This window comes from Macaca nemestrina, chromosome 1 (genome assembly GCF_043159975.1).
Source record: "Macaca nemestrina isolate mMacNem1 chromosome 1, mMacNem.hap1, whole genome shotgun sequence".
Lineage (NCBI taxonomy): Eukaryota > Metazoa > Chordata > Mammalia > Primates > Cercopithecidae > Macaca > Macaca nemestrina.
In genome coordinates this window covers 27,542,362-27,614,450 of record NC_092125.1, presented here as the reverse complement: position 1 = coordinate 27,614,450, position 72,089 = coordinate 27,542,362, and the positions used below count along the sequence as shown (strand labels likewise).

Here is a 72,089-nt window from a genome sequence, read left to right as displayed (position 1 = left end):
TGGCAGTTTCTCCCATTTGGAATCGGTGTATTTAACCAATACCTGTATGCCCATGGTATCTAGGAAGTAACTAACTTGCTTTTGATTTTACAGGCTCATAGGTGGAAGGGACTTGCCTTGTCTCAGGTGAGACTTTGAACTTGGATTTTTAACTTAATGCTGGAATGAGTTAAGACCTTGGAGGACAGTTGGAAGGACGTGATTGTGTTTTGAAATGTGAGGACATGAGATTTGAGAGGGGCCAGGGGTGGAATTATATGGTTTGGCTGTGTCTCCATCCAAATCTCATCTTGAATTATAGTTTTCATAATCCCCATGTGTCATGTGGGGGATGTGGTAGAAGGTAATTTAAACATGAGGGCAGTTACCCTCATGCTGTTCTCGTGATAGTGAGTGAGTTCTCATAAGAACAGATGGTTTTATAAGGGGCTTTTCCCTCTTTGCTTGGAACTTCACCTTGCTGCCACCATGACTGTAAGTTTCCTAAGGCCTTCCCAGCCATGCTGAACTGTGAGTCAATTAAACCTCTTTTCTTTGTAAGTTATCCAGTCTCCCAGCCTTGGGTATGTCTTTATTAGCAGCATGAGAAAGGACTAATATACCAGCTAGTAATTTAGAATCTGGGATTCTAATCTTGATTATCTGGCTCCAAAGCCCAGCAGTATTTTACTATTCTACAATATTGTTTACTAATAAACAATACATTTTCTTTTTATAAATGCAGTTGGGGATATTGTATTTAATAATATGGGGACATTTTATAACAGTCATTGAATCTTCAAGTAGGAAAATTGTCTGACTTAGGAAATATGAAAATAAAAAGATTATGGATGAGAAAAACAGGAAATAAAGAAATACATAGGGAGCAGTTAAAACCCCTTTCCAAAGAAGAATACTACTCAAAGTCTATTTATAATTACAGGCTTCCAGCTTCCAGTTTTGGGGGAGTAGTCTTTATCAGACCAACTCTTCCACAGAAACCAATGATAATCTTTAGACTCTGGAGAGCAATAAAAAGCAAGTGGAAATTAGAGAGGTGTCTACACGTGGAAGAAAGGAGTAGCGTTAAGATGAAAGAACTATTTTTTATTTTGTCTGAGAGGCAGGTAAAACTTCAAAGTTCCCAGATCTTACTGCCCTAAAGGAACAGAAGACCGAGTTTGGGCAACCATAGTTGCTGGAAAATAAAAAAAGAAATCCAGAAAAGGAGAAATCCAGAGAAAGGGACACCCAGATTCTGTGTATAATGTGCCCAAATCTGTTCATAGCCGATGCCAAGCAGTGCCAATAAATCTTTTTTTTTTTTTTTTTTTTTGAGAGGGAGTCTCAGTCTTGTCACCCAGGCTGGAGTACAGTGGCACAATCTCAGCTCACTGCAACCTCTGCCTCCCAGGTTCAAGTGATTCTCCTACCTCAGCCTTCTGAGTAGCTGGGACTACAGGTGCCCACCACCACACCCAGCTAACTTTTGTATTTTTAGTAGAGATGGGGTTATACAATGTTGGCCAGGCTGGTCTCGAACTCCTGACCTCAGGTGATCCGCCCACCTTGGCCTCCCACAGTGCTGGGATTGCAGGCATGAGCCCCTGTGGCTGGCCAGTAAGTCTTAAAGAACTAAACAAAGATTACTACAGCGTCCCATTACAGAGGACCTAGAATTTGGAGTTTGAGTCCAGTCAAGTTACCTGCCTGATGGAAAAAAAAAGTCAATACTCTCTCGAGAATCCAGAATCTCTATAATGTTTAATTCAAAATGTCTAGTATGCAATCAAAAATCATTTTGCATATTAAGAAACAAGGCAATGTGACTCATACTGTTTTTGCAATAAGGCAATGTAACAGAGACTGACCCCAGAATAATTCAGGTGTTAGAATGTGCAGACAAGAATTTTAGAAGAGCTGTTATAATTATGCTCAGTAATGTAGAGAAAAATATGGTCATAATGAATGAACCAATAGGAGATCTCAGCAGAGAAATGGAAACTATTAAAAAATTCATGTGGAAATTCCAGAACTAAAAGAGATAGTATATAAAGTTAAAAATTCACTGGATGCACTTAACAGCAGTTTGGACAAAAATGAAAGGTCAGTTAACTTGATGTCAGCTTAACAGCAATGATCCAATCCAAAGAACAGAAAGGTTGGATAAAACAGAAAAGAAAGTAAAGACAAAGAGCCTCAGAAACATGTGGAACTGAGAAGTGAGTAGGTAAGATAAGACAAATACGATTCTTTTCTTTCCCATAATCCACATTTTCTATATTCCAAAAGCACACTTCTTGCCTATACTAAATCTTCTGCCTTTCAGGATAATGTCAATATCTGGCTCACAGTTTTCTTTCCATGAGGTCTGCAGTTCCTATCCTCAGTAGCTTTATTAGGTTTTTCACCCAGCTTTTAATGATCATTTTCCTTGTGCTAGGCACTGTGCTAATTGCTGTATAAAATAAAAAGATGAAATGTGTATTCTTCTTGAAAGAACATGAAATGAGTGCTGCACTAGAGATGTAAACAACAGGCCGTTGTGTTATTATGATGGTGGGTCCAGGGGAGCAACCTTTGTGGACACTATCCACCTCCTTACATTGCAGAGTTCAGAAGAAATTGACCATGCAGTGTCTCAGCCCTCTCCTCCCTTCTCTTTGGGACTTGACTGCCTGCAGAGAACCTATGTCCTACTCTGCTCTATGATATGTGGTATTAGGAGTCTGATCCTGCATGATAAGTAGACTGAGTGGGTAAGTCTAACTCTGGAGTGCAATGTTAAGCCAATTTTGCTGAAGACCTAAGCCAAGTTAATAAAAAAAAATGCTTATACCAACATTTTTAGTCTTTTGATTCTATAACCTAGATACACCATAGTTTAGATAGTTCCTGATTTTTAAAATTTTTTGTTATGGAAAATGATACTGTAATGAATAATTTTTTATATGTATACCTATGTGGGTATTTCTGAAGAAAGAAATGGAACTGCTGGGTCAATGGTAAAATTCTCATAGCTATTGACAAAATTTCTTTCATTGTAAATAATTTTTACTTGTACTAACATTTCACAACTTTTCTCTTCATTTGGACCATTCACCCATTCTCACAAAACTTGCAAGATCTCCATTTTGATTTCCTCATTTATCCATATCTTGGTACTGTTAGTAGCCAATAAACTCCTGGAGACTGTTGGTTGCCTGGGGAAATTCTGTAAAACGTGCAGTATTTGCTGAAAAATGTGTAGTCTTCTATTCCTCAATAAGTCTCTTCAATTTAGATATAGACAACACAAATATAAGCAGTTTGCAAATATATGATTTAAACTTGTGAATTGCAAAGACTAAACAAAACTGATGTTTAACTATGTAAAATTTGTCATTTCCTGAGGATTTGTTTGTGGAGGAAAGTGATGAGAAAAATAGGATTTAAGTCATATTTGAGGACAAAGCCTTTTAATTCCACACTCTCTAAACCTGAACCATGCCAGTGGTGTTAGACAAAACAGTTCTGTTGTCATATCTCAGAATAACTTTACCAACATTATGATACTAGCAACTCACACATGTTTAGGTTATAAAGTTTATAAAAGACTTGCCACCCAAGTGGAATATAGATTAATCTTCCAATTCTACAAATGAAGAATGTCATCTGAGGTTCAGAGAATATAACTGTTTTGTCTAGGGTCACATCATACCTGACAGAAGGGGGACTTAAATTCAGGTCTACATTCTAATTTGAACTGATAAGAAAGACAGAGGGCAGATTAAACAGCATAGTGAATGACTATGGTTCTCTATTCTCTGCCTCCATCCATGTAAGGGTAAGCAGAGTACAACAGAACAGGGAAACGTGAGTGGAAAGGTGTTAGCAAGAAGTTGTTTCTTACTTTTCTGCTCTTGAACTCTCAGTTAACTGTCTGCTCAGAAATTATCATCCCCAAGATCTTCTCTCCTAGGGATTGGTGCTGCAACCTCTACACTGGACCTCTAGGGGAGCACTGATTCCTCCCTACTCGAGTGTGAGAAAAAAGTCCATAATGATTTATTAATTACGTTCCATGTGCCAGTTACTGGGCTAGATTCTTTAATTTTATATTGTCTCATTGATACTGAAATTATTAATAGTATTCCCTTTTTACACATGAGAAAATTGCCAAAACTATACTAAGAACAGAATAATCGAACACATTTCTTTTTTCCTTGAAGTGGCAAAGATGAGTGGCAAATTCTTTTGTATTTTAAAATTAAAATAATGTATCAAAATGTAAAAGGAAAAATTAAAACAGCAAAAGGAGCCATGATTCTACCAATCTAATGCAACTATTTTTTGTGTTCCATTTTATCCTTATATGCATGGATTTTTTTATAAGTTGCAATTAGAGTATATGTAAGTTTTGTGTTCAGATTTTCAAATTTAATCTCATAACTGTCTTCTATGTTCTCATAATCTTCACAATAAATATTTTAGTGTTTGCTTCATAAATGATTCCTGTAATGGACATTTAGGTTATTTCCAGTGTTTGATTGCCCAAATCAAATTGCTATGCTTTGTGTTAATAGTGTTTTGTTACTATTAAATTATTTCCTTAGAATAAACTCTCAAGAGTAATATTATTAAATAAAAGATTATAAACATTTTTATAGCCTTGCCACATGATACCACGTTACCAGGCAAAAAAGCTATGTGAATCTGAGTGACAAACACAAGTAAATTTAGAGTTAGACATTTTCAAAAGAAATCATGCTGTTTTCTATTTCTGGCAATATAATCAGTTAGAAACTCTGAATGGTTCTCCAAGCTAAAATATTGAATAAAATATAAAAATCATCTTAAATAAATTTCTGAGCTGACAAGAAAGTAACAAATCTTAAAATCCAAAATGAATTAAAACCAACAATTCTGATTAGTAGGTGAGAAATCTGCCTTTACCCTGGGTGGCCTGTTGAATACAAAAGAATACAACATTCATGATGTTACATCCTTCCTGGTGCATCATATTCGGAGACACGTGACTCAGTATGATTCATTATTGGTGATACTAAGTTTGATCACTAGATTAAGATGGTTTCTGCTAGATTTCTTCATTGTAAAGGCACCAAAGATAACTTGTAATAAGTTATCTTTAGGGTGACACCTTCAGACCGTATGACTATCATGTTCCCCAACTGGTTTTACGCAATAGTAATACATCCATTAATAATACTTGCCTGAATTGATTATTACAGTGATGTTTTGCAAAATGATGTTTCTCTAATTCTGTCATTTCTTCTGTATTTGCTATTTTATATTCTTTATATTCTATAAAGAATTTTATAATATTCTTTATATTGTATAAAGAATTTTATAATATTCTTTATATTATATTCTTTATATTCTTCTGTAAATAAGAACTTCCCCTCTCTTCCCCTTCTGTGGGCTATGGATTATTTTTTGTTTTAAGTGTTAGAATCCATATTCTCAACATTTTTTTTTGATGCTTGATTGTCCTAAATGTGGCCAGTGAGGATTCAAGTTGCCTTGCGTGTGTTTGTGACATGTTCCCATGTTTTTGAGCACTTTCTTACTTCTGATTCAGCAAGAAATTCCAGGCTAACATTGTACTTTACCTAATCCAGACCTAGAATCAGTCTTCTGCAAGAAGACCTTGTTCCTTTTAATGGAGAATGGCATTTGGAAAACATGTTCTGAGAAAGGGGTGCCCTCCTGTCTATTAAGATAAGATTGAAACTAGGCCTTTTCAGTAACAGAGCTAGGACATTTATGATTTTTAAAATAATGAGTTTAAATGGTTATGTCTCTGCAGGTCTTTGTTTCATTTGCCAAGTCCATATTTATATTTCTCTACTCCCAGAATGATAATTTTAGTTCCCAATAACATCAACATATTTATTCATTTACTCAATTCTATAATACATGAAAATTAATTTCAGATTTAGTACATTAATATTGCTACCAATAAAAATCCTACAAGCTAAAGTTCAAGATATTTTGCAATTTTTCTTGTCCTTAGAATATAACCACTGAGTGTATACAGCTAGAATACTGTGTTCCACTGGTATGTTGGATTATATTTTTTCTTCTGAGTTTATGTTATCACTTTGATATACTGTTAGATTCAATTATTTCTGTTTGTATTAAATTTTATTTTATTCATTTCTTTTTTTTTTTCTTTTTTTTTTTGAGACGGAGTCTGTCTCTTGTTGCCCAGGTTGGAGTGCAGTGGTGCGATCTTGGCTCACTGCAACCTCTGCCTCTGAGATTCAAGCAATTCTCTTGCCTCAGCCTCCCTAGTAGCTGGGATTACAGGCATGCACCACCACGCCCGGCTAATTTTTTGTATTTTTAGTAGAGATGGGGCTTCTCCATGTTGGTCAGGCTGGTCTTGAACTCCCAACCTCAGGTGATCCACCCGCCTCAGCTTCCCAAAGTGCTGAGATTACAGGTGTGAGCCACTGCGCCCGGCCTGTATTAAATTTTAAAGCTTGTGATTTCTTCTTTTTTTGTTATTTCTGTTGGTTTATTTGTATTTTTGACTATGTAAACATAAACATAATTCAAAAGTCAAAACTATATATAAATATATACTCAAGGAAGCCTCATTCACTTTCACTATATTTCTACTAAGTTATCAAGAGATAACTAGTTTTACTGGTTTCTCACTTATCCTTTCTGTACTTATTTTCTTTTTTTTTTTTTTTTTTTTTTTTTTTTTTTTTTGAGACAGAGTCTCGCTTAGTCGCCCAGGCTGGAGTGCAGTGGCGCGATCTCGGCTCACTGCAAGCTCCGCCTCCCGGGTTCACGCCATTCTCCTGTCTCAGCCTCCCGAGTAGCTGGGACTACAGGCGCCGGCCGCCTCGCCCGGCTAATTTTTTGCATTTTTAGTAGAGACGGGGTTTCACAGTGTTAGCCAGGATGGTCTCGATCTCCTGACCTTCTGATCCGCCCGCCACGGCCTCCCAAAGTGCTGGGATTACAGGCGTGAGCCACCGCGCCCGGCCTTCTGTACTTATTTTCACAAAAATAAATAGACGCACACATATCTTATTTCCCCTTTCTTATACTAAAGAGAGCATAACAAATACTCTTTTGCTCTGGAGTTTTGGAAAAAATTAACAACATAAGTGAATTGCACTTTATTGTATAGATATACCATAGTTTATTCAGTAAGTCTCCTATTTGTTCATATAGGTTGTTTTAAATATTTTGCTATTAAAAATTGTACCATAACTAATAACCTATTGTACATATATTTTTATCGTTGAGGGGTATCTTCACCACTAATCCTAGAAGCGGGATTACTAGGTCAAAGAATAAATGCGTATGCACTTTTGCTAGATATTGCCAAATTCCTCCCTATAGGGATGTCAGTATTTTACATCTGTACCAGCAATCTATGAAACTGAGTGTTTTCCCTCAGCCTCATCAAAAGAGTCAAGTGTCAAGCTTTCAAGGACACCCTGCCTTTTAAACAGTTTGTCCTTACATGGTCTTTATTCTTCTTTCAACCCACTGCTTCCATAATTTGCATAGTTTTTTTTTTTTTTTTTTTTTGCCTTGTCAGGACTTTCTCTGGGCCTGTTAAGTTTTTAGACACAGCACAGACAAGGAGTTTATTATATTTGCCTTGCAATTTTTGTAATTACATTTTGAGAGAAGCTGCTTATTTGTAAATCTGTGTGTTCTAAGACAAGAAGGCTTTCCTTCATATTCTTTCATTTTATAACAACCAACTTAAACCGTGAACGCTTCATATTCTTAAAACACCTAAACACATAACAACTGTTCTAAAAATGATTAGCCATGAAAAATTCACACAATATCATGCTGAACTTTGCAAAAGCAAAGCCAGATTTCTTTAGGGACCCATCACTCAGCAAAACAAATGTCAAAACAAGTTTTTCTTACCTTGAACTTTCACATGGCCATGTACAAAAAGGAAAATGAGTTTCTAAGCCAGCACCAAAGATTATAAGACAGATGGAAAAATGATAAGAAAACATGTCATATTTTTGCCTATGTAGGTAAGAGACTGAATCTTCTTCTTGTAAAAAAATGTGTTGTTTTTTTTTTCTGTATTTCTACCAACAGGACTATTTTCTTTGGAGGAGAACTAATGCTTATAGCAACACTTGTATATACAGCGGCCTCTGGGCTTACAAGACTTAACATTTGCAGTTTTGAGTATTAGATGGATATGACAGTTGATACTTTGCAATTTTGCTGAGACAGGGATTTGAATTCTGTACACAGCACAAAGAAAGGTAAGTGTATGTTGGTTGGAATGTCTCTGAGCTAGGGAGTGAGCTATTTTCTCTAGGGTTCTGTTGGTCTTGATTATATGAACAGGTATACCTTGTTTTATTGTACGATGTAGATAATTGAATGTTTTACAAATTGAAGGTTTGTGGCAACCCTGCATGAAGTGTCTATTAGCACCATTTTTCCAATGACATGTGCTCACTTTGTGTCTCTGTGTCACATTTTGGTAATTCTCACAATACTCCAAATTTTTCATTATCATGATATCTGTTATGGTGATCTGTGATCAATGATTTTTTTATTTTATTATTGTAATTGTTTTGGAGCATCATGACCTGTGCCCATGCAAGGTGATAAAGTTAATCAATAAATATTGTGTGTGCTCCGCTGACTGACTGTTTCCCCATCTCCCTCCCTCTACTCAGACCTCCTTATTCCCTGAGACACCATAATATTAAAATTAGGACAATTAATAACCCTACAATGGCCTCTAATGGCAAATTGAGCATTGGCTTCAACTTAAAGTTGCCAGCTGTGTTAGCCCCTAATAAGAGAGTTGCAAGCTTAGTGAAAAAGCCATGGTGTAAACTGAGATAGGCTAAAATCTAGGCCTCTTGTATCAAGCAGTCAAATTGTGAATAGAAAGGAAAACTTCTTGAAGGAAAGGAAAAGTGCTATCACAAAAATAGTAAGAAAGTGAAACAGCCTTATCACTGATATGAAGAAAGTTTTAGTGGTCTGGATAGAAAATCAAACCAGCCACAGCATTCTCTTAAACCAAAGTGTAATCCAAGGCCCAACACTCTTCAATTCTGTGAGGTCTGAGAGAGGCGAGGAAGCTGTAAAAGAAGAATGTGGGGCTAGCAGAGGTTGGTTCATGAGGTTAGAGGAAAGGAGCCATCCCCATAACATAAAAGTGCAAGGTAAAGCAGAAGTACTGATGTAGACGCTGTGGTAAGTTATCCAGCGGACCTAGGTAAGATCACTGATGAAGGTGGCTACACTAAATGACAGATTTTTAGCGTATAAAAAAACGGCTTTCTATTGGGAGAAGATGCTATCTAAGATTTTCATAGCTAGAGAAGAGAATGATGCCTGGCTTCAAAGCTTGAAAGGAGAGGCAGATTCTCTTATTAGAGGCTAACACAGCTGGTGACTAAGTTGAAGGCAGGCCGGACGCGGTGGCTCACACCTGTAATCCCAGCACTTTGGGAGGCTGAGGCGGGCGGATCACGAAGTCAGAAGATCGAGACCATCCTGGCTAACACGGTGAAACCCGATCTTTACTAAAATACAAAAAATTAGTCGGGCATGGTGGCGGGCGCCTGTAGTCCCAGCTACTTGGGAACCTGAGGCAGGAGAATGGCGTGAACCCGGGAGGTGGAGCTTGTAGTGAGCCGAGATTGTGCCACTGTGCTCCAGCCTGGGTGACAGAGTGAGATTCCGTTTCAAAAAAAAAAAAAAAAAAAAAGTTGAAGCCAATGCTCAATTTGCCATTCCAAAAATTCTAAGGCCCTTGAGAATTATGCTAAATCTGCTTTGCCTGTGCCCTATCAGTGGAAAAACAGAGCTTGGATGACAGCACATCTGTTTACAGCATAGTTTACTGACTATTTTAAGTCCACTGTGGAGATCTACTGCTCAGAAAAAAAAAATTTCTTTCAAGATACTACTGCTCATTTACCAACGCGCCTGCTTACCCAGGAGCTCTGAAGGAGATGTATGAGGACATGAGCATTGTTTTCATGTCTGGTAACACAGCGTTCATTCTGCAGCCCATGAATCAAGGAGTCACTTTGACTTTCAAGTCTCATTATGATATACATTTTGGGCTAGACACAGTGGCTTAAGCTTGTAATCCAGTGTTTTGGGAGGTCAAGGTGGGAGAATTACTTGAGCTCAGGAGTTTGGGTCTTCAGTGAGTTATGATTGCACCACTGCATTCCAGGTTGGGTGACAGGGTGAGACCCTATGCCCCCACAAAAAAGAAATACATTTTATAAATCTATAGTTTCCATAGATAGCGATTCATCTGATGGATTCGGGCAAAGCCAATTGAAAACCTTCTGGAAAACATTCACCATTCTAGATGCCATTAAGAATATCCATGAATCATGGGAGCAGGGCAAAATATCAACATTAACAAGAGTTTGTAAGAAGTTGATTCCAACCCTCACGAGTGACTTTAAGGGGTTCAAGACTTCAGTGGAGAAAGTAAGTACAAATGAGATAGAAATAGCACGAGAACTAGAATTAGAAGTAGAGCCTGAAGATGTAACTGAATTGTTGCAACCTCAGGATAAAACTTTAGTAGATGAGGACCTGCTTCTTATAGATGAGCAAAGAAAGTGATTTCTCGAGATAGAATATACTCCTGGGGAAGATGGTGTGAACATTGTTGAAATGACAAGGGATTTCTAATATTCCATAAACCTAGTTGATAAAACAGCACCAGAATTTGAAAGGATTGACTCCAATTTTGAAAATTCTACTGTGGGTAAAATGCTATCAAACAGCATTGTAGGCTACAGAGAAAAAAATCTTTCATGACAGGAAGGGTCAATTGATATGTCAAACTTGATTGTTGTCTTACTTTAAGAAATTGCCAAAGCCACCCAGTCAGCAGACATCAACATTGAGGCAAGACCTTCTACCAGCAAAAGATTATGACTTGCTGAAGTCTCAGATGATCATTAGCATTTTTAGCTAACAGTGTAAACACCTTAAATTGAGATAGGCTAAAATTTAGGCCTCTTGTATCAAACAGTCAAATAGTGAATAGAAAGGAAAAATTCTTGAAGGAAAGGAAAAGTGCTATCACAAAAATAGTAAGAAAGTGAAACAGCCTTATTGCTGATATGAAGAAAGTTTTAGTGGTCTGGACAGAAAATCAAACCAGCCACAGCCTTAAATTAAGGTGTTTACATTGTTTTTTAGATATAATGCTATTGCATATTTAATAGACTACGGTATAGTTAAAATGTAACTTTGATATACACTGGGAAACCAAAAAATTCATGTGGCTGGTTTTATGGCAGTGGTCATAAAACCAAATGTGGTTTTGGAGATATTGTGGGAACCAAACCCACAATATTTTCTATTAAAAATTCTCAATATTTTCTATTAGAAATTATTCCCAATATTTTCTATTAAAAATTATTCTCAATATTTTCTATTAAAAATTATTCCCTAATGAAGAACCTCATGCATATATGTTTATTTCATGTCATTGGAAGCATATCAGAGAATGGTGTTGTAGGGAAAAAAGTATCCAAAATCAAGTATATTGGGAAACTGCTGGCTTAGCAGATGTGAAGCACATTTCTGCTCCGCAGGACTTCTCAGAGTGTTTAACATGCTTATGTGCATTAGAGTCTTCAAGGAGGTGGCCACATTATGGAGTGTTTCCAAACTTATTTGACCATGGTATTCTTTTTTCACTGAGCGTCTCTGGGAAGTAGTGTTCCGTGGAACATACAGCTATGGTGCCATTTATACAGTTGGAGATTCCTGAAGGTCTTTGAATTCATTTCACAAGAAGGTAAAGTGTCTTCCCTACTTCATCTTCTAGAATTCAATTCATCCTCTCCAGAGCGTCTAGAGAGCCTTGTTGCTTTACCATGGGTTTTACTGTTTCTTTTCCTTCACTCAGTCCAGGACCTATTTCTCAAGAAATTGGCTTCTCAATACTAGCCTAGAAATTTCCCACCCATCCAGGTTGATAGGTTTTTCTAGGCTTGAGACATCATTGACAGTTATTGATTCATATTCTAAAGGACAGGTAAATTCTCAGTTGCCTCTACATAAGCAGCTTTGGTGGATCATCTCCAAATGGCTAACTGTAAAATTAGCATTTCTAACAGGATCTTTACATGCTGCTATATATTGAGTGACTATATATCCCAGGCTCTTTATTCTGATTATCTCATCCATTTTAATTTTTTTAAAAGCTACAGCATTATGATATGAAAAGAATTCCCATTTTACAGATATACTATTTTACAGATGAAAAATCTGAAGTTCAGAGAGAGTTAATACCTTGCTTAAGGTCACACAGCTAGATAGCAGCAATACCCATTTGCATGACTACAGTGACCAGTTTTGTTCTCCCATTCTATGCTGTTTCCCAGAAATTTAACAAAGTGGAGACCCTTAGTCTGTTAGACTAAGAAAACCCAGAAGAATGTACTTTTGATTCAGTTTTCTGAATATTCCAGGGAGGCAAGTGACTCATTCCCGACTGCTCCAACCGCCTTGTTTCTTCTGAGTATTTAGTAGCAGGGGTTAGAGCCCACTCATATCGGAGAAAGTGTTTCATTTCCCCAAGCCAGACAAGGCTCTCTAAATGAAGGGAAACATTCCACTTGTTAGAATCACAGATAAAGACTTTCCCATGCCAATTACCTTTAGCCAGACAGACTGGAGGCATCTTTCTATGAGATTAAGCGATAAAGCTGAGCTTCTTAAAAAAGTATTGTTCCTCTCTTCCTTTCTTCCTATCTACTAGAAGCAGAGATGAGGCCTTGCTGGCTTGCTGAAATTATCCTCTGTATTCCGGTAATACTCTCCAGGGAATGACCTGTGGGTTTTTTTTAACTCTGTTTTCTCTCCAAAATCAACATTGTTCAACAACCGAAAGGCACCACCTCTGAACATCAAAGGCCAAGTAAGCCAACATCTAGAGAGTGAGGAAATTCTGTTTTGAAATTCAGCCCAAAATCTTCCACAGTTCCCTTTCTGGACAATGCAAGCATGGTACTCATTGTCAGGTTGATCATTTCATCATCTTTGATGCTTTGCTTCACATACACATTAGCTTTTCAACCTGTGTAACATTGGCAAACAGGTGAAAGAGATGCAGCTGACCACCTTGACTCCTTTATCACAGTTAGATGGCTATTGTCTGTGGACAAAACTCTCATCCACTCATACAGGCTGTGCCAGGGTGGCTGGCACAGATGAGGTTTCCAAGACTCAGTGGGCCCAATGCCCAGTCTTCCTTCTTTTGTGCAAGCATTGCCTCGTTTTGATATGAAGGTTATAACCTCCTAGAATTAGTTGGGAAGGCTCAATTTACTCTTCTCTTAGAATTTTAAAATATTCTAAGAAGGGTTTGTAAATGCTATAAGTAGAAGTGCTTGGCAAGCGCAGTGGCTCATTCCTGTAATCCCAGCACATTGGGAGGCCGAGGCGGGCAGAACACCTGAGGTCAGAAGTTCAAGACCAGCCTGGCCAACATGGTGAAACCGCATCTCTGCTAAAAGTACAAAAATTAGCCAGGTGTAATGGCATACACCTGTTATCCCAGCTACTCAGGAGGCTGAGGCAGGAGAATCACTTGAATTCAGGAGGTGGAGGTTGCAGTGAGCCGAGATAGCACCATTGTACTCCAGGCTGGGAGACAGAGTGAGACTCTGTCACAAAAAAAAAAAAAGAAAAGAAAAGAAAAAAGAAGTGCTTCCTTATTGGGAAAACCCACTACCTTTACACATAAAAACAGTTGAACTGTGTATGTAATATTTAAGTAATGTGTCCCTCAAAAGATGCTTCCTGCTCTCCTCAGGTCTGATCCCCCCGCCCCCCAGGACTCTTGCCATGGTGAGGATAGAGGCATGGCCCATCATCCCTCTCCTTTAGCTCCTCCATATCTGTGCTCAGTTTGGTATTAGGAGATATAGGGGTTGGCAGCTTTTTTCAGATGCTTTTCTTTTTTTATATTGTGAGAAATTAATGTAGCAAGAACAGTGTGCATGCTTTCCTTTCAGAATGCTTACTATCCTGAAATCCACGATTAGGACACATGGACAAATGTTTAACATGTTTCAGGTGACTACATTTATTCATTCAACAGATATTTTTGATAATTTACTAAAAGCCAGGTTGTGTTGGGGCCTGGAGACACAACAAATAAAATACCCTATGAGAAGAAGGCATCATTATGACTTCCAAAATTATCCCCATTTCTCAGTAAAGATTTGGGCACCAGCAACTAATTAATAGTAAAACTGGATTAGAACAAACATCAGGTATCAGAATGGTTATGTGTAGTAAGTAAGCCCTTCCTTATTTTGCACTCATGTGTTTTCTGTGCTGTGTGTGCCCTCCTCTAGACAGACTCATGGGAGATGGTAAAGTTAGTAGAGTGTGAATATAGCAATAAAACCACAGGTCACTTATAGGAGAGGCAGTGTGGTAGCCAAGAACATAGACTTCGGAGTTAGATGGACCTAGGTTTGAGTCCTAGTTTTGTCACTTACAGGCTATGACATCTTAAGCAAGTTATTTAAACTCTAACCCTCAGTGCCTTCTTTGTAAAATTGGGATAAAAATACGTAATTCCTGACCATGTTATGATGATCAAATGACATGGTATTCTTAAGTCCTAAGTGCTGTGTCTAATGTGACATAAGTGGTCAATTAATGATAGCTGCTAGATTAATAATCATAATTATTGTTCAAGAAGACTGGCAAAATGAAATGTCTATTTATGGGACATCAGTTCACAGAGTATAGGAACAAATGAGATATAAAAGCTAATAGAGTTGGGTTATCCAAGAAAGATAAATGTCAAGGGGACATGGATGAGGCGCCCATAATATCTCCAGTGCTTTGTATATTTAACTCCCACTTAAAAGTCTAGACAAACCCTTACATTCATGGATTAGTTCCACATCTAAGCAGAGGAGTTATAAGGACCAAGTCAGAAAACACATCACAGTGCTAATTTAGGTTAGCCATTCACCTAATACCTGGGTTATGTCTCTGTAGGACAGCCTACCATGGTGGGCAGAATTCTCTCTTTTTTTTTTTTTTTTTTTTTTTTGAGAGAGTCTCACTTTGTCTCCCAGGCTGGAGTGCAGTGGCACGATCTTGGCTGACTGCAACCTCTACCTCCCGGGTTCAAGTGATTCTCCTGCCTCAGCCTCCTAAGTAGCTGCGACTACAGGCGCCCACCACCATGTCTGGCTAATTTTTGTATTTTTAATAGAAATGGGATTTCACCATGTTGGTCAGGATGGTCTCGATCTCTTGACCTCGTGATCCACCTGCCTCGGCCTCCCAAAGTGCTGCGATTACAGGCATGAGCCACGGCACCCAGCCTTGGTGGGCAGAATTCTAAAGATGCTTCCACTCCTGAAGATTTCTGGTCCCTGGTTATTTAATCAAACATGAATCTAGGTACTTGATATGGTTTTGCTGTGTCCCCACACAAATCTCATCTTGAATTCCTGCATGTTGTGGGAGGGACCTAGTGGGAAGTAATTGAATCATGGGGGCAGGACTTTCCCATGCTGTTCTTGTGATAGTGAATAAGTATTATGAGGTCTGATGGCTTTAAAAAGAGGAGTTCCCCTGCACAAGCTCTCTCTCTTTGCCTGCTGCCATCCATGTAAGACATGACTTGCTCCTCCTTGCCTTCTGCCATGATTGTGAGGCTTCCCCAGCCATGTGGAACTGTAAATCTAATTAAACCTCTTTCTTTTGTGAATTGCCAAGTCTTCGGTATGTTTTTATCAGTAGCATGAAAATGGACTAATATAGTTCTATTAGAAGGGGCTTTGTAGATGGAATTAAGATCACTAGTCAGCTAGCCTTAAAATATGGAGATATCCTGGATTGAGTAAACCCAATGTAATCCCATGAGCTCTTACAAGCAGTAGAGGCAGACGCGGTACACAGAGGATAAATGAGGTGAAGGCACAGTTGGAGACATTTGAAGAGAGGGACTTGACTAGCACTGCGTTTGAAAGGTGAAGTGGAGACACGAATCAGAGAGTACAGGTAGTCTGTAGAAGCTAAGAATGACTCCTGGCCAACAGCCAGCAAAGGAACAGGGACTTTGGTCTTGCAATCACAAGGAACTGGATTTTGCCAACAATCTGAATGAGCTTGGAAGTGGATTCATCCCCAAGCCTCCCAAAAAGAGCCCAACTGGATGACACCTTGATATTGGCAATGTGAAACCTAGAGCAGAGAAACTAGTTGAGCTAACCTGTACTTCTGACCCACAGAAACTATGACATAACAAATATGTGTTGTTCACAGCCATCAAGTTTGTAGTAATCTGTTATGGTAGTGACAGAAAACTAATAACGCCCACCCTGTCCCAACGCAGCATTCCAATCATGTCAGATTTAAATACAAGCATCTGGAATTCATTGTAGAGGACTTTTTCTGACCACAGGAATCCACTTGAAAGTGCAGAGGAATTAACCATGCCCTCCCAGGATCAGCCCTCAGCCAGTGATTGAATTGGTGGATACATACCCTAGGCAGGCTTCTTGCCTCTCCTTAGGGAGACTCTGAGGTTTTCTGTAAGAGAGAGAGTTCCTTAGTGCAACTGAGTTCCATGGTTGCCTACAGCAGTAACCTGCTTATTAACAATTTTGTTGAATTTCTTCCTTTCCCCATCTCACTTCCTCACTTCCCTACTAGGCTTTCTTGGGATCACCTTCTCAGTAAATGACTGGCACCCATATCCTTATTTCAGATTCTGCTTCTAAAGGAACCCGATCTAAGACACTAAGCTCACAAAACTGGGGTGAGGGTAAAGGAAGCCAAGAAGGTTGCTATAACATTTTCTCATGTAAAAACTAAGGTTTACTTCCCTGCTGAGATTTAAATCTGAGTAGGCATGGAGTCAATAAAAAGGACATGGATTTTAGACGAACAGAGATTGAATCTCCACTCTACCATTTATTAGCGGAAAAAACACTAGCAAAGTATGTAACCTCTCCAGGTCTCTGTTTTGTCCTCCATAAAATGAGACTAATATCTACCTTTACTTTGTAAAGTTTGTAAGAGGCAATGTATGTGAAGTGCTAGGCCCATAGTAAACACTCTAAATACGGTATATTCTTATGAATTATTAGCTAAAAACTTCACAGCAAGGAAAAATAAAGAATGCTTTGATATAAATTAGTGCCTTTTCCCATATTTATACCTTTTGTCATATCATGTCACAGCTAGCAGAGATGGTAGTCAAGCACTCTTGGTATAAATAAATAAGTTCTCAGGAAATCTGAGACTTAATGAGGCAAAGAAGCTTGCCCCAGTCACAGACCTCATTAGTGTGAAATAGAAATCTCTTGTGTTAAATCACTGTATTTATTTATTTGTTTATTTATTAAGACAGAATTTCGCTTTTGTTGCCCAGGCTAGAGTGCAATGGCGTGATCTTGGCTCACTGCAACCTCTGCCTCCCAGGTTCAAGCGATTCTCCTGCCTCAGCCTCCCAAGTTGCTGGGATTATAGGCATACGCCACCATGTGTGGCTAATTTTGTACTTTTAGTAGAGATGGGGGTTTCACCATGTTGGCAAGGCTGGTCTCGAACTCCTGGCCTCAGGTGATCCACCCGCCTCAGCCTCCCCAAGTGCTAGGATTACAGGCATGAGCCACTGCTCCTGGCCAAATCACTGTGTTTAAATATTCATTGTTATCAGGTTAATCCAATCATTTCCAAATATCAAAGACCTACAAAATTAACGTATCAGTTGTTGAGGTCCAAAGAGATCTAGAAAATTCAGGTTTTTCTCCTACTTCTCCAAAATCACCCAATTTAGGTTTGGTTAAAAAGGTTACCCATTTTCTTTGCCCTTTGGTGTCCTTTTAGAGCTGTCTGTAATTGTTACATTTTCTAATACAGTAAAATACAAATTATATGTTTAAAAGTGGCCAGAGCAGAATTTTTCTGACGTGAAGCACTGAGAACAAAGCTAATAATAGTCCTTCAGGAAATTTCTGACTTACAAAACAAGCAGCACAAATGGCCAAGGAAAACAAATAAGGGGGTCCTCTAAAATCCAGGGGTATTTCTTCCCTCGTGTTAACAGTCGGCAAACAGTCTGGCTACATTCAGGAAAAGTTCTCTTAATTAACCAGCCCATCCTCACTTGTTTCTTCCTCTTTGGGAATTCACCAGAGTTGGCTCATTTTGAAAAAATTCCCATTAGTTAGTTTTTAGGTCCCCAAGCAGAAGGCGGAAACTTCAAGATAAGGTGTTGCCAAATAGGAAGCAAAAAGCACATGAAAAATTTAAGTCTCAGATCATCCTGGAAGCTCAAGGAGAATTAGTGGAATTAAAACATCCTCTGGAATCAGAGGAGAAAAGATAATAAATTAATATATATGTATTTGTGTTAATTCTTTAGCAGCTATTCTCTCTCCCTCTTTTTTTTTGTTGTTGTTGGTAAGAATTCTTACACATTCACTTTCCATGTGTAAGAATTCAAAACACTACTCACCCTAAATTTTCCATGTATTTCCCCAGCACTTTACAAGTGGGGTTCTAGCCTTCCAGTTCCAAAGAGAGGTGTCATAATGACAGTAAATTTTGATAAAAATTCTGGTACCTATAGCTGAGCACCAACCATGGGATCTTACTAACATTTTCTCCAAGTTAGATGGCCCTAGGCCAATATATCTAAGTGTGATAGGATCTGGTCATCTTACACATTCTGTATTAGAATCACCTGAGATACTCATTTAAAGCCCAAATTCCTGGACTCTACCCGGACCTGTTGAGTCAGAGCCTCTGAGTATGGGACCTGAAGATGTGCATTTTAGGTGAGTTGTCCAGGTGATTCTTCTTTATTCTAAAGTCTGAGAACCATACACTTCCCCCTGGGTGTGGGAGAGAAGAGTGAGATAGAGCCCGGAGCTCCTACTCGACTCATATATTATAAGATGTCTATAAATTCCAAGTGAGTAAACATGGCTTTCTGGGAAATAAACTTAGAACCAGACACATTTTCATCAAATATTTTTAGGTTTTGATCAAACAAAAAATGCCATTCTCTACTGTGGTGATACACGAACATTTTCTTTTACAATTTTGGGAATGCAAGAAATATGTTTGTATTTTGCAAATAGGGTGGAATGTTTATTGCGATTTCCTCCGTCTACCTAAGACTGCAAGGTAACTTAGATGTTAGCAGAGTAGAGATTTTTTATGGAAGAGAGGGAACTAAGGCTTTGAAAACTAAGCACTCAGGGATAAAATAAACCTTCCCAGAAGGGATCAGACAGCCTCAGGAAGGCAGGAGGATACCACCGCCCCTGCTTCCCGGTCACATTCAGCCCTGAGGACCCAAACATAACTTCACTTCTCGATAGATACTTTTGCCACGTGTGGTTGTGGCCAGTGCTGCCTTCCACTAAACCCAATAATCTCCTGTCCACAGGGTGGTTAAAATTCTAATATTTTAGAATTTGTGGTCCCCAATCTCTTCTTTCTGGCTGTCTCTCTGTCTCTCACTCCCTTTGCCATAAAAGTGAGAATGATTGGGCCTGGGCACACAGCAAAAGTGGTTAAAGTCTTTGATGCTTGATTAAAGGATGTGGAGGAGAGGACAAGAGACTTCCAGGAAAAGAGACAATAAAGCCAGGAAGGGTGACACCTCAGAGATGAAATAGCCCTGGTGGCAGACACTGGGGTGTGCCTGTGTTTGCACCGTCTTCTTTCCTCTTTTCATTCTCATCCATGTAGCGGATGCTTCCCCCATGTAGGAAATTGCCAAGAGGGTCCCTGTGAGGCCAGGCTTGAAAACCGGCCGTCCGGTAACAGCCAGCTACATCTTCAGAGTTTGGGAGATTCAGTGGAGCCTCGAAGCACCTCTAATCAGCCTGTTTCTTGGGGGTATATTTTGGATTATTTGAAGAGGGAGATAATATTCATAATATTCAACATGCCCAACTATTCAAATCTCACCCAATTTCCTCTTCAATTCCCCCGATTTGCCCCCACCCTCAAAAAACAAGCAATTGCCTCTTATGAGATCCTGATATGAAAAAGCAGGTGAAGAAGCTATAGTCTGCTGTAATCCCACTCCCACCCTGTGCTGGCCCAGAGCCTCTCCATGAGAGGAAAGCCGGGTCTGTCTATGGCCTCTTCAGCAGCCCAGGCAGCCAGAAGGGAGCCCATCAGCTCCCAGTACCCGTGTACCTGATTTGCAGTCCCAACCTCAGGGGCAGGGACATAGAAAATATTGTGGGAGAATGCAGGTAATTGTAAGGATAAGTGGATTTTGAATAACATACCTCTGGTTAAAACAAGTATATATATATTGTATACATATAAATTATATACACGATATATGAAAATATGTACATATTGTAAACCTAAAAGTAACTGAAGCATATCTCAATAGATCGGGGATTTATTTTGTCCCAGGTAAAAGAAACACAAATCACTGTAGGATCTGTGACCTGTGCTCTTTCCAAAGAGGGTTTTGGGAACGTCCATCCTTAGAGGGGAAAGAGCAAGCAGGAGGGGAAGAAAAAAAACGAAAGATGGGTTGGCAATGAGGCAAGTGTTCATATTGTTACAAGGCTCTGATTAACACTCAGTAAGTCTACACTTTAAATGTAAAAAGAAGGGAGTAGAGGGAAATTATGCATTGATCTCATGCTCAGTACATCTACATTTTATATACGATAAAGTAAGCATGTGAAATTACAAGTATTTGGGAACAAAAGGAAGGCAGTTTTTGCATGACTCATTTCCCAAGCTTAACTTTCCCTTTGGCATAGTGAATTTGAGGTCTCGAGATTCTATCGTTTCACAGTATTTTATATATTTATATACTTTTTACATATATATTATATATATTACATCTATTCCACATATAAGTTACTGTTACTCACCTATCTCTTCCACTCCTTATTTCTCTTATCCTTCCAATATTGGGTTCTCTCCCTGAAGCTTTCTCAATGTAAATTTAGAATAATCATTTTGCCCTTTTACCTGAGAGAAAATTTGCTTTTGAATCAGAAACTTTTGGAAAGTGTGGCTTAGGGATCAACTTTACCTAGGCATGGCTCCGCTTGCCTTGCTTGTTTTTTCCTTTGTCCACTTTCTACCTACGCACTGGGGATCCAGGATCTGTTCTCACTGCATCCTCTCCCTACTGCTCGCTGCGCCTGGGGTCCCTTCCAGCCCCCATGTCTCAGAACCCAGGACACAGCCCTCTCAGTGGAGAGTTGTGATGGTCAAGGAGGTCTCAGGAAGAAGAAGGCAAGAAGAGTACAGGAAACTTGGGTAGAACAAGGAATCTGGGAGCATAGCAACAAAAGAAATCATGGTTTGGAGTAGCAAGTAAGGGAGTGGGCTCTGGATATCAACTACCTGGTTTCAACCCTTGGCTCTGTGCTTTTGAATGAGATAAAATCCCCAGATTCTCAATTTTCTCATCTGTAAAATGGGGATGATAAGAGTATCTATTTCACAGGCTGTTGTAAGGATTAAATAATCAATAGGTGAACATACAAAATGCTCCGAACATTGCCTGGCACATAGTAAGCACTCAATAAATGTTACAGATTACAATCGGGGGTCCAGGACATATATATGTAAGTAAAATAGAAACTGCATCACCATTGGGGCTATTTTTAGATATCTTTGAACTAATTTTAAACAGGGGAAGAGATAAACTGTAAACTTAGTTATGAAAAATTCACAATAATAAAGGTAGTTATCTAGGGATGTTTACGACTAATTTCTATTTGCAAAATATTAGGTACTTTTTTGATATCGAAGATAAAGTGTTTTTTAAGATTTGCCTACACTATACATTTGACCATGCTTTTTAAAAATAGCAGATTATGTATTCATACTTTATTAAAAATAAAATACATACAGATAATGTATTAACCCAGCTTGACATTCTGCCCTAAAATCTAAATAAACATGTGTGAGTGATCACTCTTCTGAATTTATTGAAGCAACAACCACATTGAGCTAAGTAAAGTGGGATAAAGAATTGGAATAATGTCACTATCTGGATCCTGTAAGAGAGTGGGAAGGTGGAGGGAATAAATTCTATGCTTTTTAATAGGAGTTGAATTAAATTCATTAATTAAGTTATTTTTTCTAATCAGTTGTATTTTTTGGCATTTTTCTTCTCTTTTCTTGTTTGTCTTGGGTCTTGACATCTTTGTGAACACAGAAAGACCAGTGCTAACAAGTAAAGAGAAAAACGAGGCTTTTACCACTACTCGTTCAGGTCTGCTGATGGTACACTTTTAGATAGACCTCCTATTTTAAAAAGCAGTAGATATAGAATATTAGCTTGACTTGAGCTCTGAAAACCTACCGAATATGGAAATTAAAATGATCCCCATTTACTGTTACCATCATTGAGATTGGATAAGATGCAGAGATGGGGAATGTATATACAATCATCCAGAAGAAATGTCAAAATGCAGAGCAGGAATATAGGATACCACATACATCTCCTTCTGTTGCATTTGGAAACAAGTTTCTTTTCTTCTCCTTTTTTTTTTTTTTTTTTGAGATGGAGTCTTGCTCTGTCACCCAGGCTGGAGTGCAATGGTGCGATTCAGCTCACTGCAACCTCCGCCTCCTGGGTTCAAGCGATTCTCTTGCTTTAGGCTCCCCAGTAGCTGGGATTGCAGGCATGCGCCACTACAACCCAGCTAATTTTTGTATTTTTAGTAGACACAGCATTTCACCATATTGGTCAGGCTAGTCTGGAACTCCTGACCTCAGGTGATCCACCCACCTCAGCCTCCCAAAGTGCTGAGATTACAGGCATGAGACACCATACCTGGCCTAGAGACAAGTTTCTTTAAACTGTATTCTTGTTACGATAAAGGTGGAAAAAAAGGGAAATTGAAAAAATCAGAAGATTCTGAAAATAATAATGAAGGATATAAAAATTATCCCAAATCCTGCCATCCAGAGATAGTCACTGTTAACATTGTGGAAGAGTTTTTATTCTTTGCACATTAACATTTCAAAAAATTTAAACAAAATTTGGAGCAATTAAATATGGATATATAGTTTTCCTTTTTATTTTTATTTTATTTATTATTATTTTTTAAGACAGAGTTTCACTCTTGTTTCCCAGGCTGGAGTGCAATGGCGTGATCTTGGCTCACTGCAACCTCTGCCTCCCAGGTTCAAGCAATTCTCCTGCCTCAGCCTTCTGAGTAGCTGGGATTACAGGCATGCACCACCATGCCCAGCTAATTTTGTATTTTTAGTAGAGACAGTGTTTCTCCATGTTGGTCAGTCTGGTCTTGAGCTCCTGGCCTCAGGTGATCTGCCCACCTCGGCCTCCCAAAGTGCTGGGATAAAAGGCATGAGCCACCACGCCAGCCTCCTTTTTATTTTTTTACACTGAACAAACCATGAAACTTTCCCATATGTAAATATCTATTTCCCATTTTTCTTATTTTTAAAAAATAAGACATCATTTTAATCATTTGAGTGGTAGATATTATTTTTAGATAATATTTTAATTTAGGCATAACTGCTATGCAAAATCTGAAGATTAATATCTACCTCGTGAGTCATTCCTCTGTGAGACAGTGCATATTAAATATGTTGAATTGGCAGGTGAAAAAGGAAGAAAAAATGAGTAGTGATTGGTTATCAACAGCCATGAATGAGAAATTGAAGGTAGTAGACTACGGATGACAAACCTATTCTTGGTTTCCTTATGTTTCTGAAATTCTACCACAACTACATGAGAGATACTACTAACACGCAAAGTTTTACAACTTTTTAAAGACATAGACTTTACGTTATCAGAATTAAAAATCATGCATTTGTGTCATACTAATAAAATTGCATATATAATATAAAGGCATGGACAAAGATGAAGTAGCTTCAAGAGACAGAGTTTCTGACATCATTGTAATTTTAAGCATCGTGGATATTCCCGGGAAACTTTTTGGATGCCATTGGGGATTTCCTCTTTACTGGATGTGGACAATATCCTCCTATTATTCACAGGAAGCAATCCCTCCTATAAAAGGGCCTCAGCCGCAGTAGTGTTCAGCTGTTCTTGGCTGACTTCAAATCAAAACTACTATACTGACCTGAGACAGAGGCAGCAGTGATACCCATCTGAGAGATCCTGAGTTTGAACAACTGCTTCCCAAAAGAGTAAGTGCAGAACGCTTTATAAGGGCAGCCTTGGGCCATGAAACACAGATATGCAAAAAGCCTTCTAGTAAAAACCACATCTGTACAAGCTCTTATTGAATTGTAGCTAAAACCTGTCTTTTCTCTTTGACCTAAATGATGAAAATCTTAAAATTTGTTTATTTATTTGATTAAACTCTGAAATAAAGATTATGGCACTAGAATCCTTTACCCAAAATCTTAGGATGCTGCCTTAAACATCATGGTAGAATAATGTAACTGGCTACTCAGGATTTCCTTCTCTAATTCATTTTGTGTTTTATCTCCCCAGTAAAGTATTTCAAGCCTAAACCTTTGGGTGAAAAGAACTCTTGAAGTCATGATTGCTTCACAGTTTCTCTCGGCTCTCACTTTGGGTAAGTCAGTGTCATTAGACCAGGATTTCTCATTCTCGCACTATAGATGTTTCAGACTGAAATATCCTTGCTTGTCTGGGGCCGTCCTGTGCAGGGTATCTGGCAGCATCCTTGACCTCTACCTGCAATGTGTTCTTCCCCAGGTTTTGGGCCATTTACTTTACCTCTTAGTGTCTCCCTTTCCTTAAGTGTAAAGTGTGGATCATAAATGACCTATTTCCCAGATGCGTTGTGAGGATTCAATAGCATGGTTCATGGAAAGTACCTCATACAGTGCTACTTGGTGCCTACTAAGTGCTCAATAAAGCTTAGTTATTCTGATTATTATTCTACTACAAAATGGGTTTACTATAATGTTGTGAGTGAGTGCGGGTAAAGCACCTCGTGGGTGGCCAGTCACAAAAGAGATAAACGATAAGTCACTGTTTCTTCATACATACCTTTTACTTTTGAAAAGATGAGAAAAGTCTGGGCCATGTCACAAACATTGCCAAAAATAAGACAATAAAAAGCACAGTTATCAGAGTTAAACCACAACAGCACCAAACTCTACCATGTCTTTTCTTTTTCTCCCACTAGTGCTTCTCATTAAAGAGAGTGGAGCCTGGTCTTACAACACCTCCACAGAAGCTATGACTTATGATGAGGCCAGTGCTTATTGCCAGCAAAGGTACACGCATCTGGTTGCAATTCAAAACAAAGAAGAGATTGAGTACCTAAACTCCATATTGAGCTATTCACCAAGTTATTACTGGATTGGAATCAGAAAAGTCAACAATGTGTGGGTCTGGGTAGGAACCCAGAAACCTCTGACGGAAGAAGCCAAGAACTGGGCTCCAGGTGAACCCAACAATAGGCAAAAAGATGAGGACTGCGTGGAGATCTACATCAAGAGAGACAAAGATGTGGGCATGTGGAATGACGAGCGGTGCAGCAAGAAGAAGCTTGCCCTGTGCTACACAGGTAGGGAGTTAGCGGCTGCAGTGGGCGGTAGTTTCAGTGTGTGGGCATCCTGGCAAATTTACGGCATGCAAAAATTGCTCTCTATTGTGGTCATTTTATGTTCTAAAAGATTCTGTTTAACTGCTAAAGTTTCTCTCTTTTGCTGTTTTGTGTGAATGTGGGCAAGAAAATGTGGGTATGTGTATATATGTATGTATGTATGTATATACACACACATATATATACACATACACATATGTGTGTGTGTATATATAAAATGTATCTAAATACTGTAGGCAAATATGTAGTTCTTTACATTGCACACACACAATACATATTTTAATTGCTTGTTTATTGTGGTAGGGGAACTGTCTCCAGAGTTTGTGAAGAAGTAACTTTTCTATGGTAGGTGCCAGCCACAGCTATACATTAGCATCAAGGTTTAAGATAGGTGGGCCTGAAGCTCAGATTTGGAACTTCGTAAAACACTTCAGTTAAAGTCTATGGCACTCTGTAGCACTGCTGATATCTCCGTTGCACACTGTTGATTCTAAAATCAAAGGCAATCAGTATAAGCACAGCAATAGTCCTCCTCATCATGCTTTGTGTTTTCTGCAGCTGCCTGTACCAATACATCCTGCAGTGGCCACGGTGAATGTGTAGAGACCATCAATAATTACACTTGCAAGTGTGACCCTGGCTTCAGTGGACTCGAGTGTGAGCAAAGTAAGTCTGGTTCTCACCTCTTTCTTCACTTGAGATGGTAGCACGATCTGATGTCCTAGCTGGCATTAGAGTCAGGTCTGCATGCCTTCCCTTCCCTGGTGCAGATGGTGTCATATGGTGATCGTGAGTTGAGACTATGAAGTCAGACCCTTCTGGGTTTGAGTCCTAGATTCACCAGTTGTTTATTATGGAACCTTGACAAGATAGTTTAAATCTCTAGGTCACAGTTTTCTCATTGTAAAATGAGGATAATAATGTGAACTTTATAGGCTCATGGTTACATAGTGCCTGGCTCACAGGATACATTCAATAAACTGTAGTTCTGTGTCCCCGCAAGGAACAGGTGCTCACATCATCTAGGTGGTAACAAGACGTTGCAGTAGAAATGAGTGAGTTACAGAGTCCAGGGTATCTTGGTTCATGCTCTGGCTCTGTAATGACTAGCTGTGTAGCATGGAGCAAGTCGATTGAATGAAATGAGGTCTCAGTTCCTAAATTTGTAAATTAAGAGAGTTAGATTAGCTTCTCTCCAAAATTCCTTAGCACGGCGTTGTGCAGTAGAGCTTTTTGTGATCATGGAAATGTTCCATAGCTGTGCTGTCCAGTGTGTAGCTACGAGCCACATGTGGTTATTAAGTACTTGAAATGTGGCTGGTGACACTGAGGAACTGAATTTTAAATATCATTTGATTTCAACGAATTCAAGTTTAAATTTGAGTAGCCACACATAGATGGTTGCTACTACATTAGACAGTGCAGCATTGGAGTTTTAAAATTTGTGATGTATTCTAGTACTTAAATTTGAAATATAGCTTTGTGGATGGTTCTCACCCCGGGTGGAAGCTTATCGTAGTATTTTTAGTAGTTGTGAGAAAAGTAACAAGAAATTTGTTGTAAGTTTGCGTGTTTGTTCATATAATTTGAACAGTTCTGAGGTAAACACAGTTACACTACTCTCCCCATATCACTCAATATTTCTTCTTTATGGTGGTCGTCACTGCTTTTTTGTTGTTGTTGTTATAGATCAATGTTTTCTTGAATAAAAGAAAAGGGGTACAATTACAGTCAATTTTACATATTCCATTAGAAATGTTATAAATTTTTAAACTAAAAAAAAAAAAACAACAAAAAAAACTGTAGTTTTTTTCCAGTGTTTCCAGTGTTCTTCTCTGTTAAAGGTGAGAGATGAGCAGAACTGATTTGGGTTTCTTTTTCAGTTGTGAACTGTACAGCCCTGGAATCCCCTGAGCATGGAAGCCTAGTTTGCAGTCACCCACTGGGAAACTTCAGCTACAGTTCTTCCTGCTCTGTCAGCTGTGATAGGGGCTACCTGCCAAGCAGCGTGGAGACCACGCAGTGTATGTCCTCTGGAGAATGGAGTGCTCCTATTCCAGCCTGCAAGGGTAAATCCCTCTCAGAATGCACAGAACATTCTCTAACTCATCCCTCATTGCTTCTGTTTTTTAATCCAACTTACAACATTTTCAAAACTTCAGGGAAAGTTTTTTTTCGTTTTTGTTTTTAATACAACTTGTTCTCTCAGCCAATGTATATTGCCAACCCAGTACCTGCCTGGGTTGAAAGAGGTTTTTTTATTCTCTGCTTGAAATGGGTATTTCTGAGGCTCTGGTGATTTGTAAGGGAGATCACAAAACAGTAAAGCTCTAGAAATCTCAGTGGCTTTCTCATCTTCTTTCCCTGTTTAACTTTTCCATGCCATGGGACTAACTTAAGACCATGATAGTCAAGCAGTCTTAGTATCTCTTTTTCTTTCTTAATTTTATCTTTCTGAACCAGAGGCCAAAAGAAACAAAAAAACAAAAAAACAAAAAACAGTTCTTCATGTTCTGATGGGCTAAAATAAATGAAGAGCCTATGTATGTCAGTACTGGTCATAACTCCTAATCTGGAATCTTTTTAAAAAAAATTTTTTACCTCACGTAAATGATAACATAGATTAGAGACCACTCAGCATAGGCAAAGTGAAAATCAGGCAAGACAGAATATCCATGAAAAAGAATAAAAGCTTTTATTCTGGCTGTGCATGTCCCTAAGAATTGACATAGGACTTTGGGATCTACAGGACTTTGGGATCTACCCTTTGAAGGCAGCTTCCTCACTCTGTTATGCACCCAGCTCAATAGGAAGTGAAAAGATCACTCTTCTGTAAAATTCATGGTGCTCTTTCAAATCCCCAGTGGTTGAGTGTGATGCTGTGACAAATCCAGCCAATGGGTTTGTGGAATGTTTCCAAAACCCTGGAAGTTTCCCATGGAACACAACCTGTACATTTGACTGTGAAGAAGGATTTGAACTAATGGGAGCCCAGAGCCTTCAGTGTACCTCATCTGGGAATTGGGACAATGAGAAGCCAACGTGTAAAGGTAGAGTTGCTCCACATGGAGACTTACTGTTAACATTCTTTTCCTAAACCCATACTGGAAATGGGCAAGCTAATTCTAGGCCCTGCTAATATCAATGGGTATATTTGTTACAGCCGTGACATGCAGGGCCATCCGCCAGCCTCAGAATGGCTCTGTGAGGTGCAGCCATTCCCCTGCTGGAGAGTTCACCTTCAAATCATCCTGCAACTTCACCTGTGAAGAAGGCTTCATGTTGCAGGGAGCAGCCCAGGTTGAATGCACCACTCAAGGGCAGTGGACACAGCAAGTCCCAGTTTGCGAAGGTAAGCTTAAGATCCTTTGATTTATACTTTCTTAAAGAACAACCATCTTCAAACTTGGACAGTGAAAAAAAAACCAATACCCACTTTAACTGTAGAAATCAGATTTGATGAGCAACACTCATATCTTTGAGATTCATTTAAAAGAACTAATGTTTGGCCAGGGAAAGGATCATATGTGTTAAGAATGAACCTTTTGCTGGCTTATTTTTACCGTGATGTGCTAATATAACTTTATAGACATTAGCATGGAATAGACAGAATTCTTAATCTAAAGGAATCTTATTAGAAAATTCAGAAAGCGGAATAATGAGAACATGATTTGAATATAAAACTCTCATCACATCTGTCTTCTGAAATGGCTCATAATTAGCAGTGAGGAGACTGTTTCAAGTATAGGGTCAGCTACAGAGATAGTATTGATACATATATAAGCAGTAAACTTTAATTCACTTTTAAGTGAGAGCAAGGATATTGAAAACGAGCAGTTTTTACTATCAGGCACTGGCCTTCTCCTAGCCAAAGCCAGCACAGAATGATTTCCAGTAGCAAAACATTATAACACAAAAACCAAACTGCAAAACAGACAAATTTTATAGGGGTGCTTTCTTCTCTTCCTTTTTGGCACCAACTATAAACATCCACGACCCATATGTTGTCCTCGGACTGTGTGAAATCTTTGCCTTGACCATAATTTATTTTGTATGTTAGAAGAACAGTGCTCAGGAACTAATGTTCTGGTTAATTAGTCTTTTAATTAGTGCCATGATCAGTGAGGGGGCTGAAATTCAAAGAAAACAGCCATCTTCCCACTTGTCCAGGGAATTATAAAGAATCTTCAGTTCTCCAAGTGTTGCTTGAATGAACTGGGTGCACTCAACAAATGCCAAGTACTCTCTAGTTCCACTGCAATATTTTCTGACCATCATTTTGATGTCTCAGCTTTCCAGTGCACAGCCTTGTCCAACCCCGAGCGCGGCTACATGAATTGTCTTCCTAGCGCTTCTGGCAGTTTCCGTAATGGGTCCAGCTGTGAGTTTTCCTGTGAGCAGGGATTTGTGTTGAAGGGATCCAAAAGGCTCCAATGTGGCCCCACAGGGGAGTGGGACAATGAGAAGCCCACATGTGAAGGTATAGTCTTTGTTTTTATTTTATTTTAAGATAAAAAACTATTCAAGAGCTTAGGAACTTGGTTACCTTGGGAAATGTATTGCTGGAGATGCAAACAAATTTCTGAAGTGCTCTCTCATGTGTTCCAGCTGTGAGATGTGATGCTGTCCACCAGCCCCAGAGGGGCTTGGTGAGGTGTGCTCATTCTCCTATTGGAGAATTCACCTACAAGTCCTCTTGTGCCTTCAGCTGTGAGGAAGGATTTGAATTACACGGATCAACTCAACTTGAGTGCACATCTCAGGGACGATGGACAGAAGAGGTTCCTTCCTGCCAAGGTAGAATTGAGTGCAGACTTTTTTAGGGTACAGGTCAAATACTTCCTAAGTTTCTGAACCTGGATTGCCCCAAGGGGGTTTGATCCTAATTTCCTAAACGCTGAAAACTAAGTAGTGCTTATACGTTACATTTATTTTTGACTTTTAAGCAAGTTTTAGAAATTTTCCAGTAGATTTTTCTGAAACTCTACCTGTGTACCTAATATTTGCAGTGGTGAAATGTTCAAGCCTAGCAGTTCTGGAAAAGATCAACATGAGCTGCAGTGGGGAGCCCGTGTTTGGCACTGTGTGCAACTTTGCATGTCCTGAAGGATGGAGGCTCAATGGCTCTGCAGCAATGACATGTGGTGCCACAGGACACTGGTCTGGGATGCTGCCTACCTGTGAAGGTGATGCACTGATTGATGGTGGTTGTCTGGGGATTAAAGAGAAAAAGGGGGAGCTATCTTGTTACAGTAATCAACTATCCATTATATCCAAACCAGAAAGGTCGCCCAGGTTGACAAGTTGTGAATATTAAGTTGTATGGGGATAGAGAAAAAACAGAAGTTGCATGTTGATGAAATAGGTAGAATTCCGACAACTGGAGAAAGGAGACAGAGAGAGGAGAGGAGAAAGGGGGAAATGGAAAATAAGAGGGAGTGAGAGCAAGAGAGCAAGCAAGTGCAGTGTTTACTAACCAAGGTGTGGTGTGGTATTGTGGTGAGCTTGGCAAGTTAGAGTTCTGCCTGCCAATGGTAGAAATAGCTTCAAAGGTGGCTTGGAGCAGATCTCAAAGGCCTTTAATGCCACATCTCTGCTTCTTGTATTAAACTAGATAGTTCTTCTGCTCCTAGTAATGAATGTACAGAAAAAAGGCCAACGGGACAGAACAGAGAGACTTTAATGTCAGTTCCTCCTCATGACATTTCTTCCTCTCTTGTTTCCTTAGCTCCCACTGAGTCCAACACTCCCTTGGTAGCTGGACTTTCTGCTGCTGGACTCTCCCTCCTGACATTAGCTCCATTTCTCCTCTGGCTTCGGAAATGCTTTCGGAAAGGTGAGGAAGTTTATGAATGTTCTTCAAAAATGTGTTTGAAAATACATTTCTTTCTCATTGATAAGTCATGGTCTTGCTTACTAATTTAAACAATAATTAGAATCTGGATAAACACTAATAAATGCAGTATAATTAAGCAGAAGTCGTAAGAAAAGAGTTAGTAGTACAACTCAGTGTGGGAAGAGTTTTAGGAAATAAAAATGTTAGTTGTGCCTAATATTGTACAACTCCAGGGGATGCTACTCATGCTGAATTATACGATGCCTCCAGCAATTGTGCAATGAGACTGCCATGATGAGCACTGTCAGGAAAATGGATAAAATTCTTCCTAAGGAGATTTATTTGGAGTGCAGGCTTAAATTTGGGAGTATCTCATAAAGAATATGCAAGCACATCTGACTACACTCATGGTTTGTTTGGCTTACATGTTTAAGAGTACTTAAAACATTTTTGAGTTAAGTTCTGATATTTACAAAAAGGAAATCTCACGTTTAAATTCAGACTTTGGACTTCTCATGAAAAATTGGGAGCTGAATCAGGCAAGATGACCCCGTAGCTATTTGCTGGCATTAGGAAGCTGCTATGCCCTTTGGATGGCTGTGCACTTTGCATTTTACCCTAGATGCCACCGAGCCATGCTTGTGCTCTGATTATTACAGAGGCCCTGAAGCATCGAGTTTGCAACCCTTGATGAATTAAGTCACATTGTATCTGGATTTAATATATCCTTAAAAGTCATTTAGTCTGAATTAATGGTTGTTTGTCTTTTCTTTTGCAGCAAAGAAATTTGTTCCTGCCAGGTAAGTTGCATTCTTATACAAAGCATGCCATTGAACATTCCACACATTTTTCTCTCTTCATGTTGGAAGACAGTGCTTTACCTAGTGTTCTCATGTATTCCACAGCAGCTGCCAAAGTCTTGAATCAGATGGAAGCTACCAAAAGCCTTCTTACATCCTTTAAGTTCAAAAGAATCAGGTAAGACTTGTAACTCACAAATGGTTATGAGAGAGGTATCTTCTCTACGTGCTCTGTTTCTCTTTGAACCCTCCAAACTTGCCAATATCTTAGGGAGGGAGCAGGGGAGAAATCATCACCTGGGTATTGTTCTGGAAAGTTGTTTCATTTTTTTATAGAAGGAGAGGAAAGAAACTGAGATCTAGCTTTATTGTGTAATTTCATTTATGATAGGTAATAGTAATGAAGATAGCTGACCCTTACATCGCACTTACTATATTCTAGGAACTTTTCTAAGCTAGGAACTCTGAGATATGGGCTGTTCCTATATTTCTTATCTTTTCTTTTTCCTTTTTTTTTTTTTTAAAATTTTGAGATGGAGTCTCATTCTGTTGCCCAGACTGGAGTGCAGTTGCATGATCTTGGCTCACTGCAACCTCCGCCTCCTGGGTTCAAGCGATTCTCCTGTCTCAACCTCCCGAGTAGCTGGGATTACAGGTGCCTGCCACCACACCCAGATAATTTTTGTAGTTTTAGTAGAGACGGGGTTTCATCATGTTGGCCAGGCTGGTCTTGAACTCCTGGTCCACCTGCCTTGGCCTCCCAAAGTGCTGGGATTATAGGCGTGAGCCACCGGGACTGGCCTGTTGCTATATTTCTTATCACACAGATGAAGAAAATATGACAGAGAGAAGTTAAGTAAATTGCCTGAAATCTCAAAGCTAGTAAGTGCTGTAGCCAGGATCCAAACTCAGGCAGTCTGGTTCTAAAATTTGTGTTCTTAACTACTCTGACCTGCTTTGAGAGAATTTGGAAGGGTCAAGTCCCTCTGAATACTTTTTAAAAAATTAAAATAACTTTTTTGTGTGTGTGCGGTTTTAAGTTTACAGAAAAATTGAGCAGAAAACACAAAGAGTTCCAACATATCTCCTCACCACCCCTCCAATTACGCCTGTTATTAACATCTTATATTAGTGTTACAACTGGATAGGCCAACATTGATACATTATTATTCATTAATGTCCACAGGCTACAGTAGAATTCACTCTATGTTGTATATTCTGTAGGTTTTGACAGATGTATAATATGTATCCATCATCACTGTCCTAACTGAATAGAATTCCATGTTCCTACATGGTCTATCCTAGTGAGAGTGTATACAGTAGTCTGTGTTAGAAGGCACATTTTGTTGTCATGATCAGTATGCAGAATATTAAGCGTTCTGATGACCTGCATGTTTATATTTGCAGAAACACAGGTGCGTCTGGGGAACTAGAGGGATACATTGAAGTTAACAGAGACAGATAACTCTCCTCGGGTCTCTGGCCCTTCTTGCCTACTATGCCAGATGTCTTTATGGCTGAAACCGCAACACCCACCACCACTTCAACAGATCAAAGTCCAGCGGGCAAGGTCAGCCTTCAACTGAAAAGACTCAGTGTTCTCTTTCCTATTCTCAGGATTAAGAGAGTGTTGGCTAATGAAGGGAAAGGATATTTTCTTCCAAGAAAAGGTGAAGAGACCAAGACTCTGAAATCTCAGAATTCCTTTTCTAACTCTCCCTTGCTCGCTATAAAATCTTGGCACAGAAACACAATGTTTTGTGGCTTTCTTTCTTTTGCCCTTCACAGTGTTTCGACAGCTGATTACACAGTTGCTGTCACAAGAATGAATAATAATTATCAAGAGTTTAGAGGAAAAAATGGCTTAAAATATTATAACTTAAAAAAATAACAGATGTTGAATGCCCACAGGCAAATGCATGGAGGGTTGTTAACAGTGCAAATCCTACTGAAGACTCTGTGTGAGGGTTGCTATGTACAGTTTAATCACTTTCATCCCTATGGGATTCAGTGTTTCTTAAAGAGTTCTTAAAGATTGTGATCTTTTTACTTGCATTGAATATATTATAATCTTCCATAATTCTTCATTCAATACAAGTGTTGTAGGGACTTAAAAAACTTGTAAATGTTGTAAACTATGATCTGGTAAAAGTTACTTATCCTAGATTACCCCCTCGTTGTTTATTAATAAATTATGTTACATTTGTTATAAATTTATTTCAAAAAGGGAAACTATTGTCCCCTAGCAAGGCATGATGTTAACCAGAATAAAGTTCTGAATGTTTTTACTACAGTTGTTTTTTGAAAACATGGTAGAATTGGAGAGTAAAAACTGAATGGAAGGTTTGTATATTGTCAGGTATTTTTTCAGAAATAAGGGATTTCCATGATGAAAAACTTCCACGAGGCCAAATGTTTGGAACTAATAAAAGCATAAGTGCAAACACACGAAGGTATAATTTTATGAATGTCTTTGTTGGAAAAGAATGCAGAAAGATGGATGTGCTTTGCATTCCTACAAAGATGTTTGTCAGATGTGATATGTAAACATAATTCTTGTACATTATGGACAATTTTAAATTCACGATAGAAACTCACCATGTAAAAGAGTCATCTGGTAGATTTTTAATGAATGAAGATGTCTAATAGTTAGTCTCTATTTGTTTTCTTCTGTATGTTAGGGTGCTCTGGAAGAGAGGAATGCCTGTGTGAGCAAGCATTTATGTTTATTTATAAGCAGATTTAACAATTCCAAAGGAATCTCCAGTTTTCAGTTGATTACTGGCAATGAGAAATTCTCAGTCAGTAATTGCCAAAGCTGCTCTAGCCTTGCGGAGTGTGAGAATCAAAACTCTCCTACACTTCCATTAGCTTAGCATGTGTTGAAAAAAAAAGTTTCAGAGAAGTTCTGGCTGAACACTGGCAATGACAAAGCCAACAGTCAAAACAGAGATGTGATAAGGATCAGAACAGCAGAGGTTCTTTTAAAGGGGCAGAAAAACTCTGGGAAATAAGCGAGAACAACTACTGTGATCAGGCTATGCATGGAATAAATTGTTATTTTCTTTGAAATTGTTTAAGTGTTGTAAATATTTATGTAAACTCCATTAGAAATTAGCTGTGTGAAATACCAATGTGGTTTGTGTTTGAGTTTTATTGAGAATTTTAAATTATAACTTAAAATATTTTATAATTTTTAAAGTATATATTTATTTAAGCTTATGTCAGACCTATTTGACATGACACTATAAAGGTTGACAATAAACATGCTTATGTTTATCTCTGTGTTAAGGCTCTTTCTTAAAAATTTTATTTAGATAAGACTCACATTCCATAAAATCCACCCTTTAAAAATGTATGTGATTGTACAGCTATCACCATTGTTTAACTCCAGAAGATTTCTATCACCCTGATAAAGCATTATTTCTCAGTGTGTCTGTGAGAGTATTTCTGAAGAGATTAGTATTTAATTGGTAGACTAAGAGGATTGCCTTCACCAATGTGGGTGGTCATGATCCAACCCACTGAGGGCCTGTGTAGAACAAACAGAGTGAATTCACTCCCTTTCTAAGCTGGGACACCCATCTTCTCCTGCCCTCCAACACTGGTACTCTTGGTTCTAGGGCCTTTGGACTTTGACGTATTCCACTGGCTTTCCTGGTTCTCAGCTTGTAGACAGCAGGCCAAGGGACTTCTCAGCTTCCATAATTGTGTGAGACAATTTCTATAAAAAAATACCACACCCCCACACCCCAACACACACACACACACACACACACACACACACACACACACACACACACACCCTATTGGTTCTATTTCTCTGGAGAACTCCAACTAACACATGTCCCTTCATGAGAATTGGCTACTTAGACTAGGTCTCCTCTTTAATGCCCTCGTAACCCATATTTCTCTTCCTTCCTTTAACTGTAATAAATAACTATACATTATTACTTGCATAATTGTTTGTTTAATATCTGTCTTCCCCACTAAATTCTAAGTTCCTCAGGGGTAGAGAAAAATTACCTTGTTCATTGCTGTATTCTCAGAGCCTAGCACATTCCTGGTGCAGAGTGGACATCCAACAAATATTTATAGAATGAATAAATCAATGCATGGGTGAATGAATGCATATTTCGCCTCATAATAAGAAGTAGAATCACTTTTCACAAATGGAATGAGTGGTCTCAGAGGGCTACAGTTTAAAACCCAGTTGTGTATCAACTGCCCCCCCCTACTGCCAGTTTGCAATTTAATATCTCTATCTCTCAAATGTCCAGCAATTATTTCAATCCCCATATACAGAAATGGGGCTTGTAGGAATCATTGTGAGGACTAAAGATCAATAGAAATAAGAGGGAAAAATTTTTTTTTAAAAAGGAGGTGGAAAAATAGCACAAGAGGAAGTAATAAGAGAGAAAAAGGAAAGATACTAAAAGAAAAAATATTGAGGTACATAGAGTAAACAGTACAGATGCTACAGAAGGGAAACATCTAGTTTTGTATCCACTCACCTAAAACATCCACACAAGCGCCGGGCATAGTGACTCTCACCTGTAATCCCAGCACTTTGGGATGCAGAAGTGGGTGGATCACAGGGTCAGGAGACCAAGACCATCCTGGCCAACATGGCGAAACCCCATCTCTACTAAAAATACAAAAATTAGCTGGGCATAGTGGCGCGTGCCTGTAGTCCCAGCTACTCAGGAGGCTGAGGCAGGAGAATGGCTTGAGCCCGGGAGGCGGAGTTTGCAGTGAGCAGAGATCAGGCCACTGCACTCCAGCCTGGAGACAGAGTGAGACTGTGTCTCAGAAAAAAAAAAAAAAAAAAAAGCCACAAAAGCTTACATGCTCATGTGTGCACACATACACACAGAGATATATTCCTGAATCCTAACCCACAGGTAATTTACCCTGAAGATAATGAAAATTAAGCTTCAGGGTCCATTATTTAGATGAACCTTTAAATTATAAGGGCTTGGGTCCTAAGAATGTGTTTACGTGGTAATACATCTTTGTAAAATCTATAAAAGCAAGACGCTTTTACATTCCTTTTCTCAAAGAGAGACCTCAAATTATATAAACCTTGGACCCTGAAAAACTTCTGAATCTGTTCCTGAGCGAACCCAAAATATTCTGATTCAGTAGGATTGGAAGCAAATGTGTGTATGTTTTTTTGTTTTTTTAATGTTACCAAGTGATTTGGATGCACAACCAGGTTTGGAAATTACTGACAAAGGACTATAGGTTGATTAGTTTAATGAGTGCCTGATGTCTATGCGGTATTTCTGGAGCTTTGCCTCTACTGATTGGGTCATATACCATATAACACTATGTAGTTTGGGAAAAGTGGACAATGGGTAACATTCACTTGCACATTGCAGTGATGATCACATCCCCCTCTGTGTTGAGTAATTAGTTATCTATCTGTATGTACTGGCTGTAGCAATGTAGTTCTTTTCAACAAGAAATCAAGAGAATTCAGACACAACATTCACAGTTGTAAATATCAAGAAAATAGAGTAAATTTGTTTAACAAACATCCAATTTTGGAAGCAAGATATATCTGCCAGCAGTGTAACTGTCCAATGGGTTCATTTTGTTTGCTGCCCAGATAAAGCTGATTTATCAAGATGGGAATTGCAATAGAGAAAAAATTTAATTCATGCAGACCCGGCCAAATGGGAGACCAGGATTTTGTTATTACTGAAATCAGCCTCTCCCAAAATTCTAAGGCTAGGATTTTTCAAGGATAGTTTGGCAGGCAGAGGAATGGGTGCTATGCAATCATAGTGGTGTGGAAAATGGTCCTTGTGCCTGCTAAGTCTGTTTCTGGGTGGAGCCACAGGACTTGTTGGTGGGTCCAGGTAGAGTCACCAGTTGAAATGTAAGAATCTGAAAAGACATCTCAAAAGCCCAATCAGGTTCTATGATAGTGCTGTTATCTGCAGGAGTAACTGGGGATGTTGTGAATCTTGTGACCCCTGGAATAACAGTTGGTAATTGTTTACCTCTACACCTTAGCAGAATTCAGGCTCCTCTCATCCTCCTAACCTTTCATTGGTGGTCTTTTATTAGCTTTACAAAGGCAGTTTAGTTTTGGAGAAGGGCTATTATCATTTAAACTATAAACTAAATTTCTGCCAAAGATAGCTTGGCCCAAGCCCGGGAATTATTAAGGGCAGTCTGGAAGCTACGGGCAAGATGGGGGTTGGTTATATCAGATGTCTTTCACTGTCATAATTTTTTCACTATTATAATTTTTGTGAAGGCAGTTTCAATAGTGCAGCATAGACTTGAAACAAATGAGGAGAAACCAGAAGGGGAGTGGGGGCTCACGCCTGTAATCCCAGCACTTTGGGAGGTCGAGGCAGGTGAATCACCTGAGGTTGGGAGTTTGAGACCAGCCTGGCCAACATGGCAAAACCCCATCTCTACTAAAAATACAAAAAACGTAGCCGGGTATGGTGGCACATGCCTGTAGTCCCAGCTGCTTGGGAGGCTGAGGCACGAGAATCACTTGAACCAGGGAGACGGAGGCTGCAGTGAGCCAAGATCACGCCACTGCACTCCAGCCTGGGCAACAGAATGAGACCCTGTCTAAAAACAAACAAACAAAAAAACAAAAACAAAAACAAAAACAGCAACAACAAATAAGGAGAAACCTGATGGTTAGAAATAAGGAAATGTTTAATGGCCCGGAGGTTCAATGAGGTAGGAGTAAAAAGCATTGCAATGAGATACTTGAGCAATACACCTGGGAGAATAGGAGACAGTAGTTAAAGAGTGAAGTGTTGGGCCAGGCGCGATGGCTCACGCCTGTAACCCCAGCACTTTGGGAGGCCGAGGCGGGTGGATCACCTGAGGTCGGGAGTTCAAGATCAGCCTGACCAACATGGAGAAACCCTGTCTCTACTGAAAAAAATACAAAATTAGCCAGGCATGGTGGCGCATGCCTGTAATCCCAACTACTCGAGAGGCTGAGGCAGGAGAATCGCTTGAACCCAGGAGGCAGAGGTTGCAGTGAGCCGAGATTGCGCCATTGCACTCCAGCCTGGGCAAACAGAGCGAAACTCCATCTCAAAAAAAAAAAAGAGTGAAATGTTTGATTGTGTGACTTTAGAGATGGTACAGTCTTAGGTGATGTTGAGTTTGAGGCTGTGCCTAGAGAAGGAGGTAGCTCAAGTCTAGTGGAGGAAAATGTCACTGGAGAGCTGAGGATGTGGGCTGTGGTATGGATTGTGCCATGGATGGTGAAGTCCCATAAGACTATGAGAAGTGCTTACAGGGGAAGGAAGATCAGGAGCCAGGTGCCAAAGCCATCCTTGCATGAGCAGTTGGGAGTTGGGAGGTCACTACAATGAGGACAGTGAGATGGTTTATCTCAGTGTCACAAGCTTCAAAGAAGCAGAGTTATTTTATTTCTTCTTTGTATTTTTTTTTTTTTACAAGAGGGCAGATGAACAAAGATATACAGGAGGCCCTCATTATAAAGGAGAAGATTGCCCCTGCCTTCCAACCCTGAAGTGTTCACTGTGTGAAGAATAAATATTGTCATCTTGAGAGATCTGCAGGGGAAGTGATGTCCTTGGGAGGCAGTCGGGCTGATGACAAAGCAACAAGGTAGGAGAAAAGTTTGAAAAGGAAACTGGAAGATTGAGGGGAGTTTAGTGATGGTGAAGACAGGAATCCCAGGGATGGCTAGGAAGCATTTGGGATGAAAATCAAGGTGGGGTCAGGAGAGAGCAGTTTAGGTGAACAGTCTAGGAGATAGATGACAGACAATAAGAGTGGCTTACATGCCAAATGTAAGAAAACGTGTGCCGGGCGCGGTGGCTCAAGCCTGTAATCCCAGCACTTTGGGAGGCCGAGACGGGCGGATCACAAGGTCAGGAGATCGAGACCATCCTGGCTAACATGGTGAAACCCCGTCTCTACTAAAAAATACAAAAAACTAGCCAGGCGCGGTGGCGGGCGCCTATAGTCCCAGCTACTGGGGAGGCTGAGGCAGGAGAATGGCGTGAACCCGGGAGGCGGAGCTTGCAGTGAGCTGAGATCCGGCCACTGCACTCCAGCCTGGGCGGCAGAGCGAGACTCCGTCTCAAAAAAAAAAAAAAAAAAAAAAAAAAAAAAGAAAACGTGAGCAGTGGTGTTTTGGAGGTAGGTGGGCAGTTAGTTAATTCTCTACTGCACACTCCTTCTACCCATAATAAACTGATAGCAACTGCAGTGAGTGCAGCCTTGGTTGGCAGCAAAGAGCAAATAAACCTTGCGGTCATCTGTAACGGAGGTGTAGGCTAGCGAACGGTTGGGTAGTTGTCCTTTAACCATCCCTTGAACCCAGTGATGCTGCTTTCAATAGCATTCACTGGTACTTCCCTCATGTCTCTTGACAGGCAAGTGGTTCTTCAGCATTGGGTCCTCTCTCCAGGGTTTTGTGATGGTTTTACAATGCTCACCAACTCAATCTAGTTCTACGTTTTGAGGGCCACAAAACAGTCTAATAACCACTCTTCGTTACCACCCATCAAATGGCTGTTAATATATCTCCATGACCTTTCCTATTCCAAATCTTCTTTTGGCTGAATGTACATTAAATTTTTTTTTTTTATTGAGGTGAAGTTCACATAACATAAAACAGCCATCTTAAAGTGTACAATCCAGTGACATTTATCACATTGTATAACCATCTCTGATATGGTTTGGATCCATGTTCTCACTCAAATCTCATGTCAAATTGTAATCCCCAATGTTGGAGGTGGGGCCTAGTAGGAGGTGATTGGATCATGAGGGTGGGGTTTCTCATGAATGATTTAGTAGTACCATCCTCTTAGTACTGTCCTCATGATAGTGAATGAGTTCTCACGAGATCTGACTGTTTAAAAGTGACTGTCACCTCCCCACATCCCTCTCTTGCTCCTGCTTTTGCCGTGTAATATGCCTGCTCCCCTTTCACTTTCTGCCGTGATTGTAGTTTCCTGAGGCCTCACCTCATCGGCACCATGCTTCCTGTAAAGCTTGCAGAAGTGTAAGCCAATTAAACATCTTTTCTTTATAAATTACCAAGTCTCAGGTAATTCTTTATAACAACGCAAGAATGGCCTAACAAAATCTCTATCTAGTTCCAAAATATTTTTATCAGAAGAAAACTCTGTACCCTATAAGCAGTTAGTCCCCATTTCTTCCTCACCCCCTGGGAACCTCTAATCTACTTTCTGTCTCCATGGATTTACCTCTTCTATATATTTCATATAAATGGAATCAGACAACATGTAACCTTTTGTATCTGGCTTCTTTTGGAACAGGAATTAAAAGAAATTAAATAATGTGTAAGCAGAAACTCAGTTGTATGTAAAAAAACCAATTCCCCGTGAGAAAGAGAAAGAGCTGGAGTCCTTTAAAAATAAACTGCCTGTTTTTCTGGGGCTTGTGAGCCTTATCTCTCCTCGTTTCCCAGGCATTATGAAGACACTGATTCCCTAGCTGTGCAGCTGCAAGGTCACTAGACAGATAAACTCAAGTCACAAAACATGTTTCTCCTTGAAAAGTAAGAAATGATGTAATGCATGTCTCAATTAATTGAATAACTGTCTTTGTTTCTCACTTCTGTAGTATGCTTTCTCCTGCACAGATCCCCCTCTCCCCCACCCCACAAAATGCTAAAAAGGTAACTTAACTCTTTGTTCAGGGCTCAGTCCTTTGGATGTTAATCTGACTTGGCCAGTGCACCTAAAAAATAAATATCCTCCTGAACCCCATTTGTCTCTCTGATTCCTTAAAAAATCCCACAATATTTCCACTAGCAAAATTTGTTGACACATTGGATATGAGTTTTGAAAAAAAGAGAGGTGTCTCAGTTAACTCCAAAAGTTTTGGTCTGAGTAACTGGAAGGATGGAGTTATAATCTACTGAGATGGAAAGGCTGTGGAAAGAGCCCTACAGATTGGAGGAAAAATTCAGAAGTTCAGTTTGGGAGATGTAAAATATAAGAGGCTTATTGAACAATTAAATTTGGGGATGGAGATGTTGAGTAGGCATTTGGCTGCAGGAGAATGGTTCTGGCTGTACAGAATTTAGAAATCATTAGCATTTAACTGGTATTCAAAGTCAAGGGAGTGAATTGGATTACCAAGTTAGTGAGGTTAGACACAGAAGAGCAAAGCGGTGATCTCTGGAGTACTCCAAGGGTTTGGAGGTTGGGGAGATGAGGGAGAATCAACATGATACAGAAGAAATAGCCAGTGAAGTAGAAGAAAAACCAGGGGCTCCCTGGTGAAGTAAGATGAGGATGGAGAATAGACTGTTGGTGTTAGTGAAGTGTAGACCTTGGTGAGAGCAGTCTCAGGGAATTGGTGTGGCTGAAAGCCTGATTAGACAAGCTTCAAGAGAGAATTACAGCCTGAGCAACATAGTGAGATCCTGTCTCTACAAAAAATAAAAATAAAAAAATTAGCCGAGGGTTGGGGCATGTAGTCCTAGCTACATGGAAGGCTGAGGGAGAAGAGGCACTAGACCCCAGAATTACTTGAGTGCAATGAGCTATGATCCTACCACTGCACTCTAGTCTGAGTGACAAAGCAGCATTCCCATCTCTTAGAGAAAGAGATAGAGAGATTGAGAGAATTAGAGGAGAGGACTTAGAAAAAAGCAAATCTAGATATTTCTTTCAGGGTATAGTAGGAGCGTTTGGCACTTTCACAAGTCTCCCTGGCTCCACATTTGTCCCCATTTTACCATGTCTTCCAAGTTCCTGCCATAAGTTCAGCTTAATGATCAAGAGCAGGGGATTTGGAACTGACTGGCCTCTGTTCAAATTCCCAACCGTGTCTCTTACTAGTTATGTGACTAAGGCAACTTTCTTTTTATTCTTTTTTTTAATTATTATTATACTTTAACTTCTGGGATACATGTGCAGAACGTGCAGGTTTGTTACATAGGTATGCATGTGCCACAGTGGTTTGCTGCACTCATCAACCTGTCATCTACATTAGGTATCTCTCCTACTGCTGTTCCTAGCCTTGCCCCCCATCCCCTGACATGCCCCAGTGTGTGATGTTCCCCTCCCTGTGTCTATGTGTTCTCATTGTTCAACTCCCACTTATGAGTGAGAACGGGCCATGTTTGGTTTTCTGTTCCAGTGTTAGTTTGCTGAGAATGACGGTTTCCAACTTCATCCATGTCCCTGCAAAGGACATGAACTCATCCTTTTTTATGGCTGCATAGTATTCCATGATGTATATGTGCCACATTGTCTTTATCCAGTTTATCATTGATGGGCATTTGGGTTGGTTCCAAGTCTTTGCTGTTGTGAATAGTGCCTTGATAAACATATGTGTGCATGTGTCTTCATAGTAGAATGATTTATAATCCTTTGGGTCTACATCCAGTAATGGGATTGCTGGGTCAAATGGTATTTCTGGTTATAGATCCTTGAGAAATCACCACACTGTCTTCCACAATGATTGAACTAATTTACACTCCCATCAACACTGTAAAAAGCGTTCCTATTTCTCCACATCCTCTCCAACATCTGCTGTTTCCTGACTTTTTAATAATCACCATTCTAACTGGCATGAGATGGCATCTCATTGTGGGTTTGATTTGCATTACTCTAATGACCAGTGATGATGAGCATTTTTTCATATGTTTGTTGACCACATAAATGTCTTCTTTTGAGAAGTATCTGTTCATATCCTTTGCTCACTTTTCAATGGGGTTGTTTGTTTTTCTTGTAAATTTGTTTAAGTTCCTTGTAGATTTTGGATATTAGCCCTTTGTCAGATGGATAGATTGCAAAAATTTTCTCCCATTCTGTAGGTTGCCTGTTCACTCTGATGATAGCTTTTTTTTTTTTTCTGTGCAGAAGCTCTTTAGTTTAATTAGATCCCTTTTGTCAATTTTGACTTTTGTTGCCGTTGCTTTTGCTGTTTTAGTTATGAGGTCTTTGCCCATATCTATGTCCTGAATGGTATTGCCTAGGTTTTCTTCTAGGGTTTTTATGGTTTTAGGTCTTTTGTTTAAGTCTTTAATCCATCTTGAGTTAATTTTTGTATAAGGTGTAAGGAAGGGATCCAGTTTCAGTTTTCTGAATATGGCTAGCCAGTTTTCACAACATCATTTATTAAATACGGAATCCTTTCCCCATTGCTTGTTTTTGTCAGGCTTGTCAAAGATCAGATGGTTGTAGATGTATGGTGTTATTTTTGATGCCTCTGTTCTGTTCCACTGGTGTATATATCTGTTTTGGTACCAGTACCATGCTGTTTTGGTTACTATTGCCTTGTAGTATAGTTTAAAGACAGGTAGCATGATGCCTCCATCTTTGTTCTTCTTGCTTAGGATTCCCTTGGCTGTACAAGCTCTTTTTTGGTTCCATGTGAAATTTAAAGTAGTTTTCTCTAATTCTGTGAAGAAAGTCAATGGTAGCTTGATGGGGACAGCATTGAATCTATAAATTACTTTGGGCAGTATGGCCATTTTCACAATATTGAGACTTCCTATCCATGAGCATAGAATGTTTTTCCATTCTATGGAATGTGTCCTCTCTTATTTCCTTGAGCAGTGGTTTGTAGTTCTCCTTGAAGAGGTCCTTCACATTGCTTGTAAGTTATATTCCTAGGTATTTTATTCTTTTTGTAGCAATTGTGAATGGGAGTTCACTCATGATTTGGCTCTCTGTTTGTCTATTACTGCTGTATAGGAATGCTTGTGATTTTTGCACATTGATTTTGTAACCTGAGACTTTCCTGAAGTTGCTTATAAGCTTAAGGAGATTTTGGGCTGAGACGATGGGATTTTCTAAATATACAGTCATGTCATCTGCAAACAAACACAATTTGACTTCCTCTCTTCTATTTAAATACCCTTTATTTCTTTCTCTTGCCTGATTGCCCTGGCCAGAACTTCCAATACTATGTTGAACAGGAGTGGTGAGAGAGGGCATTCTTGTCTTGTGCCAGTTTTCAAAGGGAATGCTTTCAGTTTTTACCATGGGTTTGTCATAAATAGCTCTTATTATTTTGAGATACATCCCATCAATACTTAGTTTATTGAGAGTTTTTAGCATGAATGGATGTTGAATTTTATCAAAGGCCTTTTCTGCATCTATTGAGATAATCATGTGGTTTTTGTCATTGGTTCTGTTTATGTGATGGATTCCGTTTATCGATTTGTGTATGTTGAACCAGCTTTGCATCCCAGGGTTGAAGCCGACTTGATTGTGGTCAATAAGTTTTTGATGTGCTGCTGGTTTCGGTTTGCCAGTATTTTATTGAGGATTTTCACGTTGATGTTCATCAGGGATATTGGCCTGAAATTTTCTTTTTCTGTTGTGTCTCTGCCAGGTTTTGGTATCAGGATGATGCTGGCCTCATAAAATGAGTTAGGGAGGAGTCCCTCTTTTTCTATTGATTGGAATAGTTTCAGAAGGAATGGTACCAGCTCCTCTTTGTACTTCTGGTAGAATTTGGCTGTGAACTCGTCTGGTCCTGGACTTTTTTAGTTGGTAGGCTATTAATTACTGCCTTAATTTCAGAACTTGTTATTGGTCTATTCAGGGATTCGACTTCTTCCTGGTTTAGCCTTAGGAGGGTGTATGTGTCCAGGAATTTATCCATTTCTTCTAGATTTTCTAGTTTATTTGCATAAAGGTGTTTATAGTAATCTCTGATGGTAATTTGTATTTCTGTGGGTTCAGTGGTGATATCCCCTTTATCATTTTTATTGTGTCTATTTGATTATTCTCTCTTTTCTTATTAGCCTAGCTAGTGGTCCACCTATTTTGTTGATTTTTTCAAAATCCAGCTCTAGGATTCATTGATTTTTTGAAGGGTTTTAAGTGTCTCTACCTCCTACAGTTCTGTTCTGATCTTAGTTATTTCTTTTCTTCTGCTAGTTTTTGAATTTGTTTCTTAACCTCTTTGAGACTCTTTAGAATGGGCATAATAATCATATCTATAGCAGAGAGCTGTTATAAAGATTAAATAATATACATATGGGGTGCTGAACTTCAGAGCTTTTGTTGTTGCTGTAATTATTTTCCTAAAAATGCAAATCTGATTTGCATTTGACTCATTGACTCTCATCAGTGGGTCTTCCTTTTTATTGTCCTTCATCACATGGGTCCTAATTTCACATGCAGTCTTATCACCGTCTCATTTTATAGTCCAAGAATATTAAAGGTACTTGTAGGCTCCCACACCTACAAGGTGAAAAGCTAGAGAGCATGGCTCTCTTCAAGGGTTAACTTCAGGAAGTGCCACTAACAAGGACCTCCACTAGGTGGTGAGCAAGGAAAGACGGAGGTGAAGGAACCAAAATGAGTCAAGTCCACCACTTAGCTCTACTGAAGATTCGCAAACATCATAAATTTGTCTGAAATGCAGTTTTGATTTATAGTATTTGCAATTTCCAAGGGCCATTTGCCGCAGGTAGCCAAGAGTTAGCTTAGCATTTATAAAAAAGATAGAGGAGGGTGGTGGAAAAGAAGGAGGAGGAGGAGGAGAGAGAGAAGAAGAAGGAAGAGGAGAACAAGAACCAAACAAAAACAAGAACAAGTAGAAGAAGAGGAGGAGGAGGATAAAGAAGAGGAAAAAGAACAACAACAACGAGGGAAGGAGGAGGAGAAAGAGAAAAAGAAAGAAGAGGAGGAGGGGAAGGAAAGGTGCATAGGAGAATGGAAGGAAGGATAGAAAAACAGGAGGGAAGGAAGAGAGAATCTAGTGACATTACTTTTCTGATCAGCAGTTCATTTTTTTCTCAGTGGGAGGCAATAGAGGCCAGTCTAGGAAAGGGGTGGGGAAAGAGGAAAGAGAAGTAGAGGAGGAAGGGGAGGGAAAAGGGGAGGAGGAGGATGTGAGACTGGGTTAGAGAAATGAAAGAAAGCAAGGCTTTCTGTTGACATTCAGTGCAGTCTCCCTGCATCACAGCACACTCCCCTTGGGCAAGGACCTGAGACCCATTGTGCTAAGTCAAGAGGCTCAATGGGCTGCAGAAGAACTAGAGAAGGACCAAGCAAAGCCATGGTGAGCCTTTCAGCCTAAAAGACTTTTAGATGCTCAGATAGAAATTCCTGGGGTTGTAGAGGCAGGTGGCAAGGATAGGAAGCACCCCCATTTCAATTATGGTTTTAAAAAACATAGAAACTAAAAATTTTCTCAGATCCTCAGAAAAAGTGATCCTGAAATCTTTCTTCTCAGATATGCTGATTTCCTCTTCTTGACTTTGTCTCTGGGGAGACTCTTGAAGAAATCAGATCTTTTGCAATAAACACTGTTTATTGAGAAGTGATGTGCTTCAGAAGATAGAATTTTTTTAAAATTATATTTTAAGTTCTAGGGTACATGTGCACAACGTGCAGGTTTGTTACGTATGTATACGTGTGCCATGCTGGCATGCTGCACCCATTAACTCATCATTTACATTAGGTGTATTCTAAGGTATGCAGGAAATCTGTGACTTTGTCATTTCAGTTGCTCAAAAAGATATTTCTTTTTATTAAAAAAAGAAATATTTTTCTTTCCTGGTATCTAGCTATCTAAATTTTTTTTAGGTATTTGAGGCATTGACTCGTTATGATCAAGAGTGAGGCTATAACATTAAATATAAGCATCAATAGTTAATTAAGCACCAACAATACTTTAAACAATATACATACTAAATATTAAATCGTTTTATCTAATAGCACAGCAGAAAAGCAGGTACAAAAATTACTGAACCACAGAAAAAATTCAGGGCAGTACTGATTAGCAGCTTGAGACTAAAGCGTGAAAATAAAACAGTACAAAACAAAACTATGCATCAGTTCTGATGTAAATTTGAAGTACTTTTTCATCTATGTCTGAGAAACCTATTACCTCACACAGGGTTAGTAGACATGTGTGTTTTATTTTGAATATTAAGAAAGTTGTAAGCACCACCTCAAAGGCTGTAAATGTGTGGTTTAAGAGTATAAATCTAAATACAATTTTGTATTTCATTTGCAGATATTTCCACGGAAATGTCAGAGTACCCAGAGGGACTTATGGAACATCTTCAAGTTGTGGGGGTGGACAATGCTCTGTTGTGGTATGTTATGATATTTATATATCGCTAAGTCTATTTTACTTATATTCATTTTTCTTAAATATCCACTGGCTATACATAGTCTAAGGGGAAATTATTTCAGAGAGCTGTTAGTTCTATCCCTTCTATGAACATCTCTTTTCTTCTTACCTTTAGTTCTTCCCCAGAAACTCCTGAACACTATTTTTAACCTATAATAGCCCATGCTATAGGGTTCAAATCCCAATAACCCCAAAAATCCTTCAATTATAAAGGAATAATGTTAATTAAGAAATCTCTGTTAAGGCACTTTCAATCTGTACCAAATATTTAGCACCTCATTTTCTATTTTTTATTCATAGTTCAGTGTACATTAATGTCACTTCTACAGTTACAATATGAGCTCATTAAGGGATGGGGCCTTATCATTTTTTGGTCCTTCTCCCATTGTGGTGACAAATTTTATATCTGATTCTTGAAGACTCTCCAGCAATAGCTTTGAACTTGGTTTTTCATTTCCTAAGTAAACTAATGTCTTCTTACTCCCTAGCCTGGATTTTCAGCTGTAGCCAAGCAAACATGCTAACTCTCCCCTTCACACATTTCTTATACCATGTCCGCACTGTGTCACATGGAAACTTAGTGCTCTTTTCATACAACAGGTATTATCTGAGTCCCTACAATGTGTGAAATTTATGCTAGGCACTAAGATTACAGCAGTGGACACGACCGTTTTTTCCCTCTTAGAACTTGCATTCTAGTGGAATGCTCATTCAAAACTCTGTTCAAAATGTTTATTTTATGATGCTCTTTACCATCAATTATATCTGTTTCTTTACTGTATTAAATAGTGATGCACGTAGATCATACCATGCTTAGAATGCCATATATTATTATGAAGTCATTGTGTAATTATGTGTTTAATTAGATATCTTTAAAGCCCTCATATTTGATGGGTCCATATGTTTATTAAACATCATCAGTTCAGTCTGTGTATAGAACATGATCTCATCAATTTCATAATCCCTATATCATTTGGCTTTGTAAATTGTTCTTTTTTAAAATTATACAGTTAGATATGTAAGAGGTGAGTGGTATATTGGGCTTTTCCAGAAGCAGTTCTTCCTATGGTAAAAATAAAATATTTTTTATATAAAAGAGATTACTTAAAAGAATGTCACTGTTTTTCCTGTCCTTATTATGCTTCTCCCATAGGTACACATGTGTTGGCCTTCAAGAAATTATTCCAGGATTTAAAAAGTATACTGTAAATTATATAGTTATATGATATTACACTGTAATTAGTTGTAAATCATTAACAGCTACAAAGAAAAAGGAATATGAATGTCTAAAATATGTTGGTTAAATTTCACCTGAAATAATTTTGAGAAAAAAATTAATAAGAAAATAAACCTAGAAAGCCACTAAATTTGTTTAAAATAGAACCTTAGGTAAAAGCATTTGATATTCAAGCCAGAAGGCCTAGGTTCTACTTCAAATCTGCAAACAACTATTCCGTGATCTCAGCTGAGATGGTCACACACACTCTTAGGCTCTGTTTCCTCATCTCTAAGTATCTGGTTCAGCCTGGAGTAGTGCTAGGTACTTTTTAGCTGTAACATTATGTAAGTCTGCATAGGTCACACTGATGTCTTGCAGATTTCCTGGCACATCATGGAACCGACTGCTGGACTTACCATTATTCTGAAAATCCCATGAACTGGCAAAAGGCTAGAAGATTCTGCCGAGAGAATTACACAGATTTAGTTGCCATACAAAACAAGGCAGAAATTGAGTATCTGGAGAAGACTCTGCCTTTCAGTCCTTCTTACTACTGGATAGGAATCAGGAAGATAGGAGGCATATGGACGTGGGTGGGAACCAACAAATCTCTCACTCAAGAAGCAGAGAACTGGGGAGATGGGGAGCCCAACAACAAGAAAAACAAGGAGGACTGCGTGGAGATCTATATCAAGAGAAAGAAAGATGCGGGCAAATGGAATGATGATGCCTGCCACAAACCAAAGGCAGCCCTCTGTTACACAGGTAGGGAATGACAAGACGGCTATCTACCTCAGACTCAGGAAGGACCACAGTGAAGAGAATAATCAGATTTACCCCATGGAAAGGTTGGAGGATGAGAACAGCTGCCAGTTCATTCTAAAATACATCTAGCCCTCTATATAATCTTGCATCATGTCACTTCTAAGAATTTTTGGTGTACAAGATGTGTCCCTGTGCACAAAAGCTATACCCCTAAATCAAGTGACATCAAAATGATAGGTGTATGTAGGAAGTACAGAGGAAGAATTAGACAGTCAGTGCCTTTGATAATAAGGCAGGGGAGGAGAAGCTGACAGCTGGGGCCAGTGGGAAACTCAGGCTCACACCACCTCAGTTTTCACATTGTGAAGTAGACAGTGTGCTGCCACATGCTTCCTTCTTGGTCTAACCTTATATAATTTTATATAAAAATTGCACTATCTTTGGTGTATGAATATTTCTGTAAAATCTTTTACAATTCCAAAATAGCCAGGATTTTCCAAGTGATGTTTTAATAGTGAACCATAGTTAATATGGTCTCTTGTAAATTGGAGTCTACTGTTTTAGCAAATTTGGACTTTTTAATCTTTGTGATCTCTATAAAGAAAGGGATTGCCAAGAAATAATTGCATGCAGAAATGACTGAGGTCAGGTCATCATTTAACCTTCTCACTCATTAAAAACAAGTAATTTCAACAGTTTCAAGGTATGCCACTAAGTTTCTCATAAGTGTTAAAGAATATTAGTATTGGTAGTTTCATTCCAAAAGCAAATAAATGACTATGGCTATATGCTTAGTGTATTTTATAAGTAAAAATTTTAGCATATGATTTTTATGCTATGAATTTACAAATAAACCTTTCCTGATTATTTAAATCATCTCAGACAAAAGGTTATCTATGTCTAAAGAAATGACTTTGAGTACTAAAATGTAATCACATTAAAATATTTTTTTCTGACCTCCTTAAAGCTTCTTGCCAGCCCTGGTCATGCAGTGGCCATGGAGAATGTGTAGAAATCATCAATAATTACACCTGCAACTGTGATGTGGGGTACTATGGGCCCCAGTGTCAGTTTGGTAAGTCTCTTTCCTTTCTTTGCTTCTTCTTAGGTAAAGTCACAGGAATCATTATAGCTTATAATGGAAGCTGGTTGGAACAAAATGATACTAGCCATTCTGAGAAATGGGAAGTTTTGATCAGAAAGCTCTGCTTTCACAATATTGTTACCTTTCCGTAAATATTTCATAAGTCAGCATGACGTTTCAATTCACCTCTCAACAAGTCTTTTTGAGTGCCACAAGGAGCACAGTGTTGGAATAAAAGCTGTCAGGGTTATAATAAGGAATTAGCATGGTAGATTCCTGCTCTCAAGAAGCTCACAATCTAATGAGCTTGTTAGGTTAATTAGAACTCTAAGGTCTGGAAGAAACTATGCCATTTATCATTAGGAGGCTGAGTTACCTAGAAGTTAATCTTGCTTTTTCCTTCTAGTAGTTGCTTTCCTTCTTGCAGTTCTCCACAGTTAACACATGTGCTCTGTAGCACACTGACTTTGTTCGTGGCCTTCTCTCTCATTTTGCACATGGCCAACAAACATGTCATCTTTAAAACACAGTTCAAAGACAATTTCTTCTAGGAAGTTTTCTTAGTTCTGATAGCTCCACATATTTCTTCCTCATTTCTCCCACCTATGCTGAAGTCATCTGTTCATTTGTTCATCTCCTCTGGTGCCGAAAGCTTCTTGAGATCAGTAAGTGTCCTATTTATCATTGCATCTTTGGGATTCACAAAATGCCTGGTATATATCAGGCACTTGCTTGCAAGCCTGAATTGAACTAGACAATTTAATTTTTTAAAAAACCAATGTTTGTAAAGAATAAAGAATTAAAATCCAAATAAATTTTAATGTCAACAAACTGAAATAGATCTATAGATCTAACTCATTTCACTTGATCCCTGGGCTATGACTCCTTCCTAATACTTTACCCTTGCCCCATTTTTGATTAACCCTTATGTTATTGGTATACCCTTTTTCCTGGGTTTTGATTATTGGTATGTCTATTGCACCCATTTTTAACACTTTACTTTTTTTGGTCTTGGTTTCTGTCATATCAGTCTTTCCTCATTCTCTTTCTACCTGAGATCAATTCTCCTAGGATCCTTCATGAGCACTTATCCAGGACCATAAACTATTATAATTTCTCAGCTTTCATCTTTTGTATATCGCTCTTCTGACTCTAATCTACATGTGTCCTTTGGTCAAACTTATTGTCTTTTGCGGACTCACAAATCTATGTGATGTTTGGACCGATAAACCTATCTCCAGCTCTGAACTCAAATATGCTAAGGATGTCCTTTGGGATGTTTAAAAGACTATAAAACCATTTGTTCCCAGTCAGCTTTCCTTTCTGTATTTCTAATCTCAGTATATGGAATCACCATGTACATGGGCACCCTGGTATGAGACTCTCTTTACTCCCCTAACATTTATGCAGGGTAACATTCTACCAATTTTTACAACTTAGTGTTTTTCTAATTTGTCTTCCACTTGTCAACTCCACTACCATTGCCCTCATTATCTTTCTCCTAGATTCTTGCAATAGCTTATTAGATGAGTTCCACCATTTTAAATTAGCTCCCCTCAAATATATTATTCATACTACAGGCAGACTGATCAATTAAAAGCAATTAAAACACATCACACATACATGACAATCCACCCATTAATTTCTACCTACCATTTTATCCTACAGGGTGAAATCTAAGCTCTTCAAGCCCTAGAGTAATGCTTGATGTACAACAGATAATCATTAAATCAATGAAAAAAGATAGTAACATTTTCTCTTAGTTCCCATCTTTCTCCCTAATCTCATCTCTATGTTTCCAAATACAAAAATTCTTCTGATTCCTTGAGTCCATTCTTCATTGAAGTCTCTAGAGCAAGGCAACAATAATGGCTTAAATTTGACAGATGAGGAATAAGACATGAAAGTTGTACTGTTTACTAAATGGCATGGCAGGGTCTAAAACGTGAAGACTTTAATTTCCAAGTCTTAAATTTACCTATCGTACCACCAATCAGAACAGGGAAATAGAGTTTCTGGAGAGGGTTGTCAAAATCAAAAGAGTTAAAATTCTGGAACTGAGCTAGAACAGATGAAGACAGAATTGAGGTCAAAATGCTTCCCAGACTTATATTCTCTCCTTGCAAAGAAGGCTTATTATGGAGACCCCCTCTTTCTCTGAACGTCTTGCTCCCAATACTCTAGTAGACTCAGGGGCTCTGATGTGATAGTTATTTCCCAACTAAGCTGGTCATTCCCAGTTACACTTATTTGGATTTAAGGATTCTTCCTTCAGATAATGCTGAAGATAATGATATGAAGACTAGCTAATGTTTAATTAGAATTTCTTATGAGTCAGGCTTTGTTCTAAGGTCCCTGACTTATGCCAATTGAATTACATTTAGTTTCCATACCGATTTGATAAAGATAACACAATTTCATTATTCTTCTTATATAGTTGAAGAAACTGAAGTTGGAGGGTTCAAGTAACCTTATTTAAAGGCGCATGGTTATCAAGTGGCAGAGCTAGGATTCAAATCCAGGCATCAGGTCCTCTTAACTCTTCCCCATACTGTTTCTTGCCCTGTTGAAGTGATTCAGTGTGAGCCTTTGGAGCCCCTGAAGCTGGGTACCATGGACTGTACTCACCCTTTGGGAGACTTCAGCTTCAGCTCACAGTGTGCCTTCAACTGCTCTGAGGGAACAAACTTAACTGGGATTGAAGAAACCACTTGTGGACCATTTGGAAACTGGTCATCTCCAGAACCAACCTGTCAAGGTGAGTAACTTCAGACTAGAGTCTGTGTCATGGTGATCCTGGGCTTACAGTCAGAATATTTAGTAGAAGTTTGCTGAGAAGTCAAACTTAGTAGTCTAATTTAACCTAACTTAGTTTAACCTACTGTGATGTTTTTCAAAGGACTTATTCTTACTAAATTTTTTTGAAAAACCTCCCAAACAAAAAGTAAAAACCAAATACCCCTGAAGCCACTGCCCAGTATGTAACATGATTTATAGCAATACAGCATGGTTATTATTATGTTTTTTAGTTTTCTCATTGCCATTGCATAAATAACATCTTGCCGAACCTCAGTTAAATTTGGTTCTTCTCATCTCAATAATACCTGTTTTATGTGGTGTCCTACTTAACACCAACCAATTTCCTTCTCAGGGTAGTGGAGGTCTTTCTTGGTTTTTTTATTTGGCTTATTCTTAAAATCACCTTTTACTTTTCCTCGTGCATAAACTTTTAGGAGAATAACAACTGAAAAACAAAAACACAGTCTCTTGATCTTTTTAAGTTTGAAATATGGTAGGTTTTTTTTTTCTTTGTTTTTAACTGCCAACCTTATCTGGATATGGGAGAAAACCAATGTCATCTGAACTTGTGAAGTTTTGGTTAAATTTTCTACAAGTATGTTCCTGACGCATTAGTTTAAGTAGTTTCATTCTTAGAAGTGCTATCAAAATCCCTTATTGAAATCATAAAACTATCAACCCACCTACTGGAATTTTACAGAACTTGGACTTGCTTCAGTGAATTGGGATGTTTTTCAAAACACTTGGGTAGCTATCAGAACAGGTGAAAAGGCGGAGATTCTCTGAGAATACCCCGTAAGAGCCCTTGATGCACAGGCCATGTGACATGGTACTTCCAGCAGAAGTGGAGGGTCACCTTAGCGAGGGCAGCAGCCTGGAGCAGCCACTCCTCTCCCCATGGGCTTTCAATGCTTCCTTGCCTTCATCTCTCATTTACCACCCTCCATCATTCTCAAGAAAATAAAGCCTGGAAGCAATATCACAAGTAATATAGTCACACAGCTTTGGCTAAAAATCCTTTGCTCAAGGGAGGGTCTCTACTCAGAAACACTGTTTTGTCTTTTTTTTTTCTTTTTTTTTTTCATCGAAGTGATTCAGTGTGAGCCTCTATCAGCACCAGATTTGGGGATCATGAACTGTAGTCACCCCCTGGCCAGCTTCAGCTTTTCCTCTGCATGTACCTTCAGCTGCTCAGAAGGAACTGAGCTAATTGGGGAGAAGAAAACCATTTGTGAGTCATCTGGAATCTGGTCAAATCCTAATCCAATATGTCAAAGTGAGTAAGTTTGTCCTGGAAAACTGAAGACTTAAAGATGGAGCTGATGGATGAGCAGATATGAGGAAAGACATCCATAAACATTTACATTTTGTTTTGCAAAGTATATGTGACCTAGAAATAAATTTGTATACTTAAGTCACTGTAAAATCTTTGGTTGGTCTTGCCTCCTCCTTTAATGACAATCATTTCTTTTTTTCATTCTCACTTCTTGCCTTCTTAACTCTTAAAATCTGGACTCATTGATTTACTTTTTATCCATTCTTCTGTTCCACTACAATCTAACATCTCTGTTAGCCCATTGAAATGCCTCTAAAAGGTAACTAATGACCACCTACTTCCCCAAATAATGGATACTCCTGAATTATCACTAAGCTAATGCCCCCCAAATCTGTCTGTATATGTCATGTCTTCTTCATCTTTGTATACTCTCCACCTGACACAGTGTCTGGCAATAGGTGCTAAAGCAAATGCATGTTAAGTTAGCACATGAAAGAAGAGCTACCCATGTCTGCTCCTGAGACTATCTACATAGATGACAAAAGTCTTTAAATGGTAGGATCTGCAGAAGCTGTCAGAAATGCTGATCTCTGTGAGCTGTGTGCCCAGGGCCAGGGAGTAGAGCGGATGAGCAGAGAGAGGCAAGGAAGGCTTTAGCAGAGGACTGTATATTAGGCCTATCAGAGACATTTCCCTTTAAGGCCTAGCTAGTGTTCATTTCCTCCTCATCTTCATCAAGCCAACAGGTACCCTCTGTCTGGAGCTCCTGGGAACTTGAGCCCTCTCTCCATCATATATTTGGGTGTGGAGATCAAAGCACCTTGAAAAGGTTCATCAGAGTAATGGGAAGAACTAAGGATAGAATCGGTATTTTTAAATAGAGGCTCCCAAATGAACTTAGTTTACACTTACAAGAGTATCTCTAAACATACCCTTTTACTTATTCGTGAAGGAAGTAGAGGGAAGTGGTAGCGCTACTGCATTGGAAAGAGATTAGTGCAGGTCCTTGGCATGTAAAAAACAAGTGCTGACTTTTGCACAACTGCTTTAAAGTAAAAGCATTCATGATTTCCTTTGACTGATGAATTATCCAGTTCAGATCACTGGCTTTTGTTTTTCCTGAAGTTGTATTAGGCTTTTAGCTCTTCTCTGTGTTTCAGAGTTCCAATCATTGAACAAGTCCATGGAGCTAAACACAATGATGACCATTCTTGCCAACATTTTTAGGTGCATTACCAGGAACTCTATGAACCACAAATCTGGGCATTGAGAGTCTGTAGGCATTAGACTAGCAAGGCTGGTCCAGTCTTTGCCTATGCTGTACTCATTATAGGCGTTCCCACGCCAGTTTCCTCATCTGTCAGATGGCATCAAATGGGCTACTACTAGGAGATGTAAGGAGGAAAAAAGTCAAATATCATGAGATGGACTAAGGAAATAATGCTGGTGGTCTCATGCTATGTGCCTTACTGATTTCTCTTTCAGAATTGGACAGAAGTTTCTCAATGATTAAGGAGGGTGATTATAACCCCCTCTTCATTCCAGTGGCAGTCATGGTTACTGCATTCTCTGGGTTGGCATTTATCATTTGGCTGGCAAGGAGATTAAAAAAAGGTATGTGAGTTTAACTTCATATGAAAAGAATACAACTTTAAAGTGAAAAATAAAAAAAAAGAAACCCACAGGAAATTAAGTGTGATAGATTCAACAGAAGCAGGATGCCAAGCTTTACATTCTAGAGCCATCAGTCCCTGGAGGCATGTAAATCAGCCCAGGACACACCTTCATTAAAACAGGTTGGCTGATTTTTGCTTTTCATCTGATAAACTTTAAAAAATGTCTATTATCTTCAAGGCAGCTTGCTACGCTGATAACAAGTAAGTGAAATATTCTTTTTTTTTTTTTGAGACGGAGTCTCGCTCTGTCGCCCAGGCTGGAGTGCAGTGGCTGGATTTCAACTCACTGCAAGCTCCGCCTCCCGGGTTCACGGCATTCTCCTGTCTCAGCCTCCTGAGTAGCTGGGACTACAGGCGCCCGCCACCATGCCCGGCTAATTTTTTGTATTTTTAGTAGAGACGGGGTTTCACCGTGTTAGCCAGGATGGTCTCGATCTCCTGACCTCGTGATCCACCCGCCTTGGCCTCCCAAAGTGCTGGGATTACAGGCACGAGCCACCGTGCCCGGCCGTAAGTGAAATATTCTAATGGCTCTTTGCTATTTGCTCTTATTTGATTCTTTAATACCTTTTTTTTTTTTTTTTTTTTTGAGATGGAGCCTCACTCTGTCACCAGGCTGGAGTGCAGTGGCGCAATCTCAGCTCACTGCAACCTCCGCCTTCTGGGTTCAATCTATTCTCCTACCCTCCCAAGTAGCTGGGACTACAGGAGCCTGCCACCATGCCCGGCTAATTTTTTGTATGTTTAGTAGAGACGGGGTTTCACTGTGTTAACCAGAGTGGTCTCAATCTCCTGACCTTGTGATCTTCCTGCCTTGGTCTCCTAAAGGGCTGGGATTACAGGTGTGAGCCACCACACCTGGCCTGCTCTTAATTAATTCTGAAAAGATAACACACAATCTCTGTCCTCTAAGAGCCTACATGCCTTGGATTTCAATGGTACAATTCCACTAGGAAGTGGGTCTAATGTCCACTAAGGTTTCAAGGCACTGCTTCCAAATACCTGACCTCTTCAAGAGTCACATGGGCATTGCATTAACCCTGGGAGAAATTCCCATGTGTTCTCCTGAGTACGTATTTACCAAGGCCACAGCTCTAACCAAATGCACCATATATGCTTTCCCTCCATCCGTCACTGGACAGGAAAACAGAAGGAGGACTGCCTTGAGAAGTTACCATCTGCTGCCCAGATTATCACTCCCTTTACCCTAAGGCATGAGTGTGTCTCAGCCTTAAAGTGTGAGCAACCCACCAGCCTGCAGCAGGCCTTGGGTGCATGGTGCCACATTTGGCCAAACTCACCTAGAAGAACCATTCAAGGCTGTAACATTCATGGACATCGGGCAGCTTTTAAGATATACCTGTTTTGGCCAGATGAGGTGACTCACGCCTGTAATCCCAGCACTTTGGGAGGCCAAGGTGGGTGGATCACAAGGTCAGCAGTTCAAGACCAGCCTGGCCAACATGGTGAAATCCCGTCTCTACTAAAAATACAAAAGTTAGCCAGGCATGGTGGTGGGCACCTGTAATCCCAGCTACTCAGGAGGCTGAGACAGAAGAATCGCTTGAACCCAGGAGGCGGAGGTTGCAGTGAGCAGAGACCGTGCCATTGCACTCCAGCCTGGGCAACAGAGTGAGACTTCATCTCAAAAAAAAAAACAACAACAAAAAAGATATACCTGTTTCAAGTTCAGGGATGATCTCAAAACAATTGCTAACCAACTGTTCTGTGTTGCCTTTCTATGGGATCAGTTGTCATTTTAATTTTCCTTCCATCAAATTAATTAGTATGTATTCTGTTCGCTGAATATGGTATGTAAAGGTTGCCCCCTGTCCATTTACACTGGCAATTACAAAAATATTATTTATCAGTCCCTAATTGCGTGCCACTCTGATCTTATCTTTCATTTAAATTTGAGAATGGTGGGTGTGAGGTAAGTTTTCTAACCAATCCAGAAAGACAAAGTGGGGGGGGGGGTGGGTGGGGATTGTTGATATGCAAGAACTTCATTAGCTATGTATAATTTGAGAGCACTGAGCAGTTAAAGTGTCTCTGCCCTTGCTATTAGAAATTCTGTGCTCATTGAATCTCACTATCTTATAGTATTATACAGTACTAAGTACTATACAGTACTAAGTATAAGTACCAAGTACTGCATTAAGGCAAAAGAAGAATGACAGTTTTCTCCAACCACTGATTATTCTTTCCACTGAGACTTCAAAACCTGACCCTAATCATCCTGTCTTTCTTCCTACCTTGGGTGATGATGGCAGAACTGACGGGTAGAGAACAGGGTAGGTTATTACACACTGCCCCCTGGGATAAGGTGGCTATTATCTAAATAATTTTAAGGACTTTGGGGCTATAAGTCACCTTAATAAGGAAGCTATTTATTTCAGGATTCTAAAATCTTTTAATAAGTGTTTGTAGAATCAAAAGAATAGAATCAAAGTCACTTGTATGTAGTGAGGGGTTAGCTGGCTAACGCTGTTTTATAAACAAGGGTACAAAACTCAGTGGGGTTGTTTTTAAATTTTTTACCTTGGTGTCATTTCTGTACAAGATCTCAAACCGATAACTTGAAAACTGCTGTGGGAATCAGTGTGGGGCAAACAGGAAACAGATAACGGGCAGTTAGGCTAGTTGCAGTTATGCCAACAAAGAAAACAGAAGCCCCAAAAGATTGCTGGCTTGGTAGGAAGTTCAGGGTATCTTTAAGGTAACATTAAATAGTCTTTATCTGTGGGCCAGACACGGTGGCTCTCACCTGTAATCCCAGCACTTTTGGAGACTGAGGCAGAAGGATTACCTGAGCCCACGAGTTCAAGACCAGCCCGGGCAACATGGCAAAACCACATCTCTACAAAAATATAAAAAATTAGTCAGGCATGGTAGCATGCACATGTAGTCCCAGCTACCCAGGAGACTGAGGTGGGAGGATCACTTGAACCCAGGAGGTCAAGGCTACAATAAGCCATGATAGCACCACTGCAATCCAGCCTGGGCAACAGAGTGAGGCCCTGTCTCAAAAAAAAAAAAAAAAAAAAGTCTTCATTTGTAAAACATCTTCCATTATCACCAACTTACAAATGATTCTGCTTTCCAAAGATTTTGGTTGTAGGTTGGTCCTTTAAGACATGAAGAATATTTTTCCTACAGAGACAAAGGTAGAAATAATGGCTACATTCCCAGGCTAAATCTAAGACAAAATATAGTTCATGGCATTTACAAGGATAAAAGTAAAAAGTCATAAATCTGTATGTGTGTGTTTAGGGGTGTGTGTGTGTCTATGTGTGTGTGTGTGTATGTATACACAGAGAGAGAGACAGAGAGAATTTATAGGCTTTTTGGGTTCTAATAACTAGAAAAAGGACACAGGTAACTATTTAGAGTATGGAAGCCAGTGAAGTGACTAGAGACTTCACCCCTATTCTTCTGTCCTCAAATGAATCTTCTGCCTCTAGCATTTTGTCCCCTGCCCTAGTAGTCTTAGTATCGAGACTTTCGCTCCTTTCTTTTAGGAAAGGAATGAGGAAGGGCTCCGGAAGCATGTGTCCTTGTGCATGGGCTCATCTAGACACATTTTTTGCTCCTGGCATTATCATTCTCTGATTACTCACTACCATTGGCCCTGTTTGGTAAATGAGGAAACCAAGGCAATGATGTTTTAGGCCAAATCTCGAAAATCCCGTATCAGCAGGACCCAGAGTTAGAGATTAGACTCTACCCCAGATACATCTTCTAAAATCACTGGTCTTCAGATTCGTGAACTGTTTTTTTCCTCGGTTGGAAGAATTTCCCACCAGAACCAACACACAGGGTTAGACCTGGGCATGAAACTGAACACATGCCCTCTTAGTTCCCTTTTCTTCAAAATGAAACTCTCTCAGTAGGAACAGATTCTTACTCATCTATTGTTGTTAGGTGCATTGTCCCTAAAAAAAAATCTATGTGAAGTTAAACAGAATCTGAAATTAATTCAGATTTGATTCCTCCCTGCTCAAGTGCATTTGGTCATCAGCAGGCTGAATTTTAGAAGAAAATTTCAAATAGTAGTCTTTAATACTTTAAAGGATTAAAACAGTAATGGAGCACTGTCTAAGTGCTAGCACCTGAACTAAATACTTGGAATATATTTTATCAATCCAATGAGGATGATACAATTATTATGCCTCTTTAACAGATGAAGAAATTGTAGTTTAGAGAAGAAACTAGCTGTTCAAAGACACACTGTACTACAGCTGGCAAAATAGGGCTTGCACCTGGGTGAGATGATTCTAGAATGCCAGTTTATAGCCACTGAAATATATTGCCTCCCAAATGACTGTTTCTGCTCAAAGAGTTTTTTTTTAAGTTATCTACTTAATTATATTCTTCCTTTTTCAAAAAGAATGTGAGTGCAAAATGTGTTCAGTATAGCAAATTAAAATTAATTAAAAAGTAAAAGAAAACCAAATTTAAACTTAGGGTAAAAAAATCATTTGGAACCAAGGGTGAAGTTATGGCACGAAAATATATGTCACAAAGTTCTATATACTTGGTAGGAGAGGGTCTCAGATCTAGCTCTGAGTTTCCTTGCAGCCAGTCAAAGGAAAGGCATGTGATACTCTTTGTGTTTGTAAGATAAAAACACATTAGTTACTCAGATGAGGCTGTGCAATTCCTATCAACAAGGCCAAAGTGAAATTCTCTTGTGGATTCTCATAGAGATGATGCTGTGAGCTGTAATGGCACATAGTCTTACAGTATTAGCAGCTGTCCCTCAAGGGAAGAATCTGCAGGTAGGACGAGATGGCAGATTGGGAAGGGATAAACACTTGAATGGGCATATTGGGTCTCACCACCAGGCAATTTAGCCTACACTTCTGTCTTCTTGAGTACACGGAGAATGGAATGAAACCTCAAGAGGCATCTGCATCAACATGTCTGTTCTGTATGAGTGTCTACCACTGTTTATTAAGCCAGTTCCTCAAATCCCCTTTGACACAGATAGGGTCCACCTAACAAATACCTAATATACTTCAAAAGACAGTTTTGAGAGTGGGAGTCTTCCTTCTCCCTTATTTGAAAAACTTTAAAGTGTCTAATTTTTGCTAATGCCATTTCTCTATTTTCTATTTGCAGGCAAGAAATCCAAGAAAAGGTAAGTTTTATTAGTGGGGGGGAGTTTCCACATCTGCTGATTCCTTCTCTACTTGCTTAAGTTGATTCCTGCTCTAGCTAGACACATTAACGCCATAGTAGTTTATTTACCTGGAGTCCTCATCCAAATGACCAGATAAAGTGATAAATCTACTAGCTTCCTTTCAGACCTGTGCTTTTTGGTGCTAGTGGAGCTGCATGAATGAATGAATGAGTGAACAAGTAATCCCTATTAGAAAAGGGCAGTTTATGTAAAGGGAGATTTTTCTGATGACCTCAGAATTTTTTCTGAAAGTTAAAAACATTGTGGTATGTTCTTCTTGTTCTGGCTGAACGTGAGGCCCTAAACATATTATTTAATAAATATTCAAATGAACAAGCATTTATTGAGAAATGAATAAATGCTTGTTCAATTGAATATTTGCTTTCAATTGCTCTAATAGGCATTGCCCTTCGGAAATGTGGGAAAGATAGGGAGCATGAATTCTACCTATAGCTTCCCCAAGGAGGCAAGTATTTTTCAGTTTGGTCTTGAAGCTCAAATTTCTTGTACTGGAGAAATAGCACAGTGGGAGGAGATGCAGACTGTGAAAGTGGATGGCCCACCTGGCAGAAATGAAGATGGCAAAATATTTCTCAGTGTCTAGGGTTTAGTGACTTGCTCTGGAATCTTAGGAAGGAGAGTGTAAGTAAAATAAACCTATGAAAGGAAGACTTTGGTGACATATTCAGTACCCAGTTGGACAACTGAGCTCCCTTTAAAATGCTAGAAATGAAGTGAGATGATTTCTGAAGGGATTGGGTGCTGGTTTGGGCAACCATCCTACCAACCACAAACTTAGTATGGGCCATTGCTTAGCATGCAAAGGAAAAAGTGGGAAAAGATGAGGCACCAGAAACCAGATCATAAAGTAATTTATAAGCCATGTGATATGGGTTTTATCTTGAGGTCTTTTGGGATATCACTAAAGGGGTTTAAACAGTGAGTAGCCTTGCCTCCAGCATCTTATAAGGTCACCCTGCAGAGCAGTATGGCAAGTGCGGGAGACAGGTGAGCCTGGGGGCAAAGAGACTTGTTTTGGAGGCATTTGAAGTTATTAGGTTAAAACTGATGGCACCTGTCTAGGGAACTAGTAGTAAGAATGGGTTCATGAAATAGGAAGAGGTGATATTAACTGAATGTGTCTGTTAATTGGCTAAAAGGGAGAGAGAAGAATCAAATCATCATCTTTCTCACCTGGAAACTGGCGGATGGTAGTACCGTTTACTTCTGAGAAGGGAACATAAAAGAATGAGAGGTTTTGGAGGTAAAGATCATGGGTTCGGTTTTGTACTGAGCTTTGGGTGTCTGCTCTTCATTCACTGTGGTTCACTGGACCTATCCACAGCACAGAGGCTATGTTGGGGCAGAGGATTTGGGGCCCTCACATTTCAGGAGGTAACTGCCATCTCAGGAGTGGGTACGATCATCCAGGGAGGGTATGAGTGCTCTGAGAATGGAAGAGGATCTGTGAGAGAGGATGGGAGCCAGAGGAACATCATTGTCTAATAAGTCAGCTAAGTGAAAGAGAAATGAGAAGAGGTTGCCAGGCAGGAAGAAGGAAGAGGAGGAAGAGTGTGTGGTAATGAATGCCAAGGAAAGAAAGAAAGGGGAACAGCTTCAAACACTGCCAGGAGAACCAGTAAGTACTCCCTGGATGCAACAAGGGTGTCAATGGGGAGACTATTTGCAGTGCAGACATCAAGACAGAGGTCAGATGGCCAAGCATTGAGCATCACTGAGGATGAGAAAGTAGAGACAGAACAAGCAGTCATCTCTTTTAAAATGTTTGGCTGTGATGGCGAAGTGGGGCAGGGGTAACTGGATGAGGATGTGCGATCAGTGGAGGTTCTTTTTATTCTTTTTAATTACTCTGTCTTCTCTTTACTAGTGTAAATGGAGTCTAATGAGGAAAGGCTTCTTTCTCTGAGCTGGTGTCCCTGTCTGTGGCAGGAAACCCACAAGATGTGAAGATGTCTTTCAAACTCACAGCTACTGAGTGAAAGTATTTTCTGGCACAATCTACCCGGAGCTGTTTTCTGGCTACCGGAACCACCTGTTTTAATTGCCACTAGATGGAAGCAGATCAACTAGATTTTTTTTTTTTTTAAGATGTCCTTGAGGCACAGGAAGAGATACTGGCTGGAAGAATATTAGCAATAAGCTCATTACCATGCTAATTGCTATATTAAGTTTAATGGTTCACTGATTTTTTTATAACCAGTCAATTAATAGTTGTTTATTGAACATTCTTGTGTCGGAAACTGCTAAGCTTGCTTGAGACACCAAGAGGAGTAAGCCTGGCCCCTGATTTCAGGAAAATTATTACCTAGCTGGGGGGTTAAGATAGGAATATAGAAAGAAAAAAATCAGAAAAATACAAGGCAGAGCATGGTAATGGCCAATGGGTGCTATATTTAAGAAGGAAAAAGTCATTTGGCTTGGTGCTTATAGATAATCTTATAAAGAAGGTTGCTTTTGAAGAATAGATAGGATTTAGGTGTATGGAGAAAAGCAGGAAAAGAAGGCAGTCTGTAGGAAGGAAAAGATGTAAGCAGCGCTATGGTAGTGAGACTATGAGAGCATGTTCAGGAGCCAGTGAGCAGAACTTTCTTGAGCCCATGGCTTATTGAGGAGTTGTGGAGTGGAAGTTGGAAGGGAAGGCTGGCCCCACCAACATAAGTCTTGAATGCTTCACCAGATGGTCTAGAAAGGCCTAGCAAAGAAGAATTATTTGCCCAGCTCTCATTTATTGACCAAGGCTGTATTAATTCATAAGAATCACAGAATTTTAGGTCTGGATAAGATCTTGGTGGATATCACATTCAAACTCTTTTTGTAGTTGAACTAATTAAGTAACTTTTCTATAGGGCTTGAGCAAGTGACAGAGTTACAATAATCATAAGCCTTTATCAAATATTAATTCCATGTTGTACACTATTATGAATGGTTTGCATGTCTTAAATCATGAAATATGCCTTTAAGTCTGCGGGAGAAGGGTCTATGAACATCTTCATTACTGATAAAGGAACAGGCACAGAGAAATAAAATAGCCTGAAGTCACAACAAATGGCAAGGCTGAGATCCATACTCATCTGGATCCAGGGATCATGCTCTTAACACATATGCTTTTAGAACTCAAGACCCTTGATTACCAGCTTAGACTGGTAAGTCCCAGACACCCTCCTTTTCCAGTAATGTGATTTTTTTTTTCACACTGAAACCATTGTGTGATTGCACTGAGGAAGGGTGGGGTAGAAGAAGTTCGGTATGTTTTTAGAACAAGTCAAAGGTAAGATGAATACTATCACACTAAACACTGTGAGCCTTTTTTTTTTAAGTTCTTGGGCTAATTTTCATAGTAGTTTGTGTTCATTTCTATTAGCTTTTGAGTGGTGAATGAATGATTCCTTGGGCATTTGTGGTTTCATTTCTTGCTGGGTTATTTTGACTCTTCTGCAAACTGACTCTGTTTATCACCTCATTTGGTTTCTGCTGTCTAAATTCTGGCAGGGTAGAAGCTACACCCAAGATACACAGGAAGATATGATGCCAACCTCAGAGGAGGGCATATGTGAAATTTTGTTTTCAGAAACACTTTTTTGTCTCTATTTTTGCAAGCACATTTGCAGCTGCTGAACTGTGGTTTACCCTGACAGTTCATCATGAGACCAGCACCTCAGAATCTGGTTCTCCCTTTGAAAGGTGCCATGAAGACATACCACATTTCATTCTCTCCTTGTCCTTTCCAAGAAGAAGACAGTTGTGTCACACAAAAAAAGTGTCACTTATTTCTTTAAATGTGTTACCATCTCATTAAATTATATCCCAGGATATAATTTATCAGGAGTTTATAACTGCCACTACTTCATGAGTTTAAATTTTCTCCAATTTCACTTTCCATTTAAGCATGCCTTCTAATTTCTTGACTTTCCACTGCTCAAAATCAATCTACGGCCAGGCGCGGTGGCTCACGCCTGTATTCTCAGCACTTTGGGAGGCCAAGGCGGGCGGATCATGAGGTCAGGAGCTTGAGATTAGCCTGGCCAATGCGGGCGGATCATGATGTCAGGAGCTTGAGATTAGCCTGGCCAATATGGTGAAACCCTATCTCTACTAAAAATACAAAAATTAGCTGGGTGTGGTGGCACGTGCCTGTCATCCCAGCTACTCAGGAAGTTGAGGCGGAAGAATCGCTTGAACCCAGGAGGCCGTGGCTGCAGTGAGCTGAAACTGTGCCACTGCACTCCAGACTGGGCAACAGAGTGAGACTCCGTTTCAATAAAATAAAATAAAATAAAATAAAAATAAATTTAAAAAATCAATCTACACTGTCCTTCAAACTCATTAGATCTGGAGACAAAGACCGTATGCACCACAAAAATTTCTCCAAGTGTGGTCTGTGGGCCAGTGGCATAAGCATCACTAAAGAGCTTGTTAGGGGTGCAGAATCTCAGGCTCCACTCAGACCTACTGAATCAGAGTCTGCATTTTAACACCATCTCTGAATGGTAAGCACATGAAAGTCTGACAAGTGCTGCCTCTAGGGTTTCCTTACATTCGTTCATCTTCAAAAGTTCCTAAAGGCCGGCCTCTTGTCTGAGATTTCCAGCTGAAAGCATTTCCCTGCTCCTCTTCTCATCTCTAATGAATATTTACCTTTTCTACTAACACTCCAAGTTTTGCAATGTTTAAACTCTTAAGTTTATTATCTTTTGTTTTTCTTTCAGTATGGATGACCCATATTAAATCGCCCTCGGTGAAAGAAAAGTCTTGGAATACTGAAAATCATGGGATCCTTTAAATCCTTCCATGAAACGTTTTGCATGGTGGCACCTCCTACATCAAACATGAAGTGTGTTTCCTTCAGCACATCTGGAAAGATTTCTACCTGACCAACAGCTCCTTCTGCTTCCATTCTGCCCCTCATTTATCCCTCAACCCCCAGCCCACAGGTGTTTATATGGCTCAGCTTTTTGTCTTTTCTGAGGAGAAACAAATAAGACCATAAAGGGAAAGGATTAATGTGGAATACAAAGATGGCTGACTTTGCTCTTTCTTGACTCTTGTTTTCAGTTTCAATTCAGTGCTGTACTTGATGACAGACACTTCTAAATGCGGTGAAAATTTGACACATATGTGAATATGGACTCAGTTTTCTTGCAGATCAAATTTCATGTCGTCTTCTGTATCCTGTGGAGGTAGAACAGTCTCATAGAAAGTTCATAAAGTCTACGCTCTCCTTGCTTTCTAACTCCAGTGAAGTAACGGGGTCCTGCTCAAGTTGAAAGAGTCCTGTTTGCACTGTAGCCTCACCGTCTGTGAATGGACCATCCTATTTAACTGGCTTCAGCCTCCCCACCTTCTTCAGCCGCCTCTCTTTTTTAGTTGGCTGACTTCCACACCTAGCATCTCATGAGTGCCAAGCAAAAGGAGAGAAGGGAGAAATAGCCTGCACTGTTTTTTAGTTTGGGGGTTTTGCTGTTTCTTTTTATGAGACCCATTCCTATTTCTTATAGTCAATGCTTTTGTCACTATATTATTAGTAAGAAAACATTACTGAAATGCTAGCTGCACGTGCAATCTCTTTGATGTTATGTGGAAGAATTAAAACACGTAGAGAAATTCCTGATTCACAATTAAATGCTCTCCTTTCCCTGCCCCCAGACCTCTTATCCACTTACCTAGATTCTACATATTCTACATATTCTTCAAATTTCATCTCAGGCCTCCGTCACCCCCACCACTTCTTTTATAACTAGTCCTTGGCCAGGCGCGGTGGCTCATGCCTGTAATCCCAGCACTTTGGGAGGCCGAGGCGGGCGTATCACGAGGTCAGGAGATTGAGACCACCCTGACTAACACAGTGAAACCCCGTCTCTACTAAAAGTACAAAAAATTAGCCGGGCTTGGTGGCAGGTGCCTGTAGTCCCAGCTACTTAGGAGGCTGAGGCAGGAGAATGGCGTGAACCCGGGAGGCGGAGCTTGCAGTGAGCCGAGATCGCGCCACCGCACTCCAGCCTGGGCGACAGAGCGAGACTCCGTTCCCCTCCTCACCCAAACACACACACACACACACACACACACACACACACACACACACACACACACACACACCAAAATAACTAGTCCTTAACTAATCGAACCCATGCTGAGCTCCTCTTCCTGGCTTCTCACTGAAAGGTTACCCTGTAACATGCAATTTTGCATTTGAATACAACCTGCTTTTGAAGTGTTAATTAGTTTGCCTAGTTTCTTATTTTGAAAATTACCGTATGTTTTGTTTTCTCCCCAATGAAATTATATGCTCCTTCAGGGCAGAGTTTGTGTCAGATCCCTGGAGTGTCTAGTGCATTACTTGACACTCAATAAATGAATGTTCAAATAAATGGGAAAGAGCATACAGTGTACTGCTGATATAAGTTTCAGCAAACCCTCTTTCTCTATGGCATCTGATGACCTGGGCAGATATCACCTAATGTCAAGAGCTGGATTCTTATGAGAGAATAGGGCCCTATCAGAAGCTAGCTGGAAATACCTCCTTGTCCCACGGCCAGTACAGATTTCATACAAATTTGCACACATTATGAGAATAATTTTTTGGTAATGATTACATTTTTCTTTCTCAAAGACATCTCAGATTCTGTATTACAGCAAGAGCTGTTGCAAAAGATTCTCCCTATAGTACACTGTAAATCTTGTATGTGCAAGTCACATTCATGTGGTTTAGGGTATGAGAGACAGCACTGACAGAGAGAGGAGAGACAGAGAAGAGAGAGAGAGAGACAGGAGAGAGACAGAGAGAGGAGAGAGAGAAACAGGAGAAAGAGGCAGAGAGACAAAGACGGAGTCAAAGAGAGAAAAAAGAGAAAGATAGAAATAGTAAAACAACAACAACAGTGTGCCCTATTCCTTTAAAAGCCAGGGTAAATTTAAAACCTGTAATTGATCATTGAAGGTCTTCTCTGTGACCCTACAACACTCCAATACTACCTTGTTGTCAGTGTAAACAAAGGTGTAGTCTGAAAACACTCAGACCACTGACAACCATAGCTTTCCTATCAAAAATCCTTAATCCAGTAACCCGCGGATGCATTCAATCTGTAGCGGCAACTGCTTTGCTAATAGAAGAAAGTAGAAAACTAACTTTTAGAGGAAACCTCATTGTGAGCACACCTCACCAGTTCAGAATTATTCTAAGTCAAAAAAGCAAAAAGGTAGCTTACTAACTCAAAAATCTAAAGTATGGGGCTATTCTGTTAGAAAAAGGTAATTTAACACCAACCACTGATAATTCCCGTAACCCAGCAGATTTCCTAACAGGGGATTTAAATCTTAAGTACCATACAAAGGTCCAACCAGACCTAGGAGGAATTCCCTTCAGGACAGGACAATAGATGCTTCCTCCCAGGCGATTGAGGAAAAAACCACAGTGGGTATTCAGTAAGTGATAGGGAGACTCTTGTGGAAGCAGAGTTAGAAAAATTGCCTATTAATTGGTCTGCTCAAATGCGCAAGCTGTTTGCACTCAGTCAAGCCTTAAAGTACTTACACAATCAAAAAAGACCATCTCAATCCTGTCTCAAAAGGTTACCTACACCCTCTGTGAAATGAATTTGCATAAGAACTGTTGTCTATGGGAATGCATCTGGATGAGGCAGCTGGGTTGTTATGAAATACTCAGGAACCCAGCCCAGGCCTAGGACTCACCCCTGAGCACAAAGACAATGTTGGGCACGCTGGTAAAGGACCACTAGAATCCAGCAGCCCGGACCACTTTCTTTGTGGTCAAGAAAGGCAGGAAAAGGGGTGCAGGACTGCTACATTGGTGAGCATAACTAATCCGATAAGCAGAGCTCCATGGGTGATGACGCACCCTGGAAAGGAATAAGCATTAGGACCATAGAGGACGCTTTAGGACTAATGCTCTTCGGAAAATGACTAGGGGTGCTGGCATCCCTGTGTTCTTTTGTCAGATGGGAAACGTTTCCCCCCAAGGCAAAAATGCCCCTAAGATGTATTCTGGAGAATTGGGACCAATTTGACCCTCAGACTCTAAGAAAGAAATGACTTATATTCTTCTGCAGTAACGCCTGGCCACAATATCCTCTTCAAGGGGGAGAAACCTGGCCTCCTGAGGGAAGGATAAATTATAACACCATCTTACAGCTAGACCTCTTTTGTAGAAAAGAAGGCAAATGGTGTGAAGTGCCATACGTACAAACTTTCTTTTCATTAAGAGACAACTCGCAATTATGCAAAAGGTGTGATTTAGGCCCTACAGGAAGCCCTCGGAGTCTACCTCCCTACCCCAGCATTCCCCCGACTCCTTCCCCAACTAATGAGGACCCCCCTTCAACCCAAACGGTCCAAAAGAAGATAGACAAAGGGGTAAACAATAAACCAAAGAGTGCCAATATCCCCCGATTATGCCCCCTCCAAGCAGTGGGAGGAGGAGAATTCGGCCCAGCCAGAGTGCATGTACCTTTTTCTCTCTCAGACTTAAAGCAAATTAAAATAGACCTAGGTAAATTCTCAGATAACCCTGATGGCAATATTGATGTTGTACAAGGGTTAGGACAATCCTTTGATCTGACATGGGGAGATACAATGTTTCTGCTAATTCAGACACTAAGCCCAAATGAGAGAAGTGCCACCTTAACTGCAGCCCGAGAGTTTGGCTATCTCAGGTATCTCAGTCAGGTCAATGATAAGGTGACAACGGAGGAAAGAGAACGATTCCTCACAGGCCAGCAGGCAATTCCCAGTGGAGACCCTGATTGGGACACAGAATCAGAACATGGAGATTGGTGCTGCAGACATTTGCTAACTTACGTGCTAGAAGCACTAAAGAAAACTAGGAAGAAGCCTATGAATTATTCAATGATGTCCACTATAACACAGGGAAAGGAAGAAAATCCTACCGCCTTTCTGGAGAGACTAAGGAAGGCTTGAGAAAGCATACCTCTCTGTCACCTGACTCTATTGAAGGCCAACCCATCTTAAAGGATAAGTTTATCACTCAGTCAGCTGCAGACATTAGAAAATAACTTCAAAAGTCTGCCTTAGGCCCGGAGCAAAATTTAGAAACCCTATTGAACTTGGCAACCTCTGATTTTTTATAATAGAGATCAGGAGGAGCAGGCAGAGGGATAAACAAAAGGCCACTGCTTTAGTCATGGCCCTCAGGCAAGCGGACTTTGGAGGCTCTGGAAAAGGGAAAAGCTGGGCAAATAGAATGCCTAATAGGGTTTGCTTCCAGCGCGGTCTACAAGGAGGACACTTTAAAAAAGATTGTCCAACTAGAAGTAAGCTGACCCTTCGTCCATGCCCCTTATGTCAAGGGAATCACTAGACGTCCCACTGCCCAAAAAGACTAAGTTCCTCTGAGTCAGAAGCCACTAACCAGATGATCCAGCAGCAGGAATGAGGGTGAGGGTGCCCAGGGCAAGCACCAGGCCATGCCCTCACCTCGCAGAGCGCCTCACTGAGGGCCAGGAGGTTAACTGTCTCCTGGACACTGGCGCAGCCTTCTCTGTCTTACTCTCCTGTCCCGGACAACTGTCCTCTATATCTGTCACTATCCGAGGGGTCCTAGGACAGACAGTTGCTAGATACTTCTCCCAGCCACTAAGTTGTGACTGGGGAACTTTACTCTTTTCACATGCTTTTCTAATTATGCCTGAAAGCCCCACTCCTTTGTTAGGGAGAGACATTCTAGGAAAAGCAGGGGGCATTATACACCTGAACATAGGAGAAGGAACACCCGTTTGTTGTCCCCTGCTTGAGGAA

The 72,089-nt window shown here is 39.7% G+C and overlaps 2 protein-coding genes and 1 pseudogene across 2 annotated transcripts; all 3 read left to right on the top strand.

Moving 5' to 3' along the window:
- The first annotated feature begins 24,018 nt into the window (after window positions 1–24,018).
- On the top strand, window positions 24,019–35,471 carry LOC105493033 (selectin E). The gene is made up of 14 exons (XM_011760465.3): window positions 24,019–24,159; window positions 24,470–24,554; window positions 25,134–25,517; window positions 26,115–26,222; window positions 27,440–27,625; window positions 28,421–28,606; window positions 28,720–28,908; window positions 29,848–30,036; window positions 30,165–30,353; window positions 30,566–30,742; window positions 31,285–31,392; window positions 32,171–32,192; window positions 32,298–32,370; window positions 33,600–35,471. Exons 2-13 carry the CDS (start codon window positions 24,518–24,520, stop codon window positions 32,353–32,355), a joined length of 1,833 nt encoding a protein of 610 aa, XP_011758767.2. The 5' UTR covers window positions 24,019–24,159; window positions 24,470–24,517; the 3' UTR covers window positions 32,356–32,370; window positions 33,600–35,471.
- An 11,594-nt stretch (window positions 35,472–47,065) lies between these two features.
- Window positions 47,066–67,360, top strand: LOC105493032 (selectin L). The gene is made up of 9 exons (XM_011760464.3): window positions 47,066–47,216; window positions 48,177–48,258; window positions 49,894–50,280; window positions 51,248–51,355; window positions 53,937–54,122; window positions 55,254–55,439; window positions 56,925–57,053; window positions 62,240–62,258; window positions 67,028–67,360. The coding sequence occupies exons 1-9, from the start codon at window positions 47,175–47,177 to the stop codon at window positions 67,044–67,046; spliced, it is 1,158 nt and encodes a 385-aa protein (XP_011758766.2). The 5' UTR covers window positions 47,066–47,174; the 3' UTR covers window positions 67,047–67,360.
- Window positions 67,361–67,442: 82 nt separating this feature from the next.
- LOC139355893 (uncharacterized) lies at window positions 67,443–71,366 on the top strand (annotated as a pseudogene).
- Window positions 71,367–72,089: the final 723 nt, after the last annotated feature.

Coding starts and splice junctions, on each gene's coding strand:
- LOC105493033 (XM_011760465.3), top strand. CDS start 24,518: ATGATTGCTTCACAGTTTCTCTCGGCTCTCACTTTGG. Junction 30,743..31,284: donor GATGCTGCCTACCTGTGAAG/GTGATGCACTGA, acceptor TTGTTTCCTTAG/CTCCCACTGAGTCCAACACT. Junction 31,393..32,170: donor TCGGAAATGCTTTCGGAAAG/GTGAGGAAGTTT, acceptor TTTCTTTTGCAG/CAAAGAAATTTGTTCCTGCC.
- LOC105493032 (XM_011760464.3), top strand. CDS start 47,175: ATGGGCTGCAGAAGAACTAGAGAAGGACCAAGCAAAGCCATG. Junction 50,281..51,247: donor GGCAGCCCTCTGTTACACAG/GTAGGGAATGAC, acceptor ACCTCCTTAAAG/CTTCTTGCCAGCCCTGGTCA. Junction 55,440..56,924: donor TCCTAATCCAATATGTCAAA/GTGAGTAAGTTT, acceptor TTTCTCTTTCAG/AATTGGACAGAAGTTTCTCA.